This window comes from Symphodus melops (genome assembly GCF_947650265.1).
Source record: "Symphodus melops genome assembly, chromosome: 10".
In the NCBI taxonomy this organism is placed as follows: Eukaryota; Metazoa; Chordata; class Actinopteri; order Labriformes; family Labridae; genus Symphodus; species Symphodus melops.
Window position 1 is genome coordinate 14,778,921 of NC_136700.1, and position 72,089 is coordinate 14,851,009.

Below are 72,089 nucleotides of genomic sequence, written 5' to 3' on the forward strand. Positions count from 1 at the left end.
AAAATCTTTGCAGCGTGGTGAGCTCGCCTTGCTCGGAACACACTGAAGAGGGGTACATTTTTTGATAACTCAACCAGTTTGATTCATAGAAGGATAAGCTTTAGTGACTGTCATTAGGGTCACTGAAAGTTATGTTGAGACAGCATTTCCAGCATAGCAATAGCCATATGGGACTCCAAAGCCCCCTGCAGCAACAGCTGGATGATGTCATTCAGACTTAACATTTACAGTCTATGTGTGAAACCCATAGCTGGGATCAAGTGCAACAAATTGGCCTCAGAGGTCCTTTGATTTATTAAATAGAGTCTGCCAGTTTTAAATTTAAAGTTCATATAAAAACACCTGCTCTCTCAAGGCCTCAGAGACTTGTTAAAAAAGTACTAATCCCCTAGTAACATGAAGACTCAGGTGTCCTTCAAAAGGCAATTGGTAAACTTGACTGCTTTTTGTCTAAGCTGTTGGACACACCAAGAGGGTTTGTCAGAAAAGCAGCAGAAGCCAATCGTGACTCTGGAGTAGACAGAATCATCCACAGCTCAGGGGGAAGAATCCAGCCAAAAACTAACTTCATAAACCAGGCATTTACAGAAAAGTGTCAACGAGAGCTGTGAGAGATTCCTTTTAAAGTTTGCCACAAGCCATGTAGTAGAAAAAAGGACTCTTGTCAGATAAATAAATATTTAACTTTTTGATATTCAAATTTAGTTTGAGTTTTTTTTTACAATTATGTTTGGAATGAAACCATACTTTTGCCATTATCCTGAGCACAGCATCAGCACAGTTAAACACCATGGTAACAACATCAAAGCAGCAAATGATTATGCCCAAGCATGCTTGACCACAAAAGTCTGGTTTGTTTGACGAGTGTGAGAGCTCCATACTGGGCTGAAGCATTGGAACACCTCTTCGGCCCTGGCACAGATGGAAGAGATATGCTTCGGCATGGTACAGTTTCTTATGCATAAGCACAAGCACGGGTTCACAACATGGACATTACAGATAATCAATCCCCGTGCTTTATAATGGTACAGGGCAACTGGGAATAGCTTAAAAGGGGCAACTCTTAATCAGCCAGAATCTTGATACTCAGGTGGATGGTTTAATTTCCAGTAGTACAATGACTCTCAGCAGAAAGAGCTCCTTATGAGTGGCTTTAGTCAACGAATGCCAATACTTCAGCATGCCCAGTCAAAGCACAGACCTCAATCCAATTAAGAATCTGTGGCATGAGTTTTAACATGCTGCTCATAAACTTACTCCATCCAATCTGACTGATCCAAAGCTATTTTACAAAGAACAATGGGGACAAAAATGCGTACAGACTTAAATGTTATTGTGTGAAATGTGATTTTACAAAATGTCCCAATTATTTTGTGTCACAGCAAGTATGAAGCAACTTCAGAGCAAGTGTGTTGTCTAAATAATATGAAAAAGCTTTGTTCCCTCAGCTATTGAAGCTCTAAATCAGCTTCCATGCTGTCTGCCCTATTTCATTGCCAATGCGTTTCTTTCTGTTTGTTATATACTTTCTTCATGTGCCATGTCATCATATATATATATATTTATATATATATATGTATATATATATATATATATATATATATATATATATCTGTGTCCCAACTGTGCAAATCTGTGACAACAAATTTCCTCCAGTGAGACCATAAAGTATTGTATATACTTATACAAATGTCACAGGAGGGGACATAGAGACAAAATTATCACTTTCATGGGAATTTTGATTCCCATGAAAGTATAATAGACAGAATAAAATAGAATAAAATAGACAGAAATATTCTTGTAACTTAGCCAGAACTTACTGGAACAATAGCATGCCATGGTAAGTCTTGGGTTAAAAATGTTTACGCAGTTTTGGAAAAAAAAAACCTCAAGAAAACAAGTTTTAAATAGAAGACTTCTGTACAGAGTCAGTTTTTCCGTGATGTCCCAAGGTCCTACACCCTCCAGACAGACGTGTGAGCCGTGGGAAAGACCTTTTATGAAGTGTAAGTAAAGTGAACGCCCTCAGTGACCTCAGGCTTTGTCCAGATGTTCCTCATGTAAACATCTCTAAATACAGACTGCAACTGCCAAGCCATGTCGCTCAGCACACCTACAAATGTGTGTACACAAACATTACCATCCAAATATATGGCAGGGGCACCAGCTGTTATTGATTGCCCTCGCCTTTGTTGATGGTCTGCTTTGGAGGTCCCGTGCCTGACCTTTGTCCTCTCTGTGCCCTGGAGGCTCAGAGTGTGTGAGGTTTGGCTTGACACAGGTTCAAAGACTCAACACCCACAACAGAGTTTGTCAATCTGATCCAATGCCTCAACTTGATAAAATGAATTTGTTATACATGAGATAGAAGCTGTTGTTTGGTTACAGTACAGAAAATGTATCACATTTCAGAGAAAACAAAAACTGTTATCAAGCAAATTGTCAAAAATATTCACAGTTTTCCCACCGATCTTATTTCCAAACGTCACAAAGACTGAATGCTTTTGGTACGACTTGCTTTTGGAAAGCTTAAAAGATCAAATGTTTAGGTAGGACTGGAGCAATTCACCAGAGCATTTGTCCTTAGCTGGCTTTGTAAAACTTGAAAACTCATTCTCATTTGCTCGAGCCACGTAACACATTGCAATGACATTTATATGTGGTTTTTAAACGATCATTTCCATTTTAACTACATTCCTGAACTGGCTGGCTACTCTGGTCTGCATGACTAATCTTGACTCGGCCCTTGTTTTTTGATTTTATAAAGCGCTTTGTATTACGACATCATCATCATCACAGTCCAGATGTTAAGATTCTTCATTTTTATGTTAATATGAAATGAATACAAAAATTGCTCAGTAGTGACGTTTGACAAAAGAGACCAAGTTAGTTAATTATTTTACAATCATTTCAGACATTTTCTTAAAGTGATGAGTACGTTGAGAACATTACATTCTTAAACCATTTCTAAGCAGAGGAACAAACTGTAAATGCTGACATAAGTTACTTACAAAGCTATGACTTGTGTGTTTCAAAAATAAAACTCCTTGCTAATCAAATCACCACAGAGAATCACATGAGAGTCATGTTTATGACCCCACAACTATACCTTAATCTCAGATCAAGCCTTTACAATCGCTTTTACATGTTCAGAATCAGAATGGTTTTTTATTGTCAAGTACATTTACATACAAGGAATTTGTCTTGGTGTTTGTCTCTTAAACCATATCTGTTTTCATCAAAGTCACTCTCATTTGATGCTTAGTCTTTGAAAAAGAAATGAGTGAGCTAGAAAACCAAAACTATTAATGAAAGATGCACACCTTGTAGCAAATGCCACTGCAGAGTCAGGTAACAACCCTTTCTTGTGTATCAAGCTAAGCAACTCTATTACAAAGGGCTGTCATCTGGCCTTTGCTAATATGATAATATTGCTAAGATAAATTACAAAAACGAGAATATAAAGTTTGAAATGAGAAAATGTGATTTAACTATTGTGGGAGGTTGAACAACAGCATTTGCCTCTAGGCTACTGTATGCCACTGAATATATCAGAATGTACATTTAACGTAAGTGATATGTCTTGGATGATAAAGCAACAAACATCATGATCTTCCCTTCATGATACAAATATGACTTTAAAAAAAGATGCAGATGTAGCCTTGGCCAGTTAGAAGCAAATCATACAGTGTATTGTTAAACAGTTTTCCCTTATGTCCCTGAACGCACCAAGAGCCATACAACCGCAGGCAGCAGGTAGCTCCACCTGCTGGCGGCTCTAATAACTGCATCCAGGCGGAGCAACACACCATTCATTATCGAGCAGTCCAGATTGAAGGAGGACGGAGAGGCAGGCCGTGGAAACGAACAGATGTGAACTGGACTACGAATAGACAACAAGCAGCAGTCAAGACAGAGAACCTTTGAGCCTGCTAACATGTGGCAACCCGCGTCGGAGCGACTGCAGGTAAGACACGGGCGCATTTGTGTGAACGTTCATTGTCGACAGTAAATAAACGATTCAGACGTGGTGAGTGTTCGTGGAAGCAGCCGTAATGTGCAGAGCTCAAGCCTGGAGAGACGTGCAAGCAGTTGTGTTTACACCGTCGTGTATGTTGTTATTCGTTAGAAACAAGCTGCGTGTGTTAAAACGATTGTTTTCTGACCTCTCTGTTACTGAATGGGTCTCTTTGTGGTGATGCGTTTAAAAGCACCTCTTCACGGTGCGCCGGCCGTGGGCACAGTGCAACAATTTGTTACCTCCTCTCAATTCGGGTTATCACTAAACATGTTCCTTATGTCAAAGACACGCATAGTCAAGCTGTGTAAAAAATTGCTCTTTTTGGGCCACAGGCCTTTTTTTTCACCCAATACTCATAATCACACTAACGTAATGAGTGTATCAGCAGGCCCTTTCCTCCTGTTGTCACTTTGTTTTTCCTTCATTTTGTCACGCCACAATGAAATCATCTGTGTCAAATCGTTATAAAAAAAAAAACCCGGTTATGGTCTGTAACCTGCCTCCTGTGACTTGTTAAAAGACAGAGGAGAAAAACAGCGTTAATGACACGTAGTTTGATATCTAAGGGGTAAAAGCGTGCACCGAGCCTGCAGCTTCACGTCTCCTTCAGACCTAATGCTCTCCAGATGTCGGCCTGCGGATTGCCTGCCAAGTGAACTTGCACAATCCCCCTTTCTGCCCAGGCGTCAAGAAGATGGAATCACGAATTATTAAAACCCGAGAGTTCCGGTGTACAGATGTGGAGTAAGCCTGCATGGGCCGCTGTAACCTATATGTTCCCATGATGCATAGGCTACATATCTGCATGACTCTTTGATTTAGGCCCTATACATGTAATCCCTGTCAGACATAAACTTAAAGCAAATGTCCTTTTGTATATTGCGTTTAAACAAGGCTTGTTCACTGCAAAGAGAGAGCTTTGGGTCCCCTGTTTCACATTCATGCTCAACAAGTGTCACCAAATATCTGACCCCCCCCCTGACTCCTTCAATAAGAGAATTTGCAAACAGTGAACCGTGAAAAATCAAAAGGACCTGCTTGACATGTGTCTGCTGAAGGTAGCCAATTTGTTTTTTTCATCCAAGCAGATGATAATTCTGGTGCCTGACAACCAAATAACTGGGAAGTCATCTGGATCATTACGTCCATTTATGAGGATCAGAGTGCATTCAGCTAATTGTGCATTCAGTGTGAATATACCGATTTTCCCTGTATGGTTGTCATACGAGGGAAATACATTTATTTTAATTCTGAAAGTTTGGCAAATGCATGCAATGAATCAGCCTAGATATGCAGGAAGTGATTTTTACGACAAGCTTAGTTATTGTGGAGAGAGTGACTTGGTCTTGTGGCACGGTTTTCACTGAGGGGAGCTTTCATAGTCGCAGAAGAAACAGTAGAACATCAGTGTTCCCACAGCGAGGCCTTTCAAAGTGCGACATGGAAGCCTGCTTTAAAAACATGGGTTAAAACACGGAGCTAAAAATACATGGATACTTTAAATCTGTCAGCGTGATGCAGAAGTTACCTCTATTGGAAAAGTCTGACTTCCTGATCGTGTACGTCAACTGCCATGAATGGCAATGTGTTAGCCGACTAGCTAATTTATCCCTACATGACATTTCACTGTTTATTTTATGTTCATTTATAGTCAAGGATTCTCAGTCCAAATACTTTGTTGAAGTGAAATGTGTAACATTTACACATGAAAAGGCATTGAGCTCTACGCATACAATCAAACGCTGAGTTGTTTTTGCTGTTTGAACACCAGGGAGTGGACAGAAGGTCGAAGAAGAGATTGGGCAAATTCATCTGGAACTGGCAGTGTGTGACTGTGCAGGTTTTCTATTATCTAGTGAGGGGGGTAAAAGAAAAGTGAATTTGCCTCATCCAAACTGATCTCCAGTTTTTCTTGAATTAGTCGTGATGACAATGACATGTCTTGATTGAAGTACTCGACCTGACAGGAATTCCCATATCATTGAAGAGACCGCTCTGGGACACATTCCATACGAGTCCTATTTGACTCGAATCTTTTACGATGCAGAAGTCTTGAGAATTATTGCTCACGTGTTTGAAACACGGAAACCTCATCCCTCCATAGGATTTGTAAATGAATGCAGCATTACTAAGAAGTGAGCATTGTGGGATATATATTTTTTTTGTGTTTAGAGAAATCTTTATTTGTGATAACTGACACTTGGCACAGACGAGCTTACCTCAGGGAGACTGGCAGAGGCTTGAGATGAATAAAGAATCTGGCTTGTTTCAGTCTTTCTTTTTGACTTGGGTTTGGATCAACACAGTCTGTCCTGGTTGTGCTGAACCTGGGTTAATAGCAGAAGCACTCTGTTTACATCAACTGGCATGATGATTTGGATCTGTAAATAAAGATCAAAATAATTCCAGAAGACTGCAAACCTTTGCCAGTGAAACATGGTTACAGAACGATTGCAATACCAGCCAATGTTCTGCTTTGTAACCATGGCAACGACCATCCTCTTGACGGGTATCCTCACCTCTTCTATTCAAGTCGGGGCTGGTCTGCTTTAGTGCACGGCAGAAGATCTAGAATGCACTTGTGTTTGCCATCCTCTCTTATGTGTTTTTTTTTTTTTCGATAAGGCATCTGTTTATGTTATCCTCATATGTGCTGTCCTCAGTTGCCATGGCAACACCTGATGTCTCTCTGCATTTTTTTTTGTCTCACACTCTAGTGGATGGAAGAGGGGGAGAGTTGGAGGAATTGTGGAGACGACTCTGCCAACTTTGTTCATATATTTTGGAACTATTCCTCCTGTTAGAAAACTTTTGGAGACAGATTTTTTCATTCACATAACACAATATTTTACCTCCTCCTGCCAAGGGTCCTTATATTGGCCATCCTCGGGGCTATCCCAGAAACAATAAAAAGCAGGAATAATACTTATTTATGACATATAGCTCTCGTAGCAGCTAAGAAGGCAATAACATTAAACTGGCTTAAGAGAGATTCCCCAACATACGAGACTTGTAAAATAGTTGTCAGGGGTATTTACGTAATGGAGAACATAACTTTTAACATAAGACTGCAAATGCCAAATTTATTGAAAGATGGTCTCCATGGCGACAAACAATGGAGGATGTATAGATCCAAGCAGGCAGGGAAAATGTGGCGATGTCTTTATTGTTTTTATTAAGATACTTAACAGGGGAGGTATGGAAACAGTTTTGTGGTTGCATAAATTGACAAGAAATAATGGTTATGTCATGGGTGGTGTACAGGTGCGTCGTTTTTGTTTTGTGTGTCATATTTGATAAAAGGAAGAGGGGGAGAAAAGATAGATGGAGTTATTGTGTGTGTGTGGGGAGAATACAGGCTGCTTCATAGACGGAGAGCTGCATCACATTGACGATCTGAAGTGTATTGTGATGCTATGTGTCAGCTCTGCATTTTTTCTTCCTCTTCCTGTGCCTGCGTCTTTCCCACTGTGTTTCCTCCATGCCTTCGTCGTCTCACTGACCACATATCTAAATCAGTTCTGGGTCGGCCCTCCTTCCCATGCAGAGGCCATGTGAGTTCAGAGACACATTACACAATACGCAGCGGTCTGGATGCACCATGCCCACTATAGATACCAGTATGCAACCATGCATACACACACAACAACATGCTTCCTTTTGGCTACCAATCATGTTTCTTCTCTGTCAGCAGCTTTATCTTTAGTCATCGTTTCTCCTTATGACAAACCGGACTAAGCTTTTAAGGAAATGTGGACCTGACAGTGTAGACATAGCCATCTGAGGTCAAACACGGTGAGAACCAGCTGCTGTCTTTGCAGCTTCGCTTTGTGAATGTCTGTCTTCATTTGTTTCTATGTCCAGACTTTTGGCCTGTCTTTCTGTCTGAGGTTGCTTTGTGGCCACAGCTTTATTGTTGCGACTGTGGCCTTGGTGGCACAAGGGATCCACTCGCAGACTGGCAAAACATTTCCCATGGTTCCCTTGGCACATGGTCCTTTTTTTCAGCCAGCACAGATCTGCCTCTTGTGAACAAATGGCTTTTGGCTCAGTGGTTTCAGGGATTGGCTCTTTGTATTTGATGAATGGGCATAATTATGTTTGCGGAAGTTGTCATCTGTTAAGGATTTGCCTTTTGACAGGGACTCTTATTGCTCCCATTGATCAATGGCAGTATCTCTGTTTTTTCCATTTAATTTTTGGTCATGAGTTTGATCCCATGTAGATTCCTTGATTGATTTTCATCCATGTTTTGTCTTTCCCAGTCCTTGTCCTTCTGCAGGGTTCTGTAACATTTATGTGTTCGTAAGTCTAGTGCTACTATCACAGTTTGATGTTGTTCATGTAAGTTTTAAAAGTTCTCAAACATCTTCCAACCTTCTGCAGCATGGCATTTATACCTGAAAATGTATCACTGTGTGGTTGGGGGTTCAATTGCTTGGTCATTATTGCTATTGGGTGCATATTGTACATGTTTTTTTACTTATAGAAAAATAAAGGGAGCCATAGAAACCAGCATGTGCTTGACAGTGGACTGTGTTTTTTGTCAATAGGAGGTTGTTACCATGTGCTCTGGCTCCATGTACACCATTAAAAATGTCGCCGTGGGTTTATTGTTTATGTCAAAGTGCTGTTGATGTTTTTACAATCAGACAAAGATTGCCTCCCCCGGGCTCTGAGGTTAGGGTATAATACCCACTTCCACCAATCACAACATCCGATCCTGTGCCTTCTGCCTTCTTACACGCCTTAGTGCTCCAATCAGGGTTCAGAAAAGCAGGTTTTCCTCTGCGTAGGGACCTCCCACAGTCCACTCTTGGGTTGAGCCCATTCAGACTTATTTCCTCTCGTAAACTGTCCCAGGAACAGAGGAGGAGGTTGTAAACACATCGAGGGACAACTGAAGTTGAAGGGAAGACCGCCCAGTTGTTACCATGCAAGTAAACTAAAGGGGTTCATCCTACGATTGGAGTGAAGAATCGTGAAGAGCCTCCTCCTCCACCTGGAGAGCACAGCATTATGATTAGTCAGGATGCTGTAGGAAGGATGTTTGTGTGAAAGGAGGGACAGGAGGGAGCTGGATGCTCAAAAGAACGTGACAAAAGGTTTGCCAAGCTTCAAAGAGAAGACGTTGTTTGGACAGACTTGGTTTGTTGGTTGGCGACATTTTTAAGGGTAAATTTTACTTGACGTGTTTCTGGAGCCGATGTGCTGTTCACTCTCTGACAAAGGGAACCAAAAAAAGAAAAGAATGATTCAACCCTCAGCCACTCATTCCAGAAAACGTCCTTGTTGTTTGTGGTGATGTGGTTTGTGGTTATAAGCTCTATATTAGTGCTCCCACTTTGAACGTACCCTCCAGACTTTTTAGACCACTTGAAGAGAATTTCACGCTGTGTCATAAGTGAGTCACAATTTGGTCAATATCTCATGTATACTAAACAATACAAGAGCTAATGGGCCAAAGATGCGCTTTCCTGCTCATGGTTTTCTTCCTTTGCACAGCTCCTATAAAAGTATTAATGGATCAGACGAAGACCAGGAAGAAGACAGCAAGTAAGCAAACAAGAATGTGAACAATGCAGGTTCCTAGTTCAGAAAATGTACAATTGTTAATCCTGAAACATGCACACAGTTGTGTGGTTTAAATTCAATGTGAACAAATATCATAAAAGTTTTTACCTAAATGTACAGTATGTAAACTCCACCACTAGGGGGCTCTTAATCAAAACAGTAAGAACAGATAACGTTGAGGCCTGCAAGGTATCATGGGAGTGATTCTCTCTGCTACAAAATTATGGATTTCCCCGCTTTGATAACTTTTGGAAATATTTGAGATAATGTAAGCACTCCTTTAAAAAAAATAAATATAACATGTTTACTGCATTTTTTTCTTTTTTTTAATTTAAGTTCGATATTTGAATGTAAAGAAGATCAGTTTTTGCTTTGTCACTCCTGGAATGTAGACCCCAGTCTGAAGTGACAGCAGCACGCAGCCTACTGTATGACATCTGGTACAGGGCTCTGCTGCAGCCTGCTATATGGAGGGGGGTGGTGTGTATGCAGATGTTTCCAATGTTGCTGACAAACTACTTTTTTGGTCTTGAGCTCTGTGATTTTTGAGTAATCAATAACCACATTTCGAGTTCTCAAGATGAAGCAGTACATTTATGTATCCAAAGGTGTCCGGTCTGTTTTTTACCAGTGACTTACCATGAGATTGACCCGAGAGCCTCTTTCCTGTAAGAATGCTCCCTCAGGGGGCGGAGAGTTTAACTTACCATCTGTGACCTGTTAAGCTCATCACTGCAGGAGGCAAACTGATTCGAGACACTCTCGCTAGCCCGTCTGCTTGATTTCTCACGGACGTGATTGTTCAGGTGTTTGCCATGATTGACATAAACTGTAAATACAGACATTAGAATATTTGAGAGAGGAGACCTATTGAAATCTTAGCACGTGCACTCGTCTTGATGAGACTCGTTTCCCTGCAGTGATTGAAGACACACTTGGGAAGTGGCGGTTCAGAATTGACTGGGAGCAACTGTCTGTGGGACGTGTCATTGGTGTTTAAAGATTACCTCTCCAAAAAAAGAAGATACATTTCTTTAAATAACATTGGACCAACTGTTAGCGAAAGAACTCATTCGAAGCAAAAGCAGATCTTGTGAGCATACAGACATTAAACCCAAATACATGAAATGTCGTAAAAGTTACGTTGTCCTTTAGAGGTTCTAAATGTTCAGCCAAGTTCCTTTTTTTATTGTAACTGGTTTTCACTAAAAATATGCTTTTCACATGGGTGCAGGCAGCAATGAGTCACTGCTGATGTTTTAGCATCTCTTCATGCTACTCAACATGTCGACCTCTAAATGTTTTTAAAGTGAATGTGATGAAGGTCTTATAAACAACCTGATAGTTTGACAGAATGTACATACAGACTTGAGAACCGTTGGAAATTTGAATCTGAGATGTGTTAACTGCCAGCCGAACATGTTAGTGCAGCCAACTAACACACGGGCATCATTAAAGAGCCCAGGGATTGGTGTTTTGATCCAATGTTAGAGCAACAGAGCACTAAATGCTGCATAATGAGTCCACTAAAGGAACATTCAGTACAAAGTTACTCGGGCTGGAGATCTTTAGGGGGTCTCGATTCAGAATCGATTTTCGATTCAAAACTCTTCTAGATCCATGGATCCAAAGTCCATTTATGATTCAGTACGTTCTTCTGGATCTACTCCACTCATCTGTGAGACTGGCTGAATTTCTTGCTGCTCTGTTTGGCATTCTACTAAGTTAAAGAGGTAGTCTTAGAGTGACTGATTAGATTTTGGAAACACCTTTAGCGCAAACGCATATAAACTCAACTTTGGAGTACTGTACTTATGAAAACATTTGCTCACCTCAAACATGGAAAGAGCACTGCACATTACAGTGACTGTGTCCGTGTATACGAGAAACTACACTCAGCCACAGAACGCTAAGGCTAGCGTTAGCAATGAAATGCTAGTTTGTCATCCATCTGTGGAGGAATTGAGAAAACACTAGGGGCCACATATATTTAATGTTTTTGCATCTAATCAAAGACAAAAACCTAATTTATTATTCTCATCCTAATGAAAATAATGTCAACGTTTATTATGACGTGCAATTTCATCAATATTGACCTTTTTTTTTTTTTTAGGGGCCCAAGTGGCCCAGAGGCTCCTCTGCCCATTTTCATTGAAGTCTGTCCCTGGTGTAACCTGTCTCTATGAGCGGGTTTATCTCACACTGCAGGTCTGAGGCTGGAGACCATATCCAAACGCTCTATAGAGGTTTGAGAACACGTGCCTTGTTTACTCTGGTGTGAAATGACGAGGACACGGTATGCAGTTGCTTTATGTAAAAACATGTCAGATGTTAGATTATCTCGTTCATGCAATGATGTTGGTTCATATAGACAAGAGCACAGGGGACTGTACCGAGGGCTTTTAGCCAACCAGGGCATTGATCAGATCATTAGACATTCATAATTGTTACACATGCTGTGGCTTTAACAAAGCTCACACATTTACATCACGCGTGTCGAGATCAAGCCACTCAATGACGGCTCAATCTTAGAACAAGGCTGCGTTTCACACTTCTGAAAGGACGGCATTGTTGGGAGATTTTAGCTTTTTCTTGTGACAGCAGCCATTGTTAAGTGTTTAAGTCTGAAGTGTAGACAAAACCCCCGGCTGAAACCAGCTCAACACTGACCGAACCAGAACTGCTCTGCGGCGGAGACAGAAAACCTACCTGGGTCCAAGCGAGAGTCAGAAATAGAATCAAAAACAGCAGTTACTGAATGAGGAGACTCTTGGGATGTGAGAAATTCCAAAAAACATTGAAATGCTGTGAAAATATTTTGAATAGAATTCCAGCAAAAGTCCAGTAGTGGCCTCCGCTGAGGCCTTTTGCTCCTGGTGGGGGGGCGAAGGAGTCGGGGAGCCCCCCCCCCTTCTCCGTACCAGGGCCAACCGCAGGAATGTGAGCTGCTGTCAGGAAGCTGTAAAGTGCTGACGCAGAGGTCAGCGAGCGTTTACACACATGTGGCTTTACTTTCACAACTCCATCTTTCTTCTTCCCTCTCTTTCTCCTTCATCTGCTCCTTGGTTTTTTTTTTTGTTCTTATCTTGCTTTTTCTGGAGACACCTCCACGTCCTCCTTTCTTCCCTTTCTTTTCCTTTTTTTTCGCTCTCCACTGGAAGGCTGACTCTGGAAGGTGTGTCTGGGGTTTCCACGGTCCTCTGTGTGCAGGTCATTGGTTGTGTAGGACAACATCATAAGACTTGAACAAGTATGAAATATATATATATATATATATATATATATATATATATATATTGTTTTTGTTTTAATTATTATTTTTTAACCTGGACTGCATTTGTTTTTGGCATATTTCAGAAAGATTCTTTTAACACGTCTTTGCAAAAAAGAGTTTCATATTTGTATGCTGTAGGGGAGAACAGTGCTAAACGGGACAATTTAAAACCTCCAAACTATCAGAGGTGTACTTAGCCAAGCTATCGTATTATCATGAATAGGTTAGTGGTACCAAAGTTAAGCAGCTATTTTGCAGCCACATGACTGCTTTTGCAGTCCGATTTATCAAACACGTATAATCGGCTCTAAGAAGGCAAACTGAAGTTCTCAGGCACCCTTAAGACTCCTCAACAGTTTCATTGAAAGGGAAACATAACTCGATATAGTGGTTATGAATTGTAGGAACAGAGACATACTCTTTCTGTTGTAGCTGATTGAGGATGATCTACTTGGCTCTAAACGAGCACTGAAGAAAGATGACGCACCGTATCGGCAGGATGTACGCTTCTCGTTCCACTGACAAATCTTGACCATTTGCTGCAAAAAAGTGGACATTATACACAATGCACAACGTGGGAAAACAGTTCACTTCTGCTTAAAAGAGAAAAAAAGAAAAACAAAACAGCAACTTAAAATTGATCTTAGACCTATCCAAGCCTTACATGAGACCAGCCTGACCAGTGAGGAACCAACCGCTTGAGAGCAGTGACGGTGCAGAAAACGTTCTCAGAGTTAAGGGAGGAGAAAAAGCAAGATATGATTTTAAAAGGGGAAAAAAAGAGCTTCTCTATGTGCTTAAAAGTTTTCTTGGGGCGCCAGATAGACCCGTGTGCAGAAGCTGTAGTTCTCATAGCAGTGGTTGAGGGTTCGAATCCGACCTCTTCCCAGTGCTGCATGTCATCCCCTACTCTCTCCCAAAAAGGTTTCCTCTCTTTCGATGTCCTATCCAATAATGAAGGTGAAAATGACCCCAAAAGGACATCTTAAAAAAGAAAATGCACAACAGTGTATGATATGGAAGTAACATTAACCTTATCTGCCTGGTATTGGTAGAAGGATATATTAGTCAGGATCTGATATTTACATAAATACAGTATTATAAATCTGAAAACGTGAGTCAGTTATGCATGGATATTGTTTAGAATTACTTGAAAGCACAACCTGCTTATGGTGTGAGAAAAAAGGTGCGAACGTCAATGAAGTCCCGACTTCACAAAAGCTTCCGTTCATAAAGCAGTATCTGAAGTCTTTCAGTCTGGACTGAACTTTGGTCTGAAAAACTACAGATTGAAACAAACTAACACAAGGTTTATGCAGAAATGAAAGCAGGGCTTGTACTTCTCATTCAGCAAATGCTGTTGCCCACGTATTAGAAAAGAGTGTTCTGTATGGTCTTTGATTATGGACAGAGACTCCACACACACACACACACACACACACACACACTCCCCAGCGTGCGTGCAATATGTCTTTGTTTTTTTTATTTGTTGCGAAATTTTGTCTCAACTGTTTCTAAGAAGCCCAGAAATTCCAGAGGGCCAGATTCAGCATGTGGTTCTGCTCGGCGTCAGGAAACACTGGCGGTAGACTGGTGTGTGAGAGCAGGCGGCTCTACTCTCTTGTTTTGACGGAGGAAGGCAGCGGGGTCAGCGCTCCCCTCCATCTGCTGCTCACATTCCACCTTCAGCCGATGCGACCTCTCGCACCATCTCGTTCATCTTCAGTTTTCAGCACCTATGTTTTGAGGTTGGATGGTTCTGTTCATACTGATGGGATGTTATACGGTCATACAAGATTAGAATGTGGTTTCCTTTGTCAGTGTTTTAACACAGTGGGACCAGTGACAGTTGAGCAGCATTGTTTTTTTAACATCTCATTGGAACATTATTAGCGATTTGAATTTAAATTCAAATCGAATGGAATCGAATTTGAATTGTATCTTTCTTGAGGAAGAACCTTAATTCCTATAGATGATCAAAAGTGCTGATGTCATGGAGGCGACACTCTAAGCCTTCAGCAGAGTTGCTGAGGAAGTAACAAATGCTTACTAGAAGGCTTTAGGTACAGTCTTAAACTAATGACACATATCCTTTCCTGTCATTTTTTTTTTCCATCAGCACTTCCAGACCATGCTGAAGACCAAGCTCAATGTGCTGACGCTGAGGAAGGAGCCGTTGCCCACGGTGATCTTCCACGAGCCCGAGGCCATCGAGCTGTGCTCCACCACACCGCTTACAAAGAACCGGCCCCATGTTGGATACAAGGTACGATCACATGAACTGAATAATCCATAAATCCAACCCAGTAATTCTTTAATAGCATTAATAGACCCATAATACAACACAGCCATTCATTCCCATTGTTCTTACCACCAACACGCACACACACACACAGCTTCCGGAGTCAGAATCCAGTCCATTAATAATTAGAATAAATGAGCGTATTTGGGCACATGATTTTTTTTCTGCATGTTTTTTTTCTGGCATTTAGTCTTTTCTCTGTCGGCTGTGCTAAGTGTCAGACGTAACTGTTGATCCGGTCTGTTTGACACACGGCCTAATTCTCTCTTCGCTTTCCTCAAAACAGAAAACAAACAGATTAAAATAGCAGCCGAGCTCTGTTATTACACATAACACTCCTCAACCAAGCAACTGAGTTCCTCTTTGTGTGTTTGCCTGCCTTGTGCGGCGGCATTGCAAGCATAACAAATAAACTGAAATACTGTAGGTGTGGGCTCATGTGAGACAGCTCCAGTGTCTGTGTGAGGATTATGTTTTGTGTATACAATGTTGTTTTTGGTCGCGTTCAGTGCACCATTAAGAAACATTTTTGAAAAATGAATTTAATCTTTTCCAACCCTACCGGATTTTACATAAACATCTCATATCTAGCGGCGGCCTGAACATTTGAGGAAAAAAAACGTGTCCTTGACATTTTTTGCCAAGAAACACACATGTAGAACAAACTGTGATTGTTGTTGGTATCTGTGTTTGTTGGACCACTGAACAGAGGAGACAGGAGAAAAGGCACACACACACACACATACACCCCCCACATACTGTACACACATACAGTTATAATTATATTCCACGTATGTATATAAACATCCCCTCAACATAAGACAGCGAGGCGACCAAAAGTGCTGATTCCTCATCAGAGCTTCCACCCCCAAAAATTCCAAAAGTAAAAACAGGAAGTGAAAGTCAGTGTGATGACCTTTACTGGCAGAGCAGACACGTTTAGTCTGGTTGGGAGAGAAACACACGAGCAGAGAGATGCACGTCAGCCGGCAGGATTTCACCAGCTCCAAATCAAAAACACGTTTTGTTTTAGTAATAATTCAATCTTTAACCTTCTTTGAGGAGTTCTTCTTTATGGGTTACAAACAACACAGTTAAATTCCTCCAAAGGACATACTCATACAAACCAGGCCAGGAAAAAAAAAAGTACTGAATAGTTATTTTAATGTCATTAACCTCTGTTGCTAGGTGGAACTCAGTCAAAACACTTTAAAGCTTGCAGGTAGAAAGAGCCTTTGTTTGTATCTTATCTGTTAAGTTCCATATTGACAAGTACTTAATTTAAAGTTAAAGGAAGAATGAAAATATTTCTTTAGAGATTTCCACGTATGCAGGTACGGGGCAGGATCTGTAAAGACAAAACACATATTTTTAGTCCACAGGGATCAACTAAGTCTACACTGAAGGATTACGTCCTTGTAGCTGTATTAACCCTTAAATGGTTTCTGTACTGTGTGTGTGTGTGTGTGTGTGTGTGTGGGGGGGGGGGGGGGGGGGGGGTACATGTATATGGCATGCGGTGGGTGTGAGGGGCATTAAGTGGGTGCACTTAGCTTCATGAGAAACAGTGGAGGGAGGGTTGGCCACCGACTGTGTTATTTGAGTCCAGATGCGCTAGAGGTAATGCAGCACACAGCGTAGGATAAAATGCTGTGATCTTTAGTGACGGCAGCTGACAGGTGATACATTTGTTTCAAATGGGGGGGGGGGGGGGGGGGGGGGGGGAACAACCTTCCATATGATGTGACATTGTTAAGCTGTTACTTTATTTACTGTTGCACCTGTTACACGTCTCCTCCTGCTCATTTTTTATGCCTACTCGAAGCAGCTGTTATCCTGCCAGACACAATAAAATCCAGCAAAATCCTCCTGTCTTGTAAACGCCACAGTTAACTTGTCTTAACTGTATCTATGTTTAGTGCTCGGACAATTGAATCTGTACAGGGTTACTTTACAAGACAGTTCTTCTTATCAGTGCTGCAACAGGGTCAATGACAACACATTTGTCAATGGGAGAAAGGAATACTGACGGACACTTTACGTTGCAGCCCCGGCTGTCAGTGTTGGTTGAGTGTTGGGTGAATGGGTAAAAGTGAGGTGGTGTGAAAGCGTTTTGAATGGTGAGAAGAACATTTATCAGAAGTATAAGCACTTCACGTTCAAGTCCGCCATGTTTTTTCTCACCTCCACCAACACTTCCATCACCTGTGTTGTTCAACAGGAGGAATCACGTTATCAGAGCGCAGCTGTTTGCAAAATACCGTCCAAAAAAAACACGCTTCCAAAAGCTTGATGCTATATAAACCATGAGCCAATACACGTGGCTCTTAGAAGCTAGCTTGCTCGTTTTTATGATGGTTAGGGTTAGCGAGTCTCCCGCAAAAAAAACATTACGACATCTTTGAAATACTAAAGTTGGCGGATCTTTTACTTCTTATTTCACTTCGTGAGGTCATTTTTATCACCAGCTTCTGACACATGTGCATCCCAGTGTTCAGTGATTAACAACTCATTTCACATCTCATTCACTGGGAATCAATCAACTACAAAATGTTCTAATTGTCTGACAGCAAAGAAGTGCTAAAGATCTAAGCTGCTGCTTCTCCAAAATAAACACTGTAATAATGATACACAGTTGTTGTTTATCAGGACTAGAAGCAGAAACGACATGCAGCCGTGTCTCGCTTCACGCTCTCACTGCCATGATAGAAGATAAATATTGATGTATCACTTAGGTGCTCTCTGCACACGGCTATACTTGGTATCCCTCTCTGTCTAGTGTGAATCCCAGCATCCTCTCTCCACCCCGCTCCTCTTCTGTTCTCGATGCTCTTTCCAGCATTACTGAGGATGCCAAAGCCGTGTTGCCATGGATACCACTACAGCTATTCAGCAGAATACCAGCCGCACAAGACATTCATTTCCCTCGTCTGTCTGCAAACTCCCTATTTGCAAGTCTGTCTGCCGTGCCGCCTGCTTTTGTTGGCTTGTGTAACTTTCTGTCTGAGTCACTACCTACCTGTCTGCATATCTGTCTGCCCACCTGCTTCTGCCCCCGATACTAGGGCGCGACATTATACTAGAAGTGACATTATTTTCTTTTCAACGCCAAAAAAACTGAAGAACAATATTGTTTTTGAGCTCCTTCAAGCCTTCCTGCTTGGCTTTTATATTCCACAATACACTACAATACCATTTATTATCCTCCTGGAAGGTTTTACGTTCCCCGTCTTTCAGTTCTCCTTCTCTCCGCTCTCTCCCAGCCCCCAGTTGTGCTTCCAGTTTATGTACATGCAGGCAGGAAGGCTGGCTGCGGGCTGCTGTCTCTTTGCCAAAGCTAACAGCTAGCACGGATGAAAGGCCACCTCTCATTGCCCTGCCTAGCTTGGTGCTCTCAAAGCAGTCCACTTCACTTCCAATGAGAAAATGTGTTTGATGCTCTGTGCAGCCCTGCCAGCTCCACGGTCATACTCCTTGACAATGGCAAAATGACTTTGGAGGCAGCTCAAAATACAACTCAGCTCCTTACTTATGCTTTTGTTGGAGTTAAATCAATGTCTTTTGTTTCATAGAGTATGAAAATAATTGAATCCACCTCTGTGTTATTTAGTTTCTGATTTACTTTTCTCCCATTAAAGAATGTGGAGTTCATTTTTGACCTCTGGTTTGTAGATGGATGGATGGATGTACTTTATTGATACAAAGCTGGGAAATTGTGGCGTTACAGCAGCAGGGCATCAAACACACAATATACAAAGTAGAAGAGCACAAAAAATGTACACAATATAAGAGCAATAATAAGTGAGAAATTACCTATGACATGTTTAAGTCATGTTTAACTGAAAGCAGGAGTAGATGACCTTGTGCAAAAAACTAAAAAAAACAAAAACCCAGTGTGACGGAGCGGCTCCATCACGGAGTGTAGACGCACACACCAACACACACACGGACACATACACTGCCACACACACACGCGCACCAAACTTTCCCCTCTGCCAATGCTCCTTATCACGCAATTAAACATAACATCTTCCTCTTTTCCCTTCCCGTTCCATAGCGCGACCAAGGGTCTCATACATTTAAATCAACTTTCAGCGCACTCACCATTCAGGGCGTTGGATGCACGCTCCGTGGCGTCCCGTTCTGATGAAAACAGAGGCGGTACATTTCCGCCAGGTAAATAGGTGGACGTGGCGCCCAATCACAACCACGTGATTTAGAAATATGCAAATCATAATGCCCGGTGGGAGGGGTTTTTTCCTTTAAAAGGAAGGCTGTGTGGGACCTTCAGGAGTGAGAAGGCAAGTTACAGAGAAGGTAACGTCTCGAGGACGAACGTTTTTTTTGAACTACTCATGTTGGAGTTTTGTTCTGTAAATATTGTTTTTGTAAATATTTTTTTTCTATTTTTTTTTGTTTTGGATTTTTCACATTTTTGTAAATATTGTGCACTTGTGGAGGCCGGTGAAGAATAAATCCACCAAACACAGTCTTCGACTACGCCTGTGTATTTTTCAAACTTTCTTTTCGGGTGTTTAATAAGAGAACCCCGCCACACCCAGTGATTACAGATGTGAGCAGTATTGATATATAAGAGCAAAAGTAAGTGATAAATATAACATAATAAAGTGTAATATTGAGAATAGCCAGTTGGTAGTAGAAACTATTGACTATAATGATGAAGTGTACAGTGAATGAGCACACAAGCGTTTTACATTTGTCGCAGCAGAGGTGAGACGGTGAGTAAGCTGTAGATTGTAAAAACAAAAACAAAAAAAAGGGTTCAGGATGTGGAGTGGAAACTAACCTGATGTTTACTAAGAAACAACCTCCAACAAAACACTGTAAAACAACAGTATTTCAAACAGTTGAGAGAGCTGTGCTTTACAACAATAATCATTGTGTCTGCTGAAAAGGGCACAAAAATACTTGAATTGAAATAAATCTTGTCATGATCATCCTCCTTTTTTTTTTTAAATTAAAAAAGGCCAACACTGTATTTGTTTAATGCCAAACTGAGACTTTGGAAACTCAAGGCTACAGGTGGCATTTGGCTGCCATCCCAAAGACGAAAAGAGAGAGACAGTTAGTCTGGCTTTTTCAAAAGATGAGACAATCGCCCAAACAACATCTGAGAAGCTCACTAACATCTTCATCTGCCCCCAAAAGTCTAAAAATAATAATAAAAAAAAGATTTAGAGATTGGAGCAGACTTTCTTTTGATAACCTAAGAAAACCAACTCCTACTGTCGCTGTAGTGACACATTTAACATACAAATGTGAAAGCAGTATAATCTGTTGATTTAAAAAAAAAACAAAAAAAAACAAAAACGTGTATTTCCGTAATGGTATATGTTGGGCCTTTTATTTCTATGTTAAGTTTATATTCTGCTCACTTAGTGTCTGGATTAAAAAGGGTGAAAAGAACTGCATTCAGCTGCTTCAGTTTCTGGAAACATTTTCTCCCTCTCTGACGTCCTTCACACCAGCCATGCTGGTCCTACCAAGTCTGTCTTTATCTAATCTGTCAGCACAGAGGCTTTGTGTCTCTCTGTACTTCTGATGTCAGTCAGTGTGCTGGATGTACTTTCACGTCTTCTCCAGTGAACAGAGAACAAAACACACAGTGATGACATGAACAGTAAGATAACAATAAACTCCAGGCTGAGCAGTGACCAGTGCTCCCAGTTCCCTTCTGCATGTATGACTGTTGGAGCCTTTGTGTTTCTGCCTCAATATGCGTTTGTATTTATAAGCTTGCTTTGTCATTTCTGATGATGACCAACCATTACCATCGTCCATAATTCAGAAGCAAACACCAGTGAGTTGACACATTACAATTGAATGTAAGTCTTTTGGAATACGAATGTGAGGAAAAATAAGTTGTTTCAAGTCTTTTGTTGCACGTTTGTTGTTTTGTTTGTTTGTTTGTTTGAATAAAAAAAGGAGATGAGAGGTGTTGAGGCACACAGTGTGGATACTGTTTTGTTTTGTGTTGTCTGTATTGGCACAGCTACTAGTCAGTGGAGGAGCCAGAGTGGAGCTAGCAGTTCAGGAATTCCCTCAAATCTGCTGATTGACCTTTCTCTATGGAAAGTGACATCAAATGCTGATTAAAGTGTCGGCCCTATCTCTGTCTTTCACATTCAAATCTAGTATGTGTGATCTCTGTGGAAGAATGCACTCTGCCTCATAGACTTAATCTGATGGAAGTACATGTATAATCCTTAACCAAATAGCATCTAATCCTATTTTTTATCCTTTTACTTTTGCGTTGCAAATCTCCCATGTTTTGACCATACTGTAATTTGTGGTCAGATATTGTAAATAGTTGTAGCACCGGTGTCAAAGCAAAGCTAACGTGTAGCTCAGCTAACGCATATGTTTACCATTTAAGGAATTTGGACATTTTTGCCTATGGGAAGCTGAACTGATGGGATTGGGAATGTAAAAGCTCCTTTCATATACACTGAGGTGCTACTGTCCTGACTAACGAAACACTCAGTCTCTGTTTTGGACTGACACACACACACATACACACAGCCCTTGGAGAAAAAAGACGCATCCATCCCTACATGTTGTGGCAAGCAAAGCCAGCTGTACTGTGCTGATTCAATAAGTTAAGAGGAATGTTAACAACCTCCTCAGGAATGCTGCATTTTCTACAAGTGGATTCCCAGTTTTGTTGGGGGGATCCAGACACAGGGGCCCAGTGAGGGAGAAAAAGCCATGACAGCGTCTCTGTCAGGACGTTTATGTTTCATGTATGGAACATGCTGGATGCTTTTGACATGGGACTCGTTAACTTTTTCAGAGCTTCCAGATTTGACAGGTAGAATAATCTGCTTTATTCATTATTTTACCTCAACTTTAGATTCACTGAAGAAATGCAGCTTGTGCGTCAGATTTCAACTCTATGATTCACTTTAATGAAATAGTTCCACATCATAGGAAATACTTGCATTCACGTTTCTTGCTACTCTGGTTCCTGAATGTACAAACCTGCAGCTTGGAGACAGGCTGAGCTCTGCAAGCTTTCGTTACTTTTTGAATGGCTTTTTCCCCCCCAATTATTATGCTACACTAAGGTACAAAGCTGCTACCTCAAGCAACATTGTTGCACTGATGGACCATCTGGTGACTGTAATCAGCCGATCATTAGATCACGTGATTCACTGATTGGCCGATCATCTCAAATCGTCCTAAGAATCACACGCATTAGCCACTTGTTTCAAGCCATGCGCACAGCGACACAAAATCTATTATAATCTGTTGAACACATGACGACGCAAGTAGAAAAAGTAATGAAGAAAAACAACATGTTGGCAGTACAATGTTCAAGGTCAAAAGCTTACCTATTAGGTCATTGACATTAACTTACTGTTCTTCTTTGTGTCCATGTTGTATACTTTTAACACTTGTTTGTTGCACATGATCATCACAGTATGTACTGTACTGATCAGATATATTCCCATGCAATCAACAGTGGAGATAACAATGATGTTTATTATAACAGAACACACCTCAGGGATGGCGAAAAGACAACAGCCACAGATAACAATGAGTTTTGTCTACGCCACCACTTTGTCCTTGGACTGTTATCTTGGGAAACTGTCCTGATGCTGAAACCCTGAGATCCATAAGTGTTGGTGACTGTCTGCACTTTCACATCAGTTTATTCCCAGACTCCCTCAAACACAGCCTCCTTGTTCTTCTCCCTATTCCTGTCATTTTCCCAAATCCTCTCCACAGGGACAGGTATCTCCTCCTCCTCTTCTTTGCATCCCCTCTGTTCCTTTCTGCGCTGATAGCTGAACCAGCTGTGGCTCCAGTGGCAGAAGCAGCTGCCCCAAGTCTACACCTCTCTCACACATATGCATGCCTGTGAGCTTACACACAACTGCAGGCTCTGTCTTTTACCGAGAGACACATAGAAAGTTTTTTTTTCTTTTTTTGTGTTGGTGGACCAGGATGTTCCTGTCTCTCTTCCCAGCGGCTCACTTGCTGGGCTGCGGATGTTTTTTTTGTCTCCCTCTGTGTCCTAGCCAATATTTTTTCCTGGCCTTTTTTTTTTTGCATTCAATTACTTTTTTTCAGCTTTTTTTCCCCATCTGTTTACAACAATAAGCATCTCCCCCTCCCTACACCACTGTCTGTTTCTCCTTTGTTATTCCATAATTGGGGTTCTTTCAGGCATTGTTGGTTTTGGGTCCGATGATTCATCAAAAAATGTTAAATGTTGAAATCTGTTTTCCTTATTTATCATTGAAAACAGAAAGCATTCTTACTGGGAAGTGCTTAAACGGTGGTTACAGAGTGACTGTAGAATGGAATCAGTACTGTAAGCCCTGAATGGTGCTGTACATTTCTCTTAGCAACTATGCTTGCTGCTAGCTCCTTTTTCAATCCCTTTTGTAAGCTTTTTGAGCTTGTTGCTGTTGGTGGCCTTAGCGTATAGATATTTGTGAATAAATCTCTTCTTTCATAAGACCATGTTTTCCAAAATGTGAAGTTCAACTCAAATGTTTCCAGACATGTGCGCCTGTGGCTCAGTTGGTAGAGTCGTTGTCTCTCAAACAGGAAGGTCAAAGGGTTTGAATGTGTGAATGTGTATGCTGCTCTTGCAGTCGACCGCTTGGTGCTTCTCTGTGCCTTGGAATTGCCTGGGGATAAGTAAAGTAAAAAAAAAAAGAAAGAAAGAGAGAGATAAATGTGGAAACTAGTAAGGCTAACACAAACTAGCTTACTCCAGCCGTCATGTGACCTTCACCTAGCAGGTTGTAGCAGTCTGTGAAAGGAAGATAGATTGGGAACAATATCCTCCATAAAACTAAGAGACAGTAATTGTGGCCACATGTCTCACCACACATGTGTATGTTTAACAATGCTCCGCCCCTCTCTTAGTCTTATTCACAAACACTTCCGCTCCATTTCTTTGCTTTTATCCTCCTTACATTTCAGGTATATTCACACTTTAAGTTTCTAGTGTGCAAGCAATAAAAGCGTTTCGATTTTAACTTTGTCCAAATTCCATCAGCCTGTCTCTATTTTTCCATCTATCCTTGCTCCGTTTCTCTTTTTCAGCATTCCTTCTTTGCAACCCTCTGGGCTGTGTGACACGCAACAGACTTTTATGTCCGTCTCCATATCACTTCGTATGGAGTCAATATTTTCAGTTTGACCATAAAGAATTGTAAAGGGAGCTGAAGAAGTGAGAGCAAGACAGTAAAGGGGATGTGAGGATATAGGAGATGTGAGAGAGTGAAGAGGAGAGTAGAGGAGAAACACATGGAAAGTTAAGGCAAAAGGAGAGGGCTCTGAAGATCTCTAGAATGATTTAGGCTGCCTGCCTGACCTGCCAGAACTGAGACGACTTTGCGAGCAGGCTGCCAGAGTGGAGGACAGCAGATGTGTGTTCTGGTCTGGGGTAGATAGATGGATGTATCATTTCTATCCAGAGATACATTTCAAGAAAGATATAGTAATTTGCTGCACAAACACTGACTCATGCAGGCTGCTAAAGTCTGGCTTGGAGAATGCAGAAAACTTTCACTCCAAGATTTGCACGAGTTCCACCTGAGTCACGCCGCTTCTCCATCCAAAGAATTCTGACCCTTTGAGTCAGTGTGTCTCATTGTTGTTCCACTCATAACTTGTGATTTATAGGACGAAGCACTGTCCTGACCTGCTGCTCGCACACTCTCAAAAAGACAAACACACACTGTATCTGTTAGAAGTGACCCCCTGATTTGTCTCAAGCCCTGTATCAAGACGCACAGATTGAGCACACAATGGCTCAGGCTTCTGTTAAAAATCAAATGCAGCTGGTTCAAGGCAACACATTTTAATTTACAGACATTCAGCTGGTGTCAGATGTTAGATCGAATTCTTTTCACGATAATCCACATTTCTCCATAGCGTCATGAAGCCTCGGCTAAAATCATTCGTCATTATGTTTCTCACAAACGAGAACAAGATTTACAAACTGTGCCTCGCAACTGCAGATTAAAAAGCTGAACTTTTGGTTTGCAGCCAGGAAGCAAGGAAGAAAGGAACTTCATGAAGAAAAAGTAAATCCTTAATGTTATCTCCTTTCCAAAAACATTTGAAAGTCTGTTTCAATTCTGTTAATATGATGTATATGATAAGATGAACTATACTGATCTTAATATTCCTGTTCCACTACTTTCAGACAATCTGAATCATAATTTACCATAAAGAACCACTTAGGTTTTACTTATTGAAAATATTGTGATTTTTAAATTAAGAGTGGAAGCCTGTCCCGGTGTGTTTTGGAAGACACATCATTAGGTACACTCATATGTGTTAGGTAGGCTTACAGCAGTTCAATGTGTTCTAACTGCTGAATCATGACAAGACAATGAAGGATGTCTTAATTGCAGCGTTATCATGAGTATGACCACTCTTTGGTTGTCAGGCATTCCAGAGTAAAAACAACTTCTAACAAAGGCCACTGAAAGCACAGATGTAGGTATGTATTCATACCATTAATACCATTGATTAAGCTCTGTCTCTCTTGGTTGTTGTCAACTAATATAACTAATAACTAATATTGCAGCAATGTTGTATATTATATTCCAGTGGAAGTCTTCAACTGCTGGATTTAGTTTTTTTTTCATTTAAAACCAAAGTAGTTCCATTATGTTTATTAGTCTAACATGATAATGACCCAGTGAACTCAAGATTCTGTTTTCTATCAGGTGTTTGTGCTTAAACAGTCATCTTTCATAATGTAGACACAATATCCTCCCGCAGACCACAGGTTAAAGGGGACATGTTATACCCCTTTTTTCATTTTTCAAAACAGTCTCCCGTGTTCTAAAATGAAACGTCTGTGCTGTGCTTTAGTCCAGATATATATCATGAATCAAGTACCAGAGGAGGTTTGTGACCCTGTATCGACCAGCTTTCTCAGAACATTCTGTTTTGGTGTGTGTCTCTTTAAATACACTGAGACGCCCCTGAGTTTTCCCAGTAGACATGACTCCTGTGTAAAGAATAAAAATGGCGGACCTCTGCAAAATTTTTGCTCTAGACTGGAGGTGGAGTCCATGGATGGAGATACCAGAGAAGGGGAGGGTATTTTATGTCCAGAATCCAACTTGTGATGTCACAAACAGAGAAAAGCGCTCCTTTTTAAACGTTCTCAGTTTCACATTTTGTGGGTCAATAGACACTCAGGTTACTCAAATAAATGTTCGGAAACAATGTAAAATTGGATTTTTATAATATGTCCCCTTTAATTCCAGATGGAAAAGTTTGATCCACATTTGATGTCTATGTCGTAGTAGAGTCACCTTTTCTCCTTTTTTTTTTTTTTTTTTTTCTTCCATCTGTTCTACTTTCATTTTTTTCTTTTTTCCATCCCACTCTCTTCTTTCTGTTCAACAATGTACCAGTTTCCTCTCCAGCTGCACGTTGTGTTTGGACTTAGAAGACACGATCACTAATATTTGCTCAGTCTCGTGACCTCCTGACTCTGCGCTCTTGTCACTTGTTGTTCTCTGCAGCCTTCCACACACACAAACACCCACACACTTGCCTTACATGTGTTTTTTCTTTTCATCATGCCTCTTTGGCATGCTAAATCCTTTAGATATATTTACTATTACCAGGTCAGTAATGATTTCTTTCTTCCTTAATAGATCCAAACTTTCCACCTTCTTTGTTATTTATGTATGGACAAACTAAAAATGTTGAAATGTGAATCGTGTATGACCAGTTGGGGGAAAAAAACCCAACTCAACTTAAAGACTTAACAATTGTTTTTTGTTTTTTTGTCATTGAGCGTTAGTTTTAAGCTGCTGCAACTCCTCACCATACTGTCTTTGCTGACTCTTTGTACCAAGCTGGTCACATTAATTAACCAGGAACATTAACTGGATTGCTTCCTGATTTTCTTAATGAACAGAAAAATGTAGACATTAGATATGACGTGCGTAAATTGAGAGAAAATGCTATGTGTTTTGGCTGGCTCCCAGCTGCTGTAAGAGAATTCAAACCTGGCCAAGCAGTCCGGCCGAGTTTACTCAACAAGAAAGAAAGCAATCAGTACAAACAAACGTAGTTTGAACAAGTAACTCGATATCAAAATACAAGACAGAGAAAAGAAGTCTACAATAACTCTTTGTTGCTGTTTGACATACAAACGGAACACTGTGAATGGTTGATGTTTCTTGGCACGGTCTTTGGATTTGTTGGCTGGCTGAGTGACTGACCGCTTTTTGGCTTTAAGAAGGTGTCAGTGTGGTTAAATAGCAAACCGCCCTGCCTCCAGGCTGCTCCTACAGACCTGTGCTACTCAGCTGAATGATGGATCGGGTGCAACGGCTGTACATCCCACCCCGCAGTCACCACTAATGAAAAGCAGACATGATGAGGCAGCTGCTTTCACTGCCTGGATCCTTCACTGTTGCCTTTGAGAATACTGGGAAAGTCATGTCACGCTGCAGATAGGGACCAGATAGTACACAAGTTACTTTTCTGTAAATGTATTATACGTTTTTCTTGTTCTTTGTCTGAAATATGCTTCTTCTTTGATGATTAACAATTAGAACAAACTGTCAAGTCATTTTACCTTTCTACAAATAGTTCTATCTTTTTACTTATCTTAAAATCTTAAGTTTCCATTTTCACTCTGGTTTCATGTTCATTAGGTTTTAGAGGTTTTGACATCAGTTTTTACATTGGTGGTAAATGCATCAGCCCTACATTAGACTTAAATTCCTGTATGAGTGGATGTTGGTGGACTTGTGGAATGACTGAACTACTGTTCTATACGTTTCCTCTGAAAGATTCCTTTCAGTCAAAAGAAATCACAGCTGTGAAGGACGCCAGGTAGACTTGACGGCTGCAGACTAAACAAAACTTGCAAAGAAGAGAAGCAGTCGGATCATGTGAAGAGTGAACGGGATCCGCACCTCTTCTTCTTCTTTGTGCCACCCTTCAGTCTCGCAGCGTTATCTGCTGCTCTTTGAGGGTGGACCTCTGCTGTTGTCAGAACAATGTAATATAAGTACTGGATGTGATTACATTTCCTTTAGGAAACGAGTGTAATCAAGACCACGGAGAAGGTCGACATTAGGCAGAAGGCAGTTGAAAGCATGCCACATCTTCTATAAACGTTCGAAGCAGTATATGATACATCTCTTTAGAAGTCACACTTATCTTTGCACTTGTGTTATCTCACTCCCTCCAAATGTGCTGCACATTAGCCAGCTGTAATGAACTCTTGAGAGCGGAGAGTATTCCCCCCACCCTGTTATAAACACAGACGGGAGTAAAAACTCTTTTGAGTGTTTGACTTGTAGCAGGCTCCTCCTCTGTGTATTTTTATAAAGCTATAAAGAACACCATGTTGAGAAAGCGCACAAGTCAGCCATTATTCCTGGACTGCTTTCCAACTGGCCACGTTCCCATAGAAAACTCCAGCTTTGTTCACTTCTTAATTCTCTCTCTCTCTCTCTCTCTCTCTCTCTCTCTCTCTCTCTGATCTTATCCTTCTCTATCCCCTCAGTCTATCGCTCTCCTGGTATGCGCTGTCATTACTATGGTATTCTACAATCCTTGTTGCAGCCACGGCTCAACATAGTGTTTTTCTTTTTCTTTGGGAAATAACTTATGCCCAGCCATTCAGCTTGTCAGCACACTTGCCACAGGAAAAGAGGAAGAAAAAAAAAAGCCTCAGATCAGGCCTTCAGGGAGAAACAAACACCTCCAGTTTTTCAGGTCGATTACCTTATAGATGTGTGCTGAACATGGAATTAATTAGATTTCAAAGAAGTCTCGTTGCTTCACATTATTTAGGTCCCAAAACATTTAAAGCCAGATTTTTTTTGTTTTGATATTGTAAAATGCCTTAGCTGAGCACAAATGGAAATGTTGTTATTTCACTTTGAATCTTCTGAAAAAAGAAAAGACATTTTCAGCGTTGATTTTTTTCAATCTTTGACCCTGATTACTGCTGCCACATAACGACTCAGCTTTTCTAGTTCCTTCATCCAAGAGTAGACACACAGTTTGCCCAACGTCTTATTGTGATTTTCTCTATATAAACTGAAATTAAAAACAAATCCCTCTACGACTCGTGAGTTGTGCTAAATGCTGCAGTTTCAATTGAAATTGGCAGAAAGAGATTTGAGTTCTTCTGCCCTCGCCAAATTACACACCGTTTGTCTCTGCTTTGACTTACATTGTGTTCTGTGCCTCTGCGTTCCCTAGAACAATGGAGTGAATGTTGACATAAGGCTATATTTGTAATAACATCTTTTAGAAATAGTTTAGAAAAAGATTAATCCTGTCTATTGTTTCTGCTTTAATCATTTTGTCAAATGTTTTTTTATTGTAAACTGCATTTCTTGTTTTTTTGTATTTGTATTCTTGACTTTTCTGTTTTCCATTCCTTCAAACTTCTTAAAGAAAAGTGATTTAGAGATGATTGTAATGTAAGTCCAACTCTATGTACAGCTGTCTATGTTGTTTCTAGTTTCAAGCTGGGATTCTGCACATCTGGTTAAAACCTGCAGATGGCGCACTGCTTATTTACATTTGTCATACATGGCCTTGTAGTAAAGTCAACTAATAACACCGGTGTGTTTCTCATTACCTACAGGTGGCCTACCTGGGTAAAGTGGCTATTTCTGGGACTCAGTTCCTGTCTGGCTGCACAGAGTCGGCAGTGGTGGGTTTGGTGGAGCGTCGTGCCCTCGCTCAGCAACAAGGCACATGCCCTGCAGGCAGCTCACTGCTGGAGATTCGGCCTTTCCAGGTGCGTCTTCACCACATGGACGAGCACGGCGAGGCCTCAGTAACTATGGACACCTACCAGGTGGCACGAATCGCCTACTGCACGGCCGACCACAGCATCAGACCCAACGTCTTTGCCTGGATCTACCGGGAAATAAACGACGACCTGTCCTTCCAGATGGACTGCCACGCAGTGGAGTGTGAGAACAAGCTGGAGGCCAAGAAGCTGGCACACTCAATGATGGAGGCATTCCGCAAGACATTCCACAGTATGCGTAGCGATGGCCGCATCCACAAGAGCGGCTCGTCAGACGACTTTGCTGAGGACTCATCCAGCCCTGAAGACTCGACACCAGATGACGGTTGAACTGACGCTCATCTAAACTCCTGATCCCCATCCCAAAGAGTCAGGGGTGACTGGAAGGATGGACTGATTTCCCCCCCCTCCCTCTCATTCTCCCTTACTATCACTTTCTGTTATCAATTCAGAACTAAATTACCTGACCCTGTGATCCATCACGCCCAGGAAAATGAAGTAGCTATTAGATACTGTTAAGAAAAGATAGATGACAGAAGGAGTTACAAAAGACTGACATTTACATACAGGGATGGCAAAGTGGTGCCACTTTGTCTTAAAGGCCCTCAATAACCCACAGAGGCCTTTCCAGCGCCTCTGTAAATGCCCTCAACATTTCTGTTTTCAACCACCGTTAAAACAGACACACTTTTTGTGGTTATTAAGCATTTTTTTTTTTTTTTAATCCAGGAAACGACAAACTGTATCCCCTCTTCCTCTGACCCCAGCTCATGACAACCTGTTGCTTTTCTTGCCATATAGGGATCCAGAAGGAGTAGGCTCGTAACCTATTCGGGTTTCTAACCCAGAGTTTATGAGACTGTTGGAGCACATAAATTCTTTAAATGTTGAATTTCATGGATCTCTGTTAAAATGCCTTCGACCTCGGTAATAGCAAATGAGGATGTGAAAGTAAAGCAAAGCCTTTAAGCACTATTCATATCATCAATACGGTACCGAAGTCCGACCCCCCCCCAATAATGATTTGCCTGCACGGCTGGTGCTCGTGTGGACTATGGAGCCAGAGCTTCTATCACTGTCTCCGTTTCATCGGTACGTGTCAGGCACCTCAGAGGTGCTATGTAGATTTTACATTTTTAAAAGTTCTCACTGGGCTAAAAGCCCGGATTTCTCTGTGACACCTTAATCATCTACATCTGACTTCAGTTTGGAGTAAACCAAAATCCAGGCTTGATTCTGCCTGTCAGATAATGTGCCTCACTTTCCTCTCACATTAGTTTGGTCTTTTACCCAGGTCTTAGCGTGTATGTGCGGCCACGCGCGTGTGCCTACCTTCTTTGTTTTGTTTGTTTTTCCTGTGTGTGTGTGTGTGTGTGTGTGTGTGTGTGTGTGTGTGTGTGTGTGTGTGTGTGTGTGTGTGTGTGTGTGTGTGTGTGTGTGTGTGTGTGTGTGTGTGTGTGTGTGTGTGTGTGTGTGTGTGTGTGTGTGTGTGTGTGTGTGTGTGTGTGTGTGTGTGTGTGTGTGTGTGTGTGTGTGTGTGTGTGTGTGTGTGTGTGTGTGTGTGTGTGTGTGTGTGTGTGTGTGTGTGTGTGTGTAGGTGTAATTGCTTTCTTCTGTACTCTGTGTATACGAGTGTACACGTGAGTGCTTGCATCTCTCTCTGTGTGTGTGTGTGAAAGGAAAACGTGGAGGATGATTGTGGAGGGAGTATTGTATGATTAGCTGAAGAGGAAGACTTCCCATCGGCCCGGGAGGATCCGTATCTTACCGATTTTTTTAAGGAAGTGTTTTAAAAGTCAGACATGGTACTGTGACCATTTGCCACGTTTTATTTTGAGTCTGAATTTGCCAGTCGCTGAGGTTGTAAGATCCTAAGATCACGGCCGTCCATGGTGACGGTTGATGCATCCTGATGAACGTATGAGGAATCCATCGTGCTGTGAGCACCTTCATTCAGTCGCCCATGATCCCATGCTGTTAGGCACAGTCAGTGGCCGGTTTCACTCTTCTCCGCTCCTCTGCATTGCCTCTTTTTGGAGCAACTGAGACTGAGGGGCAAAAACACGACAGAGCTCCAAACTTCCATCTTTCCGAACTGGACTGGATTGAAAAGACTGGACGCTGTCAGTGTGGTGCAAATAGAACAATGAGGTGGCTGTGGTTACGCACACACACTCACTCAAATATACACAAATTATACATACAGTTATGTACACACACATTGTATTTGATTCTTGCTCAATAAGCTTATGTAAATACAAATGTATCACTCTCCAAATATTACAGCTTTACTGTCGATAGCGATTTTAAATAAATACAAATGTTGATAACATCATACGATACAGAATCAGTGTTATAAAGCCTACTGTGAATTATAAGATGAGAGCCTGATAGAGGTGGCTGTGTGTGTGTGTGTGTGTGTGTGTGTGTGTGCGTGTGCGTGTGTTTGGGTTTGGAAAGCTTGTATGTGTTGATGAGGCGTGTGATTGGACAGGCCTGAGGGAGGAGAATGTTTATAAAGCTGTAGATTACGGTGTCATGTCTGTCTGAAAGCTCAGACGCGCTTTAAATGTTCGAACAATGTTACCTTAAGTGTTTTCTATACAGTGTTTGCAAAGATCAAGAACAATTGCATATAAAGTATTTACCAAGACCAAGCGTGTGATGGTGTGGTCTGTTTTTTCCCCCCCCCTCTCTCTCTCTCAAAGAATGTCGTGTTTGTTCTTGATTTTAACTTTTCAGTGGATTTCCCGCTGTGGTTGCGTGTGGGAGGATAAATACAAAGCATGTTGTGTTTCAGAACAAACAGAATGTGTAACCAGATGATGCTCTGACAGGGAGCCAGGACAGATGTAAAGCAGAACCACAGAGTCCTCCATACACACATTACAGCATGAAAATGCAACTTTCCCCAAACTATTCAAGGTATCAAATCTGTTTGGATAGGAAGTCAAAAGCTATTCATTCTGTCTTTTCTTAGATTAGAAAGGCCATATATAAATATATATATATATATATATATATAAATATATATATATATATATATAAGATGGAGAGTCAATTATTTGACTGTTACGCTGAGCTGTGGCTACAGTGCTTTTAAACTTAACTTTATAGTATTTCCAGGAGTGTTTCGCGTTTAGGTGTGACATCGCCTTTTGTCTGTGCTCTGAGGGAACTTTTACTCTCCCATTCTTCACATTCCTCCCAACTCCTCAGATCTGTCTTTTATTGTGTTGTTATTCTCCGGCCTTCTCGTGTGCCAGGACGCAGCAACCTCCTTTTTTTCCCCTCTCTTCAAAGGTCCCCACATCACTAACAAGATAACTAGCTTCTGTCTCGCTTCTGTGGCTGGCGATCATTTTGCATCTTAAGAGCTGCAAAGAATTGGAGGCAAAATGGATGCTGTGAAGAATGTCAATGTGTGTTGAATGTGAACACTGCCTCCCCCTGGAAAGACCAGCAACAGCTTTCTGTTTGAACATTTTTCCAAGACTTCTTGACATGTTTGCATAGTAGACTCTACATTATCACAGTTATTACTTTGTTTACGGCGTGAGACAAACAGACTTGTCGAAGGTGAGGAATGGCTACATTTTCTGCTCTTTCTTCCAGCAAATGGACAGAATACATGACTGACATCACTTTGTCTCCAACAATCACTTGAGATAATTTGAACACAATACTGACAATCATCTCTTCACTCGAAGTTTCATAACAGTGTCAACCTTCTGCCCTCGTCCCTCTCAGCTGCCTCTTTGTCTCCTAGTTTCACAGTGTACCCCTCTTGGATTGCTCTCGTCTCTGTCTGACCCACTTCCATCAGCGCAGAGGGGCCCAGAAAGAGGCCACCTCGACAGCCTGCGTCTCTGCTCCACGGAGGCATCAGCCACAAGCCGCTCACAATACCAGTCTTTCACTGCTCCAGCTGCTCATTCTTCCTCTTCCAAACCCCAGATCTGCCGGTCTGTGCATCAGCCAGTGGGCCCACGATCTCAAGGTACTGCTTGGGAGGAGAGTTGTGCCAATAATCTGATTTCTCTTACTTCACTCCCTATCTCTGCCTCTGCTCCCCTTTCTCTCCTGGCTGCTACTCACCAAGCAGGGGGCCCGGGCCTCACGGAGAGAGAGTGTGGTGAAGTACTGTTAACATATGTGTGAAATGGACCAGGCACTGTACACATTCTTTCTCCCTCTGGCCTGAACAAAACACACTTACATGATCTAATGTGCAAAGCGTTGTCGCTCAATTCATTAAACCAGATAAAGTGTGTTCTAATACTCCACAGAGTTATTGCAGCCTTAAACTCTTTTTAAATTCTTGTTTAATGCTGCAGTGGCTGGGGATCAAACCCCTGAGCTTCTGGTTGAGAAAGGACGACTCTACCACTGAGCATCAGCCACCATCATCTACTGTGTCACCACCTCCAGTAAACCGAGGACACTTCTCAAGTGTTCCCTGTGTAAAGTTCCAGATAGTAGAAGTATCATTATTAGTCAATATTAAAAGTAAAACTGTGTGTTTTTAAATACACTATAACAAAGATAAAAAAAACTTAAGTTTTAAACTATTTTATTGACGAGGTTTCAATTTAAACAGGAAATTGCTGCTTTCAGGAATCCTTATTTTCTGATTATTTCACCTAAACCTCCATGGACGTTGTATAGGCATCATTTCATTTAATGTAATGATTTTGTTTGTTAGTTTTCAAGTCTTTGTTTTTGTTAAATTGTTCGTATGGCCAATTTTGAAGTTTATCCTGTACAATAAAATACATTACATACATACATTGTACTGTACTACCCATCGAGAACATTACGCTCCCAGAATGCAGGCCTGCTCGTGGTACCTACAGTCTCTAAATGTACTATGGGAGTTATAGAGCCTTCAGTTATCAGGCGCCGCTCCTTTGGATTCGTCTACCAGTCGGGGTCCGGGAGAAAGACACACTAGGTACTTTTAGGAATAGACTTAAAACTTTTCTTTTTGATAAATCAAATAGATGGGGCTGACCTAGGACCAGCTCATAGTTATGCTGCTATAGGGCTAGACTACCGGGGGAACTGGCACCTTGAACTCTTATTTCTCGCTCCCTCTTTCTCTCTCAACTTTCATACAATATTACTGCATGTCACTATCTTTATATTCAAGTTACTAACCTCTCCTTTTTCTGGGAGCTCCTGAGCTCTCTTATGTTCCTCAGGACTGTTGATGGCCTGCCCAAACAACCACCCCCCCATCCTATCCTATCCTACCCTTCTTTCTGCATCTTGTCCCATCTCCCCCATCCCATTTCAAGCCCAGCGCAGTTTAGCAGATGGCTGTTCCGTCATGAGCCCGGGTCTGCTGAAGATTTCTGCCTGTTAAAGGGAAGGGGTTTTTTTGCCACGCTATGATGGACTAAGCTGGGCTCTTGTAATATAGCCATAAGTAAGGTCCTTTACCTGCTTTTTGTAAACATAACAATGAGCATGGTCTTATTACCTGCTCTTTTGTTAATGTTAACAGGCAAATAGTAAGGTCCTTTACCTGCTTTTTGTAAAGTGTCTCGAGATGAACATGAATTGACACTATACAAATAAAGATTGATTGATTAACAAGTATAAATATATGCAATAAAGAGTATTTACAGATAGAGACAGAGCTCCAATTCCTCACATACCCCAAATATCAGGCAGTGAGAGGGAACCATTTCCCCCTTATAACAGACATAAGTGAACTCTTGTATGTACTGGTCGATAAAACCAACCAAGGACAACCAGTGGATCCTGAACACACACAGGAACAACGCACACTAATAAACTAACAATTTAAACACACACACACATACACAACACTTAAGTAATACATATAAAACCAGTTTTAACCACTAAGAAAAAGTAATGGTAAAAAAAATGGTATTTTAAACTCTGAAGCACTGAAGGTAATTTATCATCCAGACATGAGGATAAATAAATAAAAAAACAGCCACAGTTAGATTCTTTCTTTCTGACACAGAAAGCATTTCCTGAGATCAGGTCCAGATTGTCTCTGATCCCTCCAGTTGGACTGCTCTCCAAAGCCTTCTTGTGATTTAAGATTCCTGTCGAAATGAAATGTTGACTTGTACAAAGGGAGGACTTAAGTTAACTGTCTGTTAACCTGAGCCAGGTGGATTCAGTGCATATTGCAATCATAATACACTCACAGTCACATACAGAGGAGATGCTGCCCAGAAACCCTGGGGGACAGGAAACGTCTGGACTGAGATCCAGTAGGAGGGATAAAAGTCTGAGAGAACAAGCTTCAACTGATCCTGGGGGATGAAGGTCAGTGGCTCTGTCTGCACAGTACTGTGCACTGTTATTGCACAAGAGATCACTACTGAGAGACGTTGTTCATGATATATTTAGAGGGACTTACCTGATTGAAACATAAATGTGAAAATATCCACATCTTCAAGTGAGAATTCCAGATTTTGACAATTAATGAAAGCAGAAAAAAACCTGTCAATTGAAGCTATTTCACAATGTTAATTATTCTACCTCCTAGAAGCTAGTGGGGTTTTCCCACATACAAGAGTGTTTGTATAGGAAATAAGCTTACTGCCATTGTATCTAAGATTGAGATGAAAGCAACTACACGTAAAGAAAATGTCTGAGTGACTACTGTAGCAGCATGTTGGCTTAGCTCCGCACACACTCTGGAAACAAAGTGGTCAAACAGCTCGTCCTGTAAATGTATACCAATGGTTCTCTGATTCACAAAATAACATGTAACATATTATTCCCTTAAGATGTTGCTGTTTACAACCTAAGGGTCTGGATGGAATCTCTAAGCTTGATGTGACTCTGGCATATTACTGTAAGTAAAGCCATGTTTTTTTGTCCTCATATCAAACTCATCAAATGTGAATAATTGTAATTCAAAAGTATTTCTCTGAGTTTTCTCAGTCTGTCTGGAAGGCCTAGTTCTCCCATACAGCACTTTAAATGCTCTTAGATTGTATGTTGTGTCTCTTTTTTTGTGTTGTTGGCTCTTCTCTGCTCATAGACATAGAATGATTCAGACTGTTGATTGCCATAAGGGAGGAAAGGGAGGAAAGCAGGATTAGGAGGCATAGATGATACAGAGGGAAGTGTACGGGAATACATTTAGAGAGAGAGAGAGAGAGAGAGAGAGAGAGAGAGAGAAAAAAAGAATCAATAGCAGAAGTGAAGACGCACAGCTCGTCTGGTCGGGCATCTTGCACCCAGATGTTGAGGGAAGAGTTGGGTAATCCAGCTCTGTCACATCCTGCTCTTAGAGCCAAATCAAAGTCCAGAAAATAAACAATGGATCAAACTGCCTCATAGTTTGTTAGTGAGGTCATAGACACAAATAGAGATGCCTGAAAGGACAAGAAAGCACACTTTCTCTTTGGTTCTATAAGGCTGTTATGCAGTTGATGCTACTTTCTTTGACCACTTGGTGTCGTCATTGCTCAGCGTTTCAAAAAAGAAGGTTGCGCTTCATATGGGAAGGAGAGCGTCACTTCAGAGATTGCCTATAGTTGATCAGAATGAGAGATGGCAACATAACCCTCACTTTGAATAGATGTGTATTTATACTGCTATCACAACGAGTGCAAAACTGGTTAAAAGGGCATCATCTGACATCATTACAACATGACCTATGTGCTTGAAGTTAAAATGAAAATAAAGATCTGAAGATAGAAATGACATGTTTGAAAATCATTACCTGGACTTAATGTTAGAGGTGCTGAGCAGATATTTAGGATTTGTTTTGGTGTCTTTTGAGTTTGGGTCTGGGAAACAAGGTTTCCTTATTGAAAATGTCAGAGATTCTGGATCGATGCCCCTTCACGTTGCTTCCTTCCCGACCTGTCAAACCCTTTGAGAGGAGCACAAAGACAAGATCACTGAGCATTTAACACGCAGCATTGTGGCAGATCACGATACCACAGATGATCCTGTTTTTTGATCCGGATTTCAACAAACAGCTAGAGCTGACCTACATAAAAAGAAAGAAATATATTAATTTCACTGTCATGCTGTCAGGATTGGAAAATCTCTTATCTTAAAGATAATTTCTTCCTTCACTCTGCCATCTGAAGTAATAGGGCCACCTGCGTGATTCTGCAGATTTGATCCTAAAAGCCCAAAAGGCTCTGCAGGGTGGATCTTATAGCAAATCTTCAAAACATCTCTGAGAATAGTTCAGACCTCCCAGCGCCATGTTATCATTTCATCCTACACTGTGTGTGAATGTGTTGGGAAGGGATTCATAACCTTTATCCAAGATGGGCAAATTGGTTTTGTGTTCATCAGCAGTGATAGGATCATATTTAAGACTTACAGTAGATACGAAAGCAGGGTGTAAAACACTTTATACAGGTATCAAAGTGGACTTAAAGAAGAGCATTGATAATGTTGGGGCTTCATTGATTACGGTAAAGTGGTTTAAAGCTGCTCCCAGGATTAACTGAAGAGCATGTAATAAGAAGAGCATCAGCTTTTGTTTGCTGATATTCAGTTGAGCTGATGGAAATAATCAACTAATCATCTATGTTGTCTCCCTTTGGAATATTTTAATTCAGTCAATAAGATGTCATGTCTTTTGTGATTTTATTTATTGATTTTTTTTTATTGATTTTCATGTTAGATGTCTTGTGAGTGAGACACATTTTTCACCAAAATCTGGTGGAGAGCTGCATTGATCTGTTACTTTTCATTTGTCTTCCTAATTAATCCACTCCTATTTTATTAACATGATCAGATACAAAGAAAGAAAGGACTATAGAATAGTATGCAAAGTTTAACAACTAAAAAACTAAGCAAACAGTGGTTACAGTGTTGACCTAAACACTTGAAACATACAGTTTTCTGTTGTTGGCTGCGTTCATGTAGCAAAATAAAATAAATAAAATCTGACTGATTTGAAAGCCTTAAAGAGAATAATGACAAAAAACTTTGACAGGCGTATAAAGAGCGGTGTTCGGAGAGTTGTGGAACAAAATGAAAAAACTTCATGATTGCCATGATCAGGCCAGAAGACAAAACGGATTTACAAATTGCTGGCACTCTGTTGCTGTATCAACTGCCACTTGCTTTGTGTTTACCATGCGTGCTCAGTGCTGCATTTAGACAACACTGTCATTACTGTCTATGAAAAAAACCCTCTGAGGGACTGAACCAGTATATATATTGTTACAAAGCAATATAAAAAACCTAAATATTTAATCTGGATTTTAATGATATTCTTCATGGCATTGTGCACTACCAAACTTTAAAAACTAATACAACTTAGAATATAAACAGTACTTGAATTCCTCCGTTCAGGAAAACCAATGATAAAAACCTTGAACTGGAAGATATATATATTTAGAGGTTTATAATTTCCTTTAGCAGAACAGAGGAGGGGGGAAAAGGGGAATGGAGAGGGCCCACGAAGGTTAGCAAACAAACATTCTCCATCCTAATTCAAAGCAATAATGACAAACAACAAATGTATTTATTGATGTTTCAGTAAATGTAGCCTGTTTCAAAATGTAAATCCCCTCTTCTTAAATGATATGAGCCTTTTCATTCTGTTACAGCAAAAACGCGCTTAGTCAACTTAACTGCTATGCCACTTAAAATATTTCCACATGAAGTTGCGAACTATGCTAAGGGATGCTAGAAAAGAAGAAACACAAATGAGAGGGAGCTGGCTGGGGCATTTGACCCCAACAAGAACTTGGTAACAAAATAATTTCAGTTAACTCCAAAGGCTGATGGGAACCAATCAGATGGAGCTGATGTTAGCCAGGAGGCAAACGCTAACACTACTGAAAGAAAGTGCATGCGTTAATACAATTAAATCACATCGAGAGAACCCATTTATTGGGCCTATCAAGGACGCAGCCCTTTCTGCGGACAGGCCTGCTATTGCTGTCCCTGGGTTATCCTTAAATTACATCAAACTGTGTTCTCTTCAAATACTAATTATTTTGGGGCATTGGTTTTGCTCAGTTGGTAGAGCATGCTACATGCTCTCTCTCTATAACTGCCTTAATAAAGCTGAATAACCCAAAATAATGATCTACTGTAAAACAACTGTTCTAGTTTAAAGGTCCCATATTCCGCTTTTTCTGGTTTTACATGTTCTTTAGTGTCTTCCAGGTGTCTTGTGCATGTTTAGGCAAATCTATTTGCAAAACTTCAAATGCGGCTCCTGATACGCCCTCCTGTTAGCTGTAGCAATAGCTACATAAAACGCTCAGTCACTCGCCCCCCTCGATAAAAATGTGTGTTGTGACATCACAACACAAATATATTACTGACCCAAGCCCATTGGCTTGTTTTAGCAAGCACAAGCGTCCCTCGGACTGACGGTAGAATTTCTATTACAGTAAAAGGAGCGGCACATATCCAGGAACAAAGCAGAATGGCTGACCAATTACGAGAGAGCAGATCGGCCTCCCAATCAGATCAGACTTGGCACACCTGCTGTTTTGTTTTGTTTTTTTCTTTTCTCTTCGTCTGGGATTCTGAACATAGATGCAGATGAGAGAGCCCACATAGAGCAGCAGTACATGAAACAGTAGTGATTGTGAATGTACTTTAGAAGGCACATGAATTAGATATATGAACCCCAATGAGGGCAAAATAAAGGATCTTTAAAATTAACTCAATCAGGGTTTAGTTCTGCAGGTGAGGTATCAAAATATCAAAAGGTCACTTCATGTGTCAGGTCACTCTGCATCTGAGGTGCATGGACATTAAAGAATATATAAATTACTTTTAGATAGGCTTGTCCTAACACTTAATTGGCTATTAGTAGTGCCACTGAAAACATGTTTTATTTGAGCAACACATCATCTCAATCCAATCATAACTGTGGTAGACCTACATGTCTCTTTGCAAAACGGTGCCAAAAGCTGCTGCCAGGATCCAGTGTTGACAGAAGTGAGTGACACTGATACAGCCTCTTTGTGACTGATGCTTTACCCTTCACTGTCTTCATTTGCTGTGACTGATGATTGTTTGACTGCCTTCTGAGAGCTTCTATGACACTGAAAACAATTCAGATGATTGGTCAGTTTGTCTCCGAGTATTCATTCAAGTCGACCCTGAATACAGTGGACATTTAAGGCCGGGCAGCTCGGTACGGGAGCATCACGGCCAATCCTCTCACATCCATCTGTTCAGGGTGAGGCCAGAGTGCAACACACTGACTCGTCTGTGATCAGGAAAAGGACGTCTGCTGTCAGAGCACACGACCAAGCGTCAGAGTTCTGTCACATGTTATTACATTTCCCAATGTAAGTCTCGACATTTCTGAATCCTGTATTCACTGCAGAGGGACTAAAAAGGTCAGAGATCACTGCTTCCAGATGAAGGCGACAACTCAAACTCGGAGCGATGAAAATACGAAGAAGCAGGCTGGAATTACAACCTGAGGACCTTCACTGCTGTCAGTCTCAATGTATTTGACAATTTGACCTCAGGTCTGTTGTATTTTCTGTTTACATACTCTTACATTAGTCTGATGCTGTACTGTACAACATATTTATAATGTACATGAAAAGAAAGCACTCAGTCATTGAAGATTCAATGGTCATTGTAGTAGTTGAATATTACTGTGCACATTTGACTTACAGTAAACCCAAGTGGTACATGTTTGTCTGCTTTGTATGAGGAAATATATAAACATTTTTTTCCCCAAAAATATTAAACGCATCCAAATCGTTGAGTAATGGGTACTGCACAAAAAAAAAAAAAAAAAAAAAAAAAAAGGCTAAAGGAAAACTTCATCACAGTCTGATGAGGGGGAAGGCCCAATATATCACATGTGGTAATGAATCTCAATAAATTGATTCAGAAGAGCGCATTATCAAAAAATATCTACTTTACGTTTTCATATGTAATAAAACTGTTTAAACTACAGATCCTACAGGCAAATAAGACTGTAACAGCATGTTACAACTTTATTTTTGTGGCTGGGCTTTTGACAGTTGGGGCCCTATAGTTTTAGGAACTCAAACAGTCAATTTAATATACTTAGTTAAAGACTACGAATTGCAAATTAGCCTGTAATATTTACTGTAACTTTTTTTTGTGATAAACCCATTTTCTTCTGTACCTCAAATTGTATCTATTACAACTTGATGTTTTACAATGCAGCTATCAATGTATACAATGAAGGCTTTTATAATCGCGATATTAATGGTTAGCTGATGGATTCATTTCAAGACATGAAAAATGAAGTTCTCTGGTGTTTGCCATAGAAAATCAGCATATCAGGTGAAACACAGGACTATACAGAACAATCCTGCAGCCTGAAAAATTCTTTGCTGCAGTCTTTCCAGCATCATGTCCTCAGGTGGTGGGTTTGCAGGTGATCTTGTTAAAACTCTGCACATTGTGAAAATTCACAGCAGCTCCTCTCCTACCAGAGTGCTGCTGAATGAAAAAATGAAGAGTCTTTGAAAGCCTCAGAAAACGCTGCGAGCTGAGCTGAGTCTCACATTACTGAAATCCATCTGGCTCAGAGGGATGCAGCTCACTACTTCAGCCCATTTGGTATGGCTCTGACATGTCCATGGATTCAGCCTATGCCTTCAAATAAACAATAGATGCCCACTTACAGCCAATAAAATCTCCCTGTGCTGGCTGCGTTTTGAAAACCCAGGCCGTCTGTCATGACTGCCGGCAGATACACAGGGAGGAAGGACCCAAGTGCAGATAAATAAACATTTATTAAAGAAAAGACAAAACAAAAACTTACTTAATTAATAAATCCAAAACGTCCAAAAGAGCATCAAAGAGAAACAACAAGGTAATCCACAGGAGCAGGGAGACAAACCACATACCATACCAACAGACTTCAAAAGACAATGATCCGACAACATGAGGGAAGGAACACAGAGACTAAAGAGACGTGGGGTAATCAGACGCAGGTGAGACTAATAAGGCAGGTGAGGACAATCAGGGTAATCAAGACAGGAGGGAAACGCAGAGAGGCAGGAAACCAGACAATACTAAAAACATGGAACACTGAAGAAACAGAAGGAACTAAAGGATAAAAGAAAACGGAAGCACGGGGAGAAGACATTACAAAACAAAACTGGAAACACGAAAGACTAAACAAATAAACACCAGGAATCATTCACACAAATAAAACAGGAAACAAACTTACAAACAACATAGAAGGACACAAGGATACAGGGAAACACACTAAAGACTAGGACTAAATATAAAATCAGAAAACACTTAAACACAGGGAAACACTAGGGGAAACATGAGAACTAAAGACAAATCATGACACCGTCTGTGATAACAGTGATTTGTGTGGTGCAGAGGTGTACACTCACTCTGAGAAGAGGGTTGAAGCTTAAGTGTCCATCAGGCTGAATGGTGACATTGTGAAACTCCATCGGTCTGATTTCACAATGTCTGAGATTATTTATTTCATTTAACACATTTTTCTCCAAAGGACAATAAAAAAATGCTACTCTTTAAAAATTACAAGCATGATCACGGTAATTTGGTCAGACTAATTTCTGATAAAACTTGACAAGATAATCATTTATTAGGTAAATGAATCATTACACACACTATGAAGGACTCATTTGAAAAGTTTAACACCACATCAGGATGTTTTTATCTCTTTTTTGTCTTCTCAATAATAAGAACATTGTCATACATTTAATGGCATCCTTCCTTTTGCATACTGTTTGATCTTTATCATTTTAAATGGGGTTTTTTGTCCTGATATAAAAGTTCATTTTTCTTAAAGGGGAAGGGGAAGTTACGACTCTCGTTAATTGTGTTAATTTGTTACTGGTCAAACTATTGATTGAGGTTTTCTTCATTAGCTCCGTCTCTATTTACCCCGGAGGAGCCTTTAAATTGCATTGACTCTTTCTCAGGAGTGGAGCTTCTGTTGAGTAATGACCACCCTTAGAAGAAATGTTTTTGAATCATTTAGCACAAATCATTGTCCATTAATGAATAGATACCATTACATGTTCACCTCTTTTCAAGTGTTTAGGTCAACACTGTAATCATATCTCAGTTTGCTTAGTTTTTTAGTTGTTAAACTTTGCATACTATTCTACAGTCCTTTTTCTTTCGCCTTCTGTTCGTTGTTTTTCTTGATGGCCGACGGATTAAATTACATTTGTATCTGATCATGTTAATAAAATAGGAGTGGATTAATTAGGAAGACAAATGAAAAATAACAGATCAAATTGAGCCCATGGGAGATGGACTTTCATAGCATTTTTCGAATTGTCTGACTACTCAAAGCGTTTTTACACCACCTGTCACACCTACCAAAGTTTTTTCCCTTAACAACTATAGGAGCTGGGGGATCATAACCCTGACCTTCCGGTTTGAAAGACAGCCGACTCTACCAACCAACCGCCAGCCACCTCATACTTCTGATATTTTTACATTAAAAAAAACACAAATTCAACCTTCTCGTCCCTCAGTCAAGGATCAACAGGTTGTATTTTTAGACTTTTCTCCTGAAACGCGACCGATGTCCTTGCAGAGTTGCTGTAATTCCTCTTGAGATTAAACATGACTATTTAATGAGACACTGTCCTTGGACACATCTCCAGGCGTAACAGCTTGCCCAACACATGAATAAATAAGGCCTGGAAACTGCTGCAGGGGGGTAGACAATGACGGGAAAATATAGAGGTAGTACTTGATCCAAATAGACTTTTCTCATGAATAATAATGCGTCTGTGTGGCTCATTTAGGGTTTACAGGCAGAGACAAATCTCCCATCAAACAAGGGATACTTCTTCACCTCTGGAGGTAATGAAAGACTTCCACAGGCTTTAAGGCGGACTAATCTAGGGCTTTTGATCAAGAGAGGTCCAATCACTACAAGGATTTCAAGAAGCAGAGGTTTTGTTTGTGCTGCAAACTTTGGCTGTGTGAAATAACATCACAGAGACCCTTTACTCCGATCTCTGAATTTATTACAGAAGTGGATGTAATATCATCTGTGTAATATCATCTGTTGGTCTGTGGAACACTGACCTTGAAGCAATTGATGCTTGGGAGTTTGCCCATCTGCATCTTGTTTGTTGAAGCCAGAGGTGACAATTTCTGGTCAACAGGGTGGACCTGCATTGCCAACCTCCTACCACGGTTACAAAACAAAATAACAGGCATCCACACCTTTGAGATCACAAGAACGTGTTTGTCACAGTTGAAAGTTCCGTAGAGAAATGTGATCATTTTCGAATTGATTACTGATAGTAGTTTGACATTATGGGGAATACATAGTTTATTTACCTGAGACAGACACTCTGATGTCTGCATGTTGCATGAAGCTGTAGAAGTTATCAGCTGTCTGCTAACCAAACACCCTACACAAGTAAGATGACTGCCGCATGTACGTTAGTATAAAATAATATTAGTGGTACACGCAAAGAAAGCAAATCAGTTATTTTAAAACATCAAGTCTTTCATTTCTTTGCCTTTTCTGTTGCTGTTCAAACACCACCCACTTCAATGTAAGAAATCTCAATAGAAATAATGCTATCAATAATGAAGGTTGAAAAAACAACATGAATGCAAATCATTGCCATCCGAATATTTTTTAAGGCCACAAAGATCTGTGCAATGTAAATTTACTTCGTAATGTGGTTTCTAATGTGAAAGGACAACACTTCACCATTCATAAACTTTAACTAATATATCTGTGTGAATCTCTTCTTAGCTTACAGATCAGTCTCGCTTTACTTATTTAATAATGTCATTCCTTCCCTCCCTCCTCCCCTACTCCTGACCTTTTTCTCTGATTACATCACAATTCCCCATCAGGACTCTGACATTTTCTTGCCTTCCCTCTGTGTTCATTACCTGCCTAGTGGGAGCAAACAACGACACAGGAGAGTTCAAAGGCCAAAGATGGCACTTGGCCTGTGTTCCAACAGTGGTGGCATTGTTAAAAGAGAGAGGAAAAATCTATTTTGCCCTCTGGGTCTGTGAATCTCTCTGATGTGTCTCCTGAGGGAACACAGGTTGACAGCAAGACATATAGATACAAATCAGTGTATGGGAAAACAGCATGTACATATAACAGGTAGCTGTGAGCAACCTTTTACTGTCAGAATGAGTCTGGATCAGAGTGAAAAGTGATTATCGGTATTAGCTATATACTGTATATATTTATATATGAACATATAATAAGTGAATGTGTTTTGCTATTTATCTTGAATTAACTGTAATATGTTGTGTTTTTATTCTATTTCTTTGAACGGGGCAACCAAAAACTAATTACTCTCCTTTGCATACAAAGGGTAAATAATCTAATATTTTCTATCTTAAACGTGCATCACAATGACGTTTTAAAAAAAAATCTATTTTAATGCACACTGACAGAGGATGCTGGTAGCGATATCGGTAGCGGGTAGTCTATGGAAGCTGTGGTCCTCCAAATGGCCAGGTCAGGTTTAATCTTGCCCATGGCTCGTCTTCTGCATGTTGTTTCCCCATATCTCTACCTGACTCTATCCACCGTCCTATTTCAATCAATGGCAGAAAAAGCCCAAAAATTATTATTCTTTTAAAAAAAAAAAAAAAGTTTAAAGGAAGCCAACAAACGTTGCCTTTCCTGTGAGGAACTTTTTGGTTTGTTACTTTTTAGGCACTCCCTGTGGAGAAAAGTTTATGTCCTATCTCTTTGCTGATTATGTCCTGCAGATGTGACAGTTATCTGGTGTTTTCAGTGATATACAGTATATCACTCATTGTAAATTAAAGATGACATTTAGGATAATATGTACTTTACCTGTGTGCACTGCCTGTCAGCACCTTGTGTGTCTGATGGGACTTAAAGCTGTTACTTCTCACTGACTGAGTCTGTTAATGAACTGTAGAATTGTAGAATATTTGCACGAAGAAAGGCAGGAAAGGCAAGAAATCAACCATCTGAAACCCTGTGGTAGCAGGGCTTCAAGGCAGTGAAATGAACATTAAATATTCAACCAAGTCACTGATGGTCTTTATTGTCTTTGTAAATAATAAAGAAGCATCGCTGTTGATTTCTATAAGCATAAGCAGGAAAAACTCCTCAAAAGTGCTTAAAAAAATCTTAATATTTTATACATAACAGACATTTATAGCAACAGTTAAAGTATTATCAAACGGTGCTTATTATGGATTAGACAATGACTGTATACATCTTGTAGCCTCGCAAGATCTAAAGCAAGGTTTGGAGTTCCACCATGAGAACCACTTTTGGGCTTTCGGTGGATTCTGAAGCATGAAAATAAAAACACGGTGTGAAATGAGTCTCTTTCAGTGTCTGTCCTCATTTTGAGAAGAATGTTTAAAGAAAAAAAATCCACTCCAACAAGCCATGACATACCAATCTGTTATCATTAGTTCAGTGTTCTTCAATTTCTCTGAAGTGTAGTCTGAGTGTTTAACAATATTACTCTACTCAAATAGAACAATTACGTTTTAAACAATGTTCAATTGTCTGGTGACTGAGGAATTTGGGATGGGAGCCTAACCGTGTGTACTGTTTGCATGAAGGGTCTAGTGACTTAAAAGGAAAGTGTGTCATTTTTATCACAATTGTAAAAATCATTTGTAAGTCGTAATACTACATGTAAGAGTGGGATCATAAATATTTTATCGTATTGTCGTATTTCTCATCTGGGACTGCCTCAGAGAGGTTTGTGCTGCATTTCCTCACTCTGCAACAGGCTCAGCCAAGGTCACTCCAGTGATGAGCATCGTTTAAATCAGGAGGCAAAGCTGGTTAGGAGGCAACAACGTTAAAACCCAGATAATGAGCTATTTTTTTTACATGTTACAAGAAAGACAGGCTGCTCTCCTGCTGAAAAACAAATGTGTTATTGGTAATGCATAGTCTCATCAACAACAGCTGATCAGTGCGCAGGAGGCAGTTGGCAGAGAAAGACGTGGTGCACCAAACTATAGCCAAAACAAAGTGGCTTGATGACAGCAAAATAACTTTTAATCCAGTTTATTAAGTACAATAACTTTGTGGTAATAGACTAATAATTTGAGTTTGTCTGAAGATGAAAATGTAATTGACAAAATTAAAGGGCAATTACAAACTATTAGATCATATTTGGCAACCCTTTATGGATTATCGTCCCAGTGATTTTGTAGGCTTATTGCAGAAAGCCAACTATATATATATAAATATATATATATATATATATATATATATATATATATATATATATATATATATATATATATATATATATATATATATATATATATATATATATATATATTTATATATATGAAAAAGTGCGGGCACCCTTTCTGCAATAAGCCGTCTGTCTGTCTGTCTGTCTGTCTGTCTGTCTGTCTGTCTGTCTGTCTGTCTGTCTGTCTGTCTGTCTGTCTGTCTGTCTGTCTGTCTGTCTGTCTGTCTGTCTGTCTGTGTGTATATATATATATATATATGCTCCATGTAATTGAACAGCTAAGTATTCATTGTGTCCTAGGTCTGTCACTGAACTCATGCACTTTAAATCCATGTTAAAAATGTGTCTATTTATTTCTAACACCTAGGGATTGTGTGCACTGACCTGATACAAGAGCACCTGTACCACAGGCAAGGCTTATTTCTTATGCCCTGTGTGGCACATGATAAGAAATAAAACTAGCTGATAGGCCATGAGTCATGTCCAGAGGGAAAAATCATGAGCTCAAAAAATCACTCACGTTCTCCCAGTCAGCTTTGTCGCTATACCTCTGTCACACTCACTCACACACATTTAAATGCAAACACTCAAACTATTGCTGCACTATCTTGAGAAGTCAGAGTCTGAAGTTAATAATTTTCCTCCAGTCTTCGATTTTGACTTCGTGACCCTTGGTGTCAATGTGCACTGAGTCATCCCATACGAAAGGTCAGAGAGAAATTGTGCACATCTGAAGGCTTTTAATTAAAACATGCATAGATGTAATGATAAGGTTTGTTGCCTTCAGAAGAATTGTGAATGGATATGTTTTCCTGTGATAAGACTGAATGGTTAATATATAACACTTCTTATAATGTCAAGTACAAGGAAAACTAGTTGGGTCATTTTGCAAGTCCATATTCCTCTAAATGGAGATGAAAATTGTTATAGTCTTGTCTACAAAGCTGCACGGGCAGCAGTAGCTCAGTCCGTAGGGACTTGGGTTGGAAATCGGAGGGTCGCCTGTTTAAGTCCCGATGCATCACTGGTTCAAGTTCTAATGCGGAACAAAATATGGAAGTTAGTGTGGTAGCTGGAAAGTTGCCAGACCACTTCTCGAGCACTGCCAAGGTGCCCTTGGGCAAGGCACCAATCCCCCACCAGCCGCAACATTCTTGTGCTGCTTGTGCATGTGTGATTCAGGCCTGTGTGTGTGAAGAGCATGTCTCTAAAATATCAGAGTTCAACCACAATTTATGGGGATGAATAAAGTAAAATTAAATACTGTGACACCAATTGCCTTGCAGGCAATTGCTTTATATAATTTAAGGAGCATTCCAAAGTAATGCTGTTAAGTTTGTGTTCTCTAATCTAATCTAAAATATTCATCACTAGATGCTAAATGAGTAATTTATCTGGGTATAAAATCTTTGTGTGTCTCGGACTCTAAGGTGAAGAGAGGGGCTGAGCTGTCAACTGATCACCACCTGGTGGTGAGATGGATGTGCTGGCGAGGGAGGAAGCCAGTCAGACTCGGCCGGCTCAAGTGTGTCATGAGGGTCTGCTGTGAATGTCTGGCAGAACCCTCTGTTATTGAGGTTTTCCACTCCCACCCCCAGCCACCCTATGGAGGAAGCCCATTTCTGTCACTTGTATGAGAGAGCTCGGCCACCAGAGTGGAGCTCGGAGTAGAGTCGCTACCGGAATTCCAGATGCCCCCTGGATGCCTTGGGATAGACCCAGGACACGCTGGAGAGACTATGTCTCTTGGCTGGCCTGGGAACTCCACGGGGTCCCACTGGAAGAGCTGGAGGAAGTATCTGATGTGAGGGTAGTCTGAGTATCCCTGCTTAGACTGCTGACCCCACGACCTGGCCCTGGATAAGTGGCAGAAAATGGATGGATACCTTTACCGCCATAAAGTTGTTTTGATTGAGTAAAGAGCTCATGCTACTATATCTGGCTTTTGTATGAGGCCCTACACGTGTTCAATTTTGCTGTAAAGTTAGGAACTTTACAGTATGATGGTTAAACTATTTTTAAAGGCTGCCTCCTGTGGATACAATAGGAACTGCAGATTTTAGTAATGCTGCATTTGCTGTATTCCTCAATCCTGGAGTTTGCTCCATGTATGCAGCTTTGTGTTTAAAGTCTGCAGGCACTTTCCCTTGTGTAAAATGAAACATGATTAATCGAGGATAATTTGACTTGAAAATGCTTTTGTAATTCCAGGCTACTCTTTGACTTAAATACATATAAAGACTATTGTCGTGTTGCCTTACTCTTTCCTCTATACCTCTTAGACTTATGTGTTTTTGGCACTGAGCTTTGGTTCCCAATACTTATATTTGATCCTTCATACAGCAAGGATGTGTTTCCACTGTATGGCACACTCTAGGGATCTATAAAAGCCTCAATGTCAATGGCAAACTCACCACATCAAATGCCTTCCATTTTCCAGCTGAGTGATGCAGTTAGCCTTCTGACAAGCCAGTCATCCACTTGGTTAGAGAGAGTGGCTGAGAGCTGAAGGTGCAGACAGAAATGGGAGAGAGGGTGAGAGCTTCAGGAGAAAGACAGAAAACTGACAAGGGAGACAATGAGAGAAGAGGGACCTTTGCTGGCGGGTTAATTTAGTCCAACAATCCTTAAGGGCAGATTACTCATCTCTTAACGAGCTTGCCCTATCAACCTCGCCACCATCCCCCTCTCCTGTTGACTCCAACACCAACCATCACAAGTGATTAGTGTTTCTGAGTTTACAGCCCGGTGCGGGTCTTTTATTGAACTCCACATGCATAGAAACATGCTGTTAAAGGATTCAGAAAAAAAAGCTTTGGTGCATTTTTAAAAATTATTCGTCTTACTTAACATGGAAATGTAAATGTTTATCAGAGATGTTGAGGCTGGCTCTAATATATAGATAAAATGTAAAAGATTTACACCAAGCTTATCAAATCTATGATCATAAAATCAAAAGAAAATAGATAGATCACAAGAAGATAATGCATTAAAAAATTGAATTTAATATAGAACCTGTTTCCTCCGTGAAATAATGTAAGACCATACATACAGACCATTCAAAGATCTTTCTTAAAGTTTGCTCCATGTTTAAAAAAAGGACAATAATGTTAACTTTACGTTATGTGTAGAGCTGGTAACCCACATACCAATAGTCTGTGTGGCAATTGCCACATATTATTAATCATATTCATTCTGGCTTTGTCTTTCGACTAAAAGTTACATGTTTTTAGGCCTACTTAAAAATTACATCAATAAAGCTTGTTAAGAAAAATAAACAAGACTATTTTAAAGTCGTAAATGATAAAATGACTTTTTATAGCTTTTTATAGTTTTATAAAGGAGTTTGTATAAAACTTTTCTAGTCCTCTGACTACTCAAAGCACTTTTACACTGCAATTACCATTCAAAACCACACTGATGGTAAAGGCTGCAATGTAAAGCATCCATCAATATTAACTAATCCTAATCCAGACATATAGGAAGTAGTACCAGATCACTAGATGGTCAGCCTCCCACCTGTGGAATAACTCCTCCCCACCAGAGATGAGTCCATTGAGACTGGTGTCATCTACGAATTTGAGCTTGACAGACTGGTGAGTGGAGGTGATAATCCAGCATCAGGCTGTTATCTTACCTTAAATCAGAAGTGAGGGTTTCTTTTTGCAGTTTTGGAGTTTGTCTTCTCATTCTAATTGGGTTAATTCCCCTGTGTGATGGAGTGGACAAAGCCAGTACTTGCTTGCCTCAGCTCTGATCAGTAATGTTTGCTGTCCAGGTAGCCCAGCACCGAACTAAGCCCACGCTGTTAAATGTGTTGTTTGTGAGCAGTCGCTCGTTCTTTTGTCACCTATTGGCCCTTCTTCATATGGGAGGTGTGTGTGCTGTGACTCTAAATGTTGCCTTTGTTTGTAGCCTCGTGTTGGGATGCTTTCATGCTGCTTTGTGTTGTGTTGAAATGTGAAAAGCCTTTGTTAATGATTTATCAGCTTTGTTTGTTTTTAGCTTATTGGCTCAATGCTCTTACATTATCAGAGGGTTATACAAATGGCTTCATATAATTAAAATTCATTGGCTAACACTCAACTTGTGTAGGCTTTTATGTTTTCATATAATACTGGAATCATAGAGCTAAAAAACAGCTTATTCACTTATAGAGCATATTTTTCAGTGTGTGTGTTTGGACAGATCCACTAGATTGTTTGATGCATTTAACTTGTAATGTGTGACACATTGCAAAAATAGATTTCTGGACTCATGTTGTGCCAGATTTATTGTTTCTTTCCCCAAAAAAAGCTGTATTGCAAAGACTTTTTACTTTTTTTGCACAGTATTGAAGACCTTACATATTCATGTCTGGAGTGATAGCTTGCTTGCATGAAAACAGTTTATTCATGAACACGTGCTCTGCTGAAGTGTTGGAAATCAATAGAAAAGATTCTGCTGGATGAAAGAGAGTTTTAAGAAGCATGATAAAAAACTAAAATTGTTTTTTTTTTAAATGAATTTTCCAGGGCACTTGTGGCATAGTGGTTAGTGGTGCAGTTTATGTACAGAGGCTTTGTTACTCCTTTACTCTCTCCCTAAATGATTTCTAATTCTCCTCTTTCTCTAATAAAGGGATAGCAAGCCCCCAAAAAGACATTTTCCATTCTATCCTTGTTTTGAAAATACCCAATGCACTTTCCTACATTTTAAAGTTTCTTGAGTGTGCCCTGCTGTTTCAAGCTGGAGGCATTGTTTCCAGAACTATCTCACTAAATAGATTTGGGATTAAGAACTTTGTTGGAAACAGCTATTAGCACTGTCATAATATTACCAAATATATAAATACACCAAAAAATGCTTCTCACACATAGGCTTGAATTACACACATGCACGGCCATGAATTAATGGAGAGATGCCAGAGTAGGGCTGCTACACACTGCTACATAGGGATTGCGCCAGAGCTGTTGGGGGTTCATTGCCTTGCTTAAGGGCACCTCAGCAATACCCGGTAAGTGACCTGGCACCTCTCCAGCCACATGACCATCTTCCATACTTTGGGTTATACACCAGAGCTTGAACTTCCACACACACACACACACACACACACACACACACACACCTACACACACACTCATAAATTGATACCGCGAAACCTCTAACACGTCAAATAGTTTGTTTCATTGAGCAAAACTAGATCAGCTTTTGAGATCACATAACTTAAAGGACAGTAAGACCTCTCCTGCCTCTCCTTCTGTGTACACGAGTGGTTTGTGAGTCTGTGTTTGGAGACTTTTTTGTGTCAGCTCTACTGAGAGCAGTGAAAAAAGCCTATAGAACTATTTACTGCAAACAAATCCTAAGTATTTCCAATGTTTGGGTGTAGATTTTGGGATTAACCGCATGAAAAGCCTTCGCTGTGTATATTTCTCTATTTGATGTCATGTCTAATATGACCTCCAACCCTTCCATTACCATGTTACTCTATCGTTTCCCTCGAGGGTGTGATTCATCACTGTGCTTTGTAGAACTGAACCAGACATGCATGAACCCACTCAGGGCCACAGCCAAGGTCAAACACCAACGTATGCTCAGCTGGCACTGACTATGGCTCTGCCATTCTTTTGAACAGCACGTTTTTTACCAAAATGTTCCAGCTCAAAATGCTTTCTATAAGCAATGCCCTTCATACCTTAAGAAATCCCAGTACTCTCTGCAGAGGAAAATATAAGCGCCTACATTTAAAGCAGTGCTTGGATATGAAGTCAGTACAGTACCATGAAGATTCATCGCCAGCACACTATAAAGTATAGCCAGTCTCTTGGCAGACTTTCACACAGTTTTTTTTTGCAAAATATCGTCTCTCAGGAGATTGTTAGAACTATTGCTGACTGAGGTAAATGATCAACCTTATTCATTTACCAAACCAATTCTTAACCCTTTTCCCAGTGATGGTATTTGTGAATAATTTATAATTTATAGCGAAGGAGCTGGCATTCACTTCATATCAAGTCTAGACTTTATTCCTGTGCCTTTTGTTCTAAACTCTGTCATGTGTAATGTATACTAGTATGTTGGCAGTGCAGAAATATTGTACTACTATTCATTTTCTTACATCCAACATGATTTGCTACTGCAAATAGTTTCACAATCAACAATTTCTCCTCTCCTTTTCAATTCCCTTTTCTCCTTGTCCAGTCTTTCTTTTCTAATGCCTTCTGTTGATTTTACTCTGTCCTTCAAGGTCTTTCTTTCTTTCTTTCTTTCTTTCTTTCTTGCTTTCTTTCTTGCTTTCTTTCTTTCTTGCTTGCTTTCATTATATCTCCTCTGTTTTGTTTTGCCTTGTAGCTTATTTTCTTCAGAGGCTTTTCATTTTACCATAGCAGACTTCAGTGAGTGGAGAATTCACTTCTATGCCCTCAGTGGAGTTCAAACTTTGATGAAGGGATGATTTTTCTTCTTCAATAGAGGCTTCTCATTTTAGCTTTGCTTCGTAAGAACAATATTGTATGCTCAATTATATCCTGGCATCCTTAATAATTAAAGGAGGGTTAAACACGTTTCTATGTTGCATTCAAATTTGCATCATTTACAGTCACCAAACATTACTACTTAGATATCCATATATCAGTATTGTCCTCACTGTGAGACTGTATAAGAAGCTTTTAAAGATTTACTTCGCAGAAAAAAGACCAAAGCTATCTGGCCATGCCTGACTCCAGACAGTCTTATCATCGGCCACTCAGAGAGCCAGTGCCTCAGTGGATGGATGGATCATAACACCTACTCCTAAAACTGTCAAATGATGAATGGCTCCAATTACGGCCTTGACCTTTTTCTTTTGCTTTCTTTCCCCCTCCTGATTCCCTTTATGGACTTTCTGTTGGTATGTTACATTTCTATGTCCTAAAGCTCTTCTCACTTTTAAAAATGCTATGTCTGCTTGTCCCTTTTCTGCAGCTCTCATTGGTTTGACTTCTTTTTTTTAATTATTTCTGTATTTCTCCATGAGAAAGCTGACAAAGCCGTCATATGTGACCTTAATTTGATTTCCCTTCAATCAAAAGCCATTTTGCACTTTCCCTTTGGTGAAATTTTGAACAAAACAACAAAAAAAAACAACCTAAAAATCTCTTCCTCAAACTTTTTGCCTTGGCCCTCAGAAAATCCAGCAGATATTCCTGCTGTGAATGTGGCTGTAAGAATAAAAGCCCTCGCCAACCTTCTTGTAGACAAAACGACAGTCCCAAATTGCAGTGCTTAGGGCTCGGCTGGGTGCTCCATCAAACACAATTGGCACGTGGCAAGCTGATGTGGGCTCATGCTGCACTGCTAACTCTTGCTGGCTGTGAGTTGTGGAGAATACAACAAATACGATTGAGAATAGGCCAGTTTGTATACCTGATCATTCTCCTACCTGCATGCTAGTTTCCATTTATCTTCTCTGACGGTCCAGGATCCTCTTTTTTTCCTTTACCTTACTCACATAATCAAGGTAAGGTAAAGCTTATCTCTTTCATCCACAAAGTAACCATTCATTGATTGCGGTTTCTTCTAGCTGCTCAACAAGCGCTGACTATCCAGAATGTACTGAAATCCCTCTTTTAGTTATGTGATGTTTTAGTGTGTTTTATGTGCTTTTATAATTTTTTTGTGCTGTCTTGTAAATGTTTTGTTTGTATCGTATTTTTATGCTCTCAGTTGGAACAAATTCCCCTATAGGGGCAATAAAGGTTTTAATTAATTAATTCATGCATTTTCTCTGCAGCAAAGCAAAGTTTTCCAGTCAAAGTAGATGCCAAAATAAGTGAACAAATTGTCATGAAAGAACAAAAGACTGATTTGAGTGTAGCTGGACTGACAGCAAAGCAAGTAAAAAAAAAAAAAGTCTTCTTTCTGGTAATCATGAAAAGTGGATTATTTTGTCAAAACAGTTGTTATATATGTTTTTAATCTTGCCTTGGTCCACTCTTGTGCGTCAACATGATTTTAAATGGCTCTGTCCATGTTCCCAGCTGCCTCTTTGTGCAACTAATGCGCCTCACCTCCATCAGTGTTCCATTGTCCCCATCTCCATTCCTTCTTTCCCTGCACTTCCCCAGTTGTTACTCCCACAACTTTTCTCTCTGTGAGTCTAGTGTGCGTGTGCGTGTGTGTGTGCGTGTGTGTGTGTGTGTGTGTGTGTGTGTGTGTGTGTGTGTGTGTGTGTGTGTGTGTGTGTGTGTGTGTGTGTGTGTGTGTGTGTGTGTGTGTGTATTTGTGGTCCCTTAAGGTAAAAGAAGACAGATAGTCTGATAGATTTTTGTAAGAGAAAATAGACTGCAAGCGTGGGCTTGAGCAGATAAATTGGATGATGGGTTCGAGGGCTGTTTTGGCCCGAGTGTGGCTGTTTGCAACAGTTTCCTGTCCTCAGATTGCCAAAAGTCATGTTCATACAAAAGAAAGGAGATAAAGAGCTCATCTTTGAACTGGAGTGTCTCTGGTGAGAGGATCAATCACATATCAAACAAATCTTAATGGACCTGTCTGGTTAGATAAAGGTAGAATAAAAATGAAAACAACAGAACAACACAACCTTTGTGGTGACACATGCTCCCATTTGGATTAGTCAGATAAGAGTGCCCTCAACTGTGTTCCTTTTGGGGAAAAAAAAACATTGCTTTCTGCCTGAACTCCTGCACTGCTCAAGATGAAGCTAGATTTAAAAGATGACACAGCCACCCAAAGGCCCCTGAGCTTTGTGTGAACCTACTGGCTTTTTATGGTTCGCACTGGTTTTGAGAGTGCATGTGCAGTTACTGGTCCTAGCTGTTGGGACAGCCCTTATCAAGGCAGGATAGTTCTGTCAAATAGTGATAGAAAGAAAACACATTTAGTTCAGTCAGTGAACTGTTAACATATTTCCCTAATCGTGCCTGAACAACGAAAAAAAGCCAAAGTCAATATTTCATGTCATGTAACTGTTTGGTTTTGGAAGAGTTCTGTTTGTCTGGGTTGTATTGTCCAATCATGTTTCAGCTGGTTGTATACAAGAAAAAAATACTTAAACTTCTCAAGTGGCTAGTCAGACTGCAAAAAGACCAGGGCATGGAATAGGAAGGTTTGGTCTCAACATTGTTCATTCCCTATCCAAATATCTGATGGCCCTGAACAGTTACAATAGTTGATGGATTCTGAGATTGAGCAGGCAAAGTCTTCAAACATGAACAAAAATATACAAATACAACTCTGTCTGTTGTATGATGCCACATGGGTTGAAATTGTCATACATTTGATTGTTTGGTTAGGATTACTAGGTTGTGGTGAAATCTTAAAAGGCTGAATATCAAATTGCAAATCTTCTTCATCCTGGACCCATGCAGTACCCATTTTCTTTTCAATGTTTTTTTTTCTTTTTTTTTCATAGCAGAGTAGCATAGCTTTCAGTGATATTTGGGTCTTTTACATTTTGTGTTGTTTTCTAGCAAGTTTGTCATTTTGTCATGGGAATAGATATATCCAGGTTTGACTGGAGCACATGAAGGCTCCATAAAGACACCCCATTATAGTTGAGTCCTGGGATGGTTCTCTCTTATTATTTTCAGGTAGGCCCTGTCACCTTTAAGCCCAGTCTGACCTGCTGACAATAATCATCAGTGCAGGAAGCCAGTGTCAGGGTGCAATGGTTTAAGTGTAAGTATAGTTGGGTAGAGCTCAGTCCACCATGCCAAACAAGGTGAAAGTGCAACCAAGGCCAATTGCTTAGCGCCACAAAATAGAAAGAAAAAGGGCATATATATACTGCATTTCTCCTTGCCTTTGGCTGTGTGTGTGTGTGTGTGTGTGTGTGTGTGTGTGTGTGTGTGTGTGTGTGTGTGTGTGTGTGTGTGTGTGTGTGTGTGTGTGTGTGTGTGTGTGTGTGTAGGTGTGTGTGTGTGTGTGTGTGTGTGTGTGTGTGTGTGTGTGAATGAATAAATCTATATGATGGATTATATCTGCTGGATTTATGATGTTGCAGAGCCCACAGAATGAATAACTATTTTTATTTATTTATTTTCTACTTGGAGAACTTTGAAGTTGCAGAGCTCATTCTGCTTGATTGACCCTGTAATTAGCATTAGTTGTGGCAGTTGCTGACTTTCATTTTGGTGCAATCAATTTTTGTGAACCCTTTGAATATAATATTGAAACGAGAGGAGAAATTAAGTAAGAAACTCTGTGTTTTTGACTGCATTGGTAAAATGTTACAAATTAAGGAAGGCTTTTTGTGCAGCAGCTGAGGTTCTCATATGCCCATAAACCCCAGCTGCTCCTATGTCGAGCATATGTGTTAGCTGTGGGTACCCTCCGGGTTTTTGTGTTTGTTTGTATGATTGACCTGACTTTACACTCTCCAAATGCCCCCCAAGTCTGTCATTGTTGATAAAAAAAATGTGCCCTCAGTCTTGGTCTAACAAGGGTTGAAAATGATCCTGGCTTCTGTCTCTTGGGAAATAAGATTCATAAATATCCTAGAAACCTGTGAGTACTCATGTCCACCCACAAAAAGAATATGAACAAATATCCAGAAATGTTATTGTTAGAATTTAAGAATCAGCTTATTGTTTTGTACTCATGTAGCATCAGGGTTAGAGCCATTTTATTGCTCTAACCCTTTATTTGCTAGTCAAATGAATCCCTCTCAAGGACAAGGTGATTTGTTGTTGGACAGCACACAGAGTACTATAGTCCTTTAATTGTCAGGCCAGGTAACCTTCAGGTCAAAAAGGCGTGCCTCTGCACCCTTGCAATCACCTTTCAAGAAGCATTAGCAAAATTTGGCATGTTGTCAAGGTTTGGGCTTGTTGTCTGTCCTTGGCTGGCCTCTGTGCCAAAGACTTGTCCTGTTAACAGCTCATCATACAGCCCACTAATCTACTTAAAGCTTCATGTTGTGTGTGTGTATATATATATACAGTAAGTGTGCGTGAGTGCAGCTGAATATTTGTGTTCATTAGGAAAAGAACAGGACAATTAAAGATAGTATTGTTTACATCCTGAGGCTGTGTCCAAAACTCACAATGAGTATGTAGTATGTTCCAAAATCATAGAATGGATTTGATGTGATGAATGCCTGGATCTTTAGTAGGTTGGCCAGAATTTCTAAGTAGGAAACTTAAGCCCATTGGTCATGCTAAACCACCCCAAAATACTTTATGGCTCTCAGGCTAACCAGTGAGCCAGCAGCTATGCTATGCTATGTTTTCAAATGATATTAATATGACCAATAGTTGTATTAGCAATTAACTGATGTATATTATTGTTGAATTCTATTTACTTAGTAACGGATGCATTAGCTTGATGCTAGTTACTCCAACGTACCAGGAACTGAAAATATGTTAAATAATTTTGTATTTTGCTTTTGGTGCATTAATTGTTGGGTTGGTCGGCAGTATGCAGAAGATACCGTTTGAGTGTGTAGTAGGCAATGTGTTAGCGTATGGTATTTGAACTCAGCTTTAGTTTTTGTCTATGTGTGAAGCTTGGACCATTTGTGCCTAACTTTCAGTCAACTGACTGAGAGCTGGAGCTGAAGTGGGTTTGGAGCCTCTTGATGAACTGTTACATCTCGACGGACTGAGGGGCTGAAATATTGGAGACAGATAGAGACAGTAAGAGAGAGATGAAAGGAGACAAACGAAGGACAGACAGACAGACAGACAGACAGACAGACAGACAGACAGACAGACAGACAGACAGACAGACAGACAGACAGGAAACAATCACTTACATCACATAATGTGGCTTTAGGTGAGCCAAACTTTTGCTAAATAGCACAAATGCACTGAACCCTCAGACTTGAGATGGATAAGTTAAATCACACTAGGGTTATCTGAGGATCTGCTGAAGCATAGCGGCTCAGAAACTGCATCAGGCAGAGTTAAGGCCTGTCCTATTGTATGTTCCATCAATCATTAACTTTGTCAAGGACGGAGGAGTATAACTTACAGAGAAACATTTAACTGAAAGGTTTCCTCTCTTGACTGCAAATAGCTTGACTGGCAGTTTGCCCTCACCACCCATACTTCTCCATCTCGGATAAAAAACGAAGGATCAATGTGGGCGCTTATTTGCCTTTTAATTAGTGGTATACCAAGGTGATTAATAATTAGTACCTCCATACAGAGAAAGGTTGCATAACATTGTCCATCAGGGAATGTGTGAAAAAAATATATGTGAGGAGTTCATGTGCTCCCTCCTAAAGATAATGTGTGGTTCCTGAATATTCAAGTGAGAAACTATTTTACGTATTTTTTTATGGATGGGGAACAAATTTACCTTGACGCTCGATTGGTGTGTAACATAAATGCATGGATGCTTCTTAAGAAAACAGGTCTCTACCACTTAACAAATCCGGCTGTTTTCTGCATCCAACTCCCCAGTGAACATTTGCTGCCTAGCACCGACTCCACTCAGCAGGGATTAGGCACACTACAACACACAAGACAAATACGGTCCATCCTGAGCCTCAGTGAGAGGTTGTAGGGACAGAAGCAGCAGGTGAGCAGGAACCAATTCTTGTTAAAGTACTATTTGCAAAGAGAGAGAGAGAGAGAGAGAGAGAGAGAGAGAGAAAGAGAGAGAGCAGTCCTACCTCACTCTCTACCAAGGCGATGTGGATGTGATCGACCCTCATGAGTGTGGTGAGTGCCTTTTGGCCGTCTTGTGATAATACCTGTTGCTGTTTGATGTACTCCCTCTGTGGATGTCAACAAGAGTGTTGGAGGTGGATGGAAGTACATGCTTTTCATAGTAACATGTGTATGGTGTGTGTGTTTGAACATAATAAGTCTGTGTAATCAATGCTGCAATTACTTGTGTGCTTCTTGCAGTAGTGGCTTTGCAGCAAAGCGGTTTAATTTGAAATAATCAGTCAACCTTGAATCACTCTAATGCTTGACATGAGTCTTCTGTTGCCATATGTTGCACTGAACCTCTTGGTTCATGTTTGCTGGGTCGCAAAAATTGCTCATTGTGCAAGAGGTCTCTAATGTATCAAAGGATTTAGTCAGTGCTCTATGCCTGTCACAGTGTCAGTGAATTAATTTATTTGTAAAAAATGTTGTTTTGGCTTTCTGTGAGCTCCTTGGTTGTGAAACTGAACTATAGCTTCTTGGATGCAGGGCTCGTAAGACCTTTGAGCACTCATCACCCAAGACTCATACAGTACTCTCATTCAGTTTCAGTCTTTGTGATAAACGTGGACCTCCGGAAGCAAGAGTGGAAGCAATCAAAAGATGACTGGCCCTCCAATTGCAATCAGACAGCATCACAAACTCCAATTGCAATCAGACAGCATCTGATTTTCTACCATTTCAAGGAGATATAATATCATGTTTCATGTAAAGAATCTAGGCTGTAGGAAACTAAATCAGAATGCTTCTCGTTTTAATGTGATTTACAATCTGATTGTGTTGCTTTGCTGTCTAGCATTTGATCATATTGCTTTATTCACATCCAGTAATAGTTTTTCTCCATTTTTCACAGTTGCTGTGTGTCATTTACGCGTTTTGTTGTAGTGCACTGCTCTATAATTGGCAAGCTAATTGGCATACAAACCTCCATACAATTCCATTCAACATAAAGTACACAAGCATGGTTTGCTTCTGTAGTTTGGCCACATCAGTAAATTGTCAAAGACATTATTCATAGTAGAACAAGCATTTATTCTAAGACAGCTTGAACTGCACAAAGTTAATGGAAAAGCCTGTTGACGCATGACAACATTAAATTGTCATAGATGACAGGAAAGAAAATCACGAAAAACAAACAAGCCTGAGAGTTGACAGCTGTGCTATTAGCTCTGTGGGGATGTATTCTGTGTCAGATGAAGACTAGGATGGCGGTATTTACAATGTCTACCAAGATTACCTTCCTAGCATAGGTTACTGACTAATTGGCATTAGCACAAAATACTGCTCAGGCTGATGGGAGTGTCATTGTTTTTAAGTGTTTGGTGACCAAATAGGGTACTGTACATTTTGACCAGAAGAGTGTAATTGAAACTCAAAAGATCAGCAGAGTTATTCAAATGTATCTTGGGGAGAACATGAATGTGTGAGCCAAAATATTAGGTAAAACCATCCAATGCTTGTCAGTGTTTCCCTTAAAACCACTGACAGCCCCATATTACAAGAGGGAAATATCAACTTCATAAAGTCATTCATCATCCAGGGATTGTGAAAATTAAAGACAAATTGCTATATATATTTTTTTTATTCTTGAGGAAATATTTTACCCAAAAAACACAGGATCAATACCATGATGTCTCCAGAGAATTCATGCTCCATAGACAACGATGTGTGGTCCAAAAAGACATAATGTGAGTCATCAGATAGTGTCAAATTTGAGTCTAGAATAAGGTGCTGTTTTCCATACTATGATCCTTAAAGCCCAAAAGGCTAGCATGAGGAAACATTTTTTATTAATGTCAATCAGTTCACACTTGCATAATTAACTCAAAGTGATACCATGTCTTTACATAGCACTATATCATAGCATGAAAGGGGGACAGAGTACAGTATGTCTCTGCAGGATTCTTGGCAGAGGGGACGTGTGACCTGAGAGGAGAGTCGTTTGAATGTTTTTTATGGCTGATGACTGCTGTAAGAGGAATTATAGGGAAGCTAACTGGATTAGTGTAAGGCAGTTTAGTTGGCTTCTTCAGCCACAGAGGAGGAGACTCTGACGCTGTCTTCTTTTTGTAAGTCTGATATTCTTTTTCACTTAAAAAAATATTTAAGCTGTACAGTTGAGGCGGATACATTTTTTATATTCTGCTAGCCTGTTTAATTAAAAACTCTGTTCTTTTTCATCATCAGAATCATGAAATATTGTACAAAGAGTGTAATAAGGGATGCTTCAAAGAAGGATTTTGAAAGAACATCAAATCAAAAATAGAGTAGTGTGATGATAAGGCTTGAAATGCTTGCAGTATTTCAGTTTTTTAAACATTTCTACTTGTTTGTTGGAAGACAGTGTGTGGAAAGAACGCTTGGATTACTGGCAAGTAACTGATGTCATGTGGGAAAGGAGTCATACCTGGGCCCCCTATTTTGAAGACCAACTACCTCTGTGCATGGGGTGCTGGGAGAGGAAAGAGGATTTCTAAAAGGGGAAAAAAAAAACAGAGTGGGTTTTAATCTACAGCAACTTCATGAGGAAGTGTTCTATTAATTAAAGTTCCCAAAGGCCAGAGATTCAGTATTCAATATTGTTCCTGTGGTGTTTATCCAGGCAAGGACTGCTTTATTTGCTGCCTCACTGCTGCTGTCATGAGACAGCTTAGCTGAGGTGCATGCAAAAACATCAACAACAAACCCAGAAACATGATAATCTGACAACTCAACAGGAAAATTAAGAAAAGTGGCTTAAATTTTTGTTATCCTTGTTTTCATGAAGTCCACAGTTTGACTGCACGCGATGCTTGGAGCATTCAGTTCACCTCAGTCCCACTTCAATGGCTAAGCCTGGGCTTTTCAGTATAATGATCCTGTTTATTTGATATAGAGCCAGCTTTCCCCGCTGGGTTCAAGTTAGTAAATGTGTCTGTCAGTGAAGCCGTCTGTCACTACGTAAAGCTTCAACTTTTCTATTGCTGTTTACGTTGTCATAATTCATACGCTGGTCTTCAAATCTATAACCGTCAGAAAAAAGCTGTTTGAAGTCCCTTCTCTCACTTAGAGGCAACATGTCTGCTTTTACAGTTTGTGGATCTATAATAAAACACTAAGTTCTCGAGCTGACGGCTGCAGTACAAATGTAAAGATAAAACACTGGTGTACTTCATTGCTTGATATTGAATTTTTTCCATTTTCCCTATTCCTTGATTTGGTTATTGTGCTCCGACCTAAGTCCAACCCGACACCACGGAGAAATCAGTCAATAATTCGACCTCTGCTACCTTGAGCAACCACAACATGAAGTTATGTCGAAAAAGCTGCAAGTGTTGCATTCGGTTGAAGTGAGAAGCCCTGCTTGCCGACATGCTGCCTGCTGCTTATTCTTCTTTCATCCCTCTGTTTCTCCCTGCATAATTTAAGGTTGAGCTGCTGTCCAAAAATGCTGTTCTTGTATTGTATAGAGGCATTGTTGGTCAACAGCTAGGCCTATAGGGATGACAACTCGATTGTTTATGTAAAGCAAAGCACATTTTTTTCCCCTTTTTTTACATTAGTTGAAATTGACCCTGATAACAGATGTCAGTGATTTTGCCTGTGACTCACAAATACACCTTTTACACCAAACATGGAGATTGAGCAGCCCACACAGATGAGGATAGATAGAGCAGTGTGTGTAACCTAATCAAAGATTTCCAAAGCTTAACATAGCTGATGACGAAGGCTAAATGACGAAGAGCCTACGTCACTACCCGACTAAAATCTCTCTCGCCTCCTTCTTTTCTTTATCTCTGGCTCTATAACTACTAGTTGCTCTAATCTTCACAGGAAGCACTAATGTGCAAGTAACTTAATGAACCCCCTGGTACAATTATAGAGCAGGGAAATTACTGAGTATAGGCCAATAACATGCCAGTGCACAGAGTAATATAATGTCCCTCGCAGATCTCAGGAACAATGAGTTAATAATAGTTAGGAAACAATGGCATCAACATCACCAGTCCACCCTCTCTGTCCAATCTGTGCTGCGTCGCGCTCTTTTTGTTTTCAACAATGGAGGATTATAACAACAGAGTTTAACATCAGAAGGATGCAGTGTTCGAATGCAGTGTCTTAACCCTTCATCTGATTTCTCTCTGTCCTCTCTTCCCGGTTACTTATCTTTGTCCCTTTCTCTTCCTCACAACACACGATCACACTGTTAACAATCTTGGACAGGAAAGAGGGGGAAATGTGGGGTACTAAATAATTCAAAGACCTGCCAGAAAGTCTCACCATCAATAAACAAAAAAAAAAACATATGAGCCTCCTTCCACTAGTTTTTATTTATAGACTTTACGGGACGAGTGCAAAGGCCACTGCTCAGTTTATTTCCTTGGTGCTCTTGGTGTGTAGGTAAAGACATTTTGACCATTAGACAAGGTGAAGCTCATAGCAACCTCTCTCTCTCCCCCCCCCCGGCCTCTATCCTAACTACACAGAACAGATTTGCTCACATTTTTTCAAAAGCATCGTCAATATCGTCCTAATTTTACCACATTTTTCTTGTCATGGAACTTATTTGAAAAATATTTATGCTTTTTAGTTTAGGGAGAATTAGTGGAAACCAGTTTGCTTGCACGCTTTCATCGCTGCTACACCTGTTGGTTGACTATTTGCCTGGCAAACTGAGGGCCGTCCAAAACAGCAGTGTCTGGGGGGGATCTTAAAACCCCCTACCTATAGGAGCCTATGTGCAAAGATGCTGTGGGAGAAATTGTGTCTCCTTTCTTCTTCCTGTCGCAGCGTTCCGGATCAAATGTTTGAGCTTGTTTGAAACATCAGGACAAATAGCCTACCTATTAGGTCACAGCAAATTACATTATGTAGCTTCCAGCCAGTCACATCATCTGTGTTATAGTTTAAATGTTTTGAGGATAACTCAGTGATACCAAACCTCTCTGCTTAAGAATACACAGGATTCACTGCAGAGACTGAACAAAATGTAGTGTTTTTCTCAAATCAGTATTTTAAGTAACCACCATGAGGTCAGTTTAAACCAATAGTGACAACAGAACTGTTCAACACGCTCACCAAACTGGTGATTTTGTTCTTCTCTCTTGGGTGTAACACTTCTCTTATGAGCAGAGGACATTTCTATTTGTCTGTTAGATCCCCTGAGGTTCATTTTGCTGAAAAGCAAACCAAAACAAAACAAATCAATTGGACTGCACCACTTTGACAACTCTGCCCCTTCTGCGATTATCTGTGTGTTTAACAGCCAGTGACAGATGAACTACAAACCAAGTGACGATTCTCGAGGTACTACTATGAGAAGAAAGCTCAAGTAATGAATAAATGTGTACTGGTTCTATTTCCAAAAAACAAAATAGATCACAAATATCTCTGTTTTAGGTCACAAATTAGCTTTTTGGTTAGACACTGTGCAAAAGATCCGTCTTAAGCACAACCACCTATTAAGTGATAACTGTTACCCGGGTGAGGACATAATGAAATCTAAAGAAATAAGTCTCTTAATGCCTGACATTATCATGCCAGTTTAGTCATGTGCTATCAGATGATTTAGAAACATAAATAAACATACAGTTTACATTAGAAAAATACATACAAGTTTATGTTTTATGAGTTTCCCTGGAAGCGAACTGGAGAAAATACACTAAGCAAAACTTCACACACAAAAATAAAGGGCCATGATATGGGTAGCTTTTTGGCAGCAATTAAAAAGGAAACACTCTCCTCATTCATGATTCAGTGCAATTTATTTCAATCTAGCAACTTCAAACAAACAAACATATATATGGCTGCCTGTCGTTTTGAGTGGGCAGCTAACAGCTTCAGGAATTTCCAGTGTCTTGAAAGAAAGTTAGCCTTTATTTGTATTATTACCCCGTGGTAAATTAGTGTTTAAACTCAACAATCACATAGACATACATCTAGGCCTGAAACACACACATGCACAAACAGGACCTAGGTGGACATGCGCTAATGAAGAGATATCAGAGTGAGAGGGCTGCACATAGGGGGCACCTCTGAGCTGTCGGCGTTCTGTGCCTGGCTCAAGGGCACATCGTCAGTACTCGGGAAGTGAACTGACTCCAACAACTAGACCAATTTGCACACTTTTGTCCGTACTCGAATGGATCAGACGATCCCTTCATTTCCCAACACAAGTCTCTACATTTGAGCTACTTCCACCTAAATGCCTATTAACTAAGCTTCATTGCTTAGTAGTGTATATTCTGCTGTGTAAAAGGCAAAAAAAAGCTCACTGTCACTTTGTGATATTCACCAATGTTATTATTTTCCAAATATCTTGATTTTGATGAGACCTAGAAAAACTTAATATACTAAATTAACATGTGCATATGTTATTTATCTATACACTGCACTCTTGCATGAAGGATAGTTTTTAAAAGCTTCCTCTCAGACATTTAGTTTACACATTTATGAAGAAGACCTTTTCTCTCTTCGCCTACTGCTCATTTTTATAAAGTAATGGGTGACATCAGTGAGTTTCTTGGAACTGTTGCATGTTTAACAGGGATTTAAGGCAAAGTCGAGCCATGCAGGTTGGACATTTAACTAGTATGAAGCATTTTTTCATAAGGGTGCACAGACCACTGCTTGGTCTGTGACTGGAAAACAAGGTGAGGTGAGTCACCTCCCACACATGTATCAGCCACAGAAGCTTAGAGAAATGTTTTGACAGCCATATCGATTTTTCTTGTTTTGACAAACGTCTTGCTAGATTTGGTTTGGATATGTGGTTAGCTAAAGCTTTTACTTCTCCATTGATTTTCTGATTACATATCAGTTAATCCATATAAGTCAACTGACAAAGTGACACAACAAACCAATTAGATTATAAGCTAAAAAGATTATGTGAAGGTCAAACTCAGTGAATTTGACCGCCTCCTCCAGGGTGCAAAAGAAAACTGTTTTGAATGCCATACAGTATGTGGCCTATTATGAGGTTAGTGTGATTTTAAGCCAATATTTTGTGAACTTGTTTCTTGGCAACAGGGGGAAAAAAGGGTGCTTTCAGAAGTCCCTCACAGGACCATCCATCATATTCTCGAGTACAGATGGGCGGTTGTGACTTTTTCACATGTGTCAGCAGCATGTTTGTGTGGTTTTTGTTGTGTATATGTCATATGTGTGTGATGAGGATATGTATGCTTGCTGGGGACTTCCACAGAGTCCAGGGGACAGGAGGTTATGCAGGATGCTGTCAGGACAGCAATGACAATCCACCACAGCGAGCAACAGTTTGACAGCTGATATTCTCCAGAGTGCAGCCAACTGGACAGGTAGGAAAAAACAGGATCTCAGTCCAGGCATGCCAATCAAGCTTGAGCCTTAATTGTGCTTAGATTAACATTGAAGAGCAATATTGGCTGTGTAAGTCAAAACATTGAACAACAATAATGAGGTTTGTATGTGTGTGTTCATGAGCATCTTGAAGCATTCTTCATTTGGTGCTAGAACCCCTAAATTCAATGTTTCCAAAGTCTGCTCTGTAGATAATTTCATTGGCTCAAACGTTTCTGTAATACATAAAACAGTATTTGTGTTCAAAGAAAGAAACTCAAATAAACTGAATGGTTTAATATTGATTGCATTAAGACGCTAAACATTGACCTATTGGCTTGACCCCAGCCATAGATGGTAAATATTAATGGAAAAGCCCGATGTCACCCATCTGTTACTGCAGTGGGCTCCATGGGCTCCTCTGTGGCAGCCTTCAGGTTGAAAGTCCCATCTCACCTTAACTTTCAGTCCACCTGTCAATCAAGTCACTTATGCACCTAACTATGGTTAACATGTATTGTTTATGAAAAAAAATGGATGCTTTTTAAAAAAAAAAGTCCACTAATATTATAGACATGGAATATGTTTGTGACACAGCTTGAATGACATGGTAAGAAATAACATCAGAGGACTTAAGAATATGCTGTAATACAATTTGGAGTCAGAAGATTGTTCATGTTGCTTTGTGTTGACAATTATTTTAACCTATAAGAGAAGGATTCTTTGCTTTAACAGGAGTTTTTTGACATCACAAGTTACCCAGTACATCCCAGAAATGTTGTCAGCATGTTGCTATCCGCTGGTTACGCCGTTTCTTCTTAGCCTCTCTGTGGAATAAACAGCGTTGATTCATCCTGGGTCACCACTCCTGTCCCCATGTCTCTCTGACTTCCTCTCGGGAGTCGACACGAAAGAAGAGAGGCTATAAAGAGTGACAGAGTGGCAGGGTGAGAAAAAAAGGAGAGACGAAGGGAGGGATAAAATGGAGGGAGGAAAGGCGAGAAGGTGAAAAGAGGGACACATGAAGGCATAAGGAAAGGTAGCAGAGAAAGAGGGAGGAGGAGAGATGTCCCTGTAGTAATCCTGTTAGTGTGTGTGCGTGTGTTTGGTGGTGGTGGTGGGGGGGGGGGGGGATCATGTTGGTGCTTTGCTGCTCTCACTCTGAAGAGGTTTTCTTCCCTGCTCTTTGAAAAATGTTACAACATGCCATAGATTTCCTTTAATTGAATCCTTTACAGTTTTACTATTTGCCTGTTCTTTATAAGCCGTTGTTTCTCTCTGTAGAGCAGCAGGACATTAAAGTGAAGGTGCTTGCTCAATGTGAAAGAATAATGCCATTTTAAGATCCAGGTAATTTGTTTATTTGGTTCAGTTATCAGCTCATTGATCAGTCTACTCAAGTAAACAAGGAGAGGTTTAGTAACCATTCGGTCAGAGCAAAGGCCAAGCATGCTTTAAAGACCTGCTGCTCAACCATTTGTGGATTTATTTCTTTGAGTGTAAGCATCATAGGTCGAATCAAACAGTACAATTTGAAATGTCTCTTTAAAGGGATACTTCACCCATTTGCATGAAGCTTTGTATCATTAGAAACATGGTAGTAGTGTTGAATGGTCGTGAATCCAGCCCTCAATTTGCCCTGAGACGAGAAATATATGTTTTTCTTTGCCTGGAAGTTTTCTTCATGTGATGCAATATGACGTTTTTTGCATCACATGAAGAAAACGTTCAAGCAAAGAAAAACATATTTTTCTCGTCTCAGGGCAAAATGAGGGTTGGATTCATGACCATTCAACACTACTACCATGTTTCTAATGATACACAGCTTCATGCAAATGGGTGAAGTATCCCTTTAAGTATTCAAGATTTATTTTAGCGCTGGCTGCTTTGAAGTTAGCATCCTTGCAGTTTTCATTGTTCACAAGGTTCACAAACCAAATGTGGTTCCACAGCAGATTTCTCCTTGTTGCACACTTGTACACAAAGAAACTTCAAAGCGTGCATGGGTTTTTATAATTATTATTTTACCTCGTTCTCTGAAATACAGAAACACAAGCACAATAATTCAGCGTGGCTACATATTACCGAACACCTAGGTCGACTGAATTACGCATCAAAGACCCCTAAAGTTCCCCCAAAAGGGCCTTCTTGAGACTTACTCAACTTTGGCCAGAAACAAACATTAGAGGTGTCTTTGCAAAAGAATATACATCCCGTTCTGACTAAACCTAATAATCTACAAAATATCAAAAATAAAACATGTGAATAGGGGGTGCCTTGAATCCATAAACATTCTTCACATTACTACCGGCCCCACACCCTAAACCAACTGAACAAGTATTTCAAATCATTAAAAAAAAAATGCCTTTTCTGAAATAAACTAGATAAAAAAAATGTTTTTCAGAAACTCCTGGCAGCATTCCTGCAGCGTTCATTACTCACACAGCTCATAATTTAAGAGGCTAAAATACTGAATCAAGCAGCTCAGCATGAAGAAGCTGTCTTTTTCGATGCTCCTCTAAAAGGCTTTTTGCACTGCGTGCGGAGCTACTGCTAATTTTAGCCCACTTAAGGTAAGGTATCTTCATTTGTACCTGTAGGTAGATTTGGTTTACAGTGGGTGAGTCGGCCTCCTTTTACACACAAATGACAGCGCAGGACAAAACGTGATAAAGTAGTGCTCAATACTAAAGTAAAACGCCTGTTTGCTTCTCTGTTTCTCAATGTCAGATAAAGAAAATCCTTACCTGGTTAAATAGCAAGATAAATAAGTGAGGAGACATGACCTTAAATATTCAGAAGAATCTCTGGCTGCTTAGCGCATGGTATGTAAAATATTATGACAGCCAAAAGGAACACATAACTGGAGCTTCTTATTGAACATTGGCATCTGGCAAACTTGACAGAGTCTTAAGTATTGTACAGCCCGAGTGATGATTGACTCTTTTAGTGCACATAATTCATGGGTTGCATTTGGACAAGCTCTAACAAATCTGAACATATGGATCTATACAGAAGTCTGTAGAGAGATACTGGATGAGTAATTCTGCCACTTAGACTCTGAAGTGTTTATCTTGTTGTTTTATTAAACAGCTCTCTATCAGAAAAAAAGGCTTTCTCTCTTACAGCCCTGACAGCAGCAGAGGGAGAAGATATCAGATGACCAGGCCATGCTCATGAATCAAATCCCTCACCACAACTCAACCACTGCAAGGCATTCAATAGCAACGTCAGCGCCATTTTCAGAAGCATTCTTAAGTGTTATTCAGAGATACAGCTTTATGTTCTTATTGTTCTCTTTGTCTTTCTCTTCTTTTCCTTCTTAATGTTATTTGTTTGTGCTAAGTTAGCCACTGAAAGGGCTGTCTTTGTGCAAATGATTGTTTGAAAAGTTGGCAGTGTCACTCAGAGGAGAAAGACAAATGTATTTTCAGATGCATTAGCCTAAATCCCAGCAGTGGGTGTTGTTGGATGAGTGCGGCCTTATCATAGCCGACCAAGGAGCCCCTGGATCCCCTGGCTCATCACCCAGCAGCCGATTACCTTCCCCCTGAATCTCTTTGTCTTTTTTTTTTATTACACAGAGGGGCTTGCACTGATAAAAATGCTGGAAATGTTGAACTCTTTCTTTGTCCCAGAATATAACTGTAGGGTTGAATAAGGGTCCAGAGTTGAGATATAACAAAAGTACAACGTGCCTAAAACCCTGGTATCTTCCAGTGGAGAACTTAAAAGCTTACTGTGCAACTTCAGAAGCAGATTTTCAGACCTAAACAGTGCTCTCTAACTTTACCCCCGTCCCTGTGTGGGGCGGGGTTGTTACGGCCCCCATGTGATGGCAGGGCTGACTTTTGGATAGAGATGAGTTCAGTCAAAAAAAACACGTCTGAAACATATTTGAGCTTCTGAGTGAAACATAAAAAAGCTGAAGAAAGGGCCGTACCATTTATGTGAACTAAGAACAAAAAACCCAGAGGGAGTTTGACTTGAAGTCTTTAC

General features: G+C 40.3%; 1 protein-coding gene across 3 annotated transcripts; it reads left to right on the top strand.

Annotated features, from left to right (window-relative positions):
- Window positions 1-3,759: 3,759 nt before the first annotated feature.
- Window positions 3,760-32,627, top strand: pid1 (phosphotyrosine interaction domain containing 1). Of its 3 annotated transcripts, none has more exons than XM_079354963.1 (4): window positions 3,760-3,967; window positions 14,989-15,135; window positions 29,804-31,375; window positions 31,572-32,627. In XM_079354963.1, the coding sequence occupies exons 1-3, from the start codon at window positions 3,938-3,940 to the stop codon at window positions 30,302-30,304; spliced, it is 678 nt and encodes a 225-aa protein (XP_079211089.1). In that variant the 5' UTR covers window positions 3,760-3,937; the 3' UTR covers window positions 30,305-31,375; window positions 31,572-32,627. The 3 variants fall into 3 exon arrangements, with proteins under 3 accessions (XP_079211089.1, XP_079211090.1, XP_079211091.1); XM_079354964.1 differs by having other exon boundaries at window positions 29,804-31,369; XM_079354965.1 differs by having other exon boundaries at window positions 29,804-31,365.
- The last annotated feature ends 39,462 nt before the right edge of the window (window positions 32,628-72,089 follow it).

Bases quoted from the DNA above. Each gene is read 5' to 3' on its own strand.
- pid1 (XM_079354963.1), top strand. From the start codon at position 3,938: ATGTGGCAACCCGCGTCGGAGCGACTGCAG. The intron at 3,968-14,988 runs GTAAGACACGGG...TTTTTCCATCAG, and splicing joins CCGCGTCGGAGCGACTGCAG to CACTTCCAGACCATGCTGAA. The intron at 15,136-29,803 runs GTACGATCACAT...CATTACCTACAG, and splicing joins GGCCCCATGTTGGATACAAG to GTGGCCTACCTGGGTAAAGT.